We start from the raw sequence: 72,089 nt of genomic DNA on the forward strand, positions 1-72,089 counted from the left end.
TTGCTTCAGCTCTCCTGAGTGGTGTTCCATCAACTTGGCTAGCACTTCTACTTCCACGCTGCTCCCCACTTGCCTGGAGTCCCTCATTTTTTCTCTTCCTACTTGATCCTTCCCATTCTTTGAGTCCTGGTTCAAATCCCATTGCCCCCATGAAGCCTTCCCTCCTGAACTTCAAGACTTCAAGCCCAGCTGATCTTTGTCTCATGGCGTGTGTTTGTCTTATCTTACTAACATTATATATGCTTTCAAGAACTCCTTTAAATTGACCCATTTATTATCTCTGCCTGTTTGATGAGCAACAAAGAAACATTAGTCCTGTTTTAGGAATACAACTCAGGATCTGAAGACAGGCTAGTGGCTAGGCCAGCTGCCCAGACTCTGAGATATCAGGGCAGACCACACAATGCCCAGCTCATGGGCCTAAAACATATTTTTATGCTCTGCTTCTTGTCTCAAACCCTTTTCTTAGGAGGCAGCCACAGAACTCCTCTTGTGTGGGGTGAGGAGGGAGGGCAGGTATATACAGACCGAGATTATGGTCGGGAACTTGAGGTTGTATTTCAGATAAATGATTAAATTCACTCTGTGTGTATCAGTGTGTACATTTATCTGTTTACAACTTCATGCCTGTAAACAGACAATTACAGTCCATTACAAAAATTATAAGCCCCATCTTCTATAATAGAGTGTTGCACCTGCTCCTGATGGAGCTTTGGCCTTAATAACTAAGTTGGTAGTGCTGTTAAGGTCATATATTTCTATAGCGATAAATATCTTGATGTTTATTTACAGTAATTGGGAAATTTACTATAATTCCATATGATTTATGAATTTGGGTAACACAGCCTATATGCAATCCTGAGCTGCTCTTCTTTTACTTGGTACAGGTTTGATGAGAAGAGCCAATCAATGGAGCCAGGCTTTCCCAGGCAGGTGGCTGAAGACTTTCCAGGGGTGGACTCGAAGGTTGACGCTGTTTTTGAAGCATTTGGTAAGAGGATTCTTACTCTGTTGACTGTAGGGCCCTTTAAACATTCCATGGCATCAGTGGGAAGAGGAGAATTGAATAAATTTTAATAACAGGATTTTTTAAAAGTCAGTTCCCTCCTCCTTCCCCCTAATTTCAATTCACCTACCTCTGTACCAACTGTATTACTACCTCACATGAGTTGTTTTGCATCATAAAGATAATTAACACAAACCTCTATTTTATACATGCTTTATATAAAAACCAAATTTCTCAGGTGTTACTTTATCACATTACCATGTGTTAGTGCAAATATCCCATGAGAAGATGTGGTCAGGTTTAATACTGCCTGGCTGACCTTCTCCCTCACTCATCCAGTTTTTATTACTAATTCCCAGGGAGATTTCTCTGTCTTGCCTAAATTTGTGATTGGCCACATTGCAAATACTTTTCTTCCCATGTACTCAAGGTTTTAATAATAATAATTTTAAAAGCATTTTTTTTCTCACTCATGGATAAGTGAATGGAGGTTGATGATCTTTACTGAAAGATAACCTGGGTACCATGTTTTCAGAACACTGAAGTGTGGCCTTTGTTTTGAAAGATTTACTGTGATTCTTTGAGGCCAGAAATGTCCCTCAGGCTGCACAGTGGAGAAAAGGGAGGAGGAGAAATGTTAGGAAGAAAGAAAGAAATAGAGAGAGAGAGAGAGAGAGAGAGAGAGAGAGAGAGAGAGAAGGGAAGGAGTAAGGAAGGAAAGCAAGCAAGCAAGCACGAAAGAGTTCATAGTTTTCAAGCAAGCAGAGAGGGTTTTTGTTTGTTTGTTTTTTCTGATTAGAAGCAGAACAACCTAAAAATTTAGAACTTGGCTATGATACAGACACCTTCCTTCTTTGTGGAGTAAGCCTAGACAAGCATCTGAATCTGTCCAAACCTCTACTTGCTCAACTGTAAGATGGAGTTAGATGTGTTTACCTTACAGGGCTGTTGTATAAATAAATGAAAAACAATCTCATAAGATGCTTAGTATTTTTTCTGGCACAGAGTAAAACTCTATAAAGACTTAATATTTTCAGTTATCTATTTTTCTGAGTTTTCTCTGTTGCCCGATTTCTTTTTTTTGAAAAAAAAAATATTACTGTTTCTCTTGTCTGTATTTGCAGGGTTTTTCTATTTCTTCAATGGATCTTCACAGTTGGAGTTTGATCCAAATGCAAAGAAAGTGACACACATCTTGAAGAGTAACAGCTGGCTTAATTGTTAGGAGAGAGAAGGAGAAGGCACAATATGGGCATTTTGAATGGAGCTAACAATTCTTCGTCTGCATTTGTGAATTGAAGTGGTTTGTTTTCTCCTGCAAGTTCTAGGACAGAACTCAAGTGTCATCTTCACCTTACAGGGCATTCAAAAGGCTGCTGCTTAGCTTGCACTTTGGCACATGGACTGATCTTTCACAAGAGAAAGGGAAGTGTTCATGGGCAACAGACAAGTGATTGTATCTATATAAACTATTTGCTTGTTATTTAATAAATATGATTTGTCACTTATTTAATTTTTTTGTTGTTTTTTTCAAGAATAATTCTTATCATCTTGGGCACAGTATGGGCTGAGATGCTTGGTCAGTGCAGCTGGCAGGACTAGTCTCCCTGGCTAGGATCTCATAATGGGTTTATCCAGAACGGAAGACAATCATCCACTTGCCCTCTCCATGCACCATACAAATAGAATGCTTATTTCTACCACCCAGACATTGTACATGTTCTGACATACCTAAGAAGAATGATCTAGGGGATTGTCATGTTGTAGAGTAGGCTCTGAGAATAATTGTGAGGTGAACCCTATGATCATAGCGAATCACCTAGTTCACACATTTTACAGGTGGGAACATCAAACTTATTCTTTCTTGGTCTCTTCCTTTTACTTATATATTCCCTCAGTAATGTCCCTTCCCTTCCCTAGCCAACAAATTTCCTAATAAATACCCTATTCATACATGAAAATATCCTCTTATACTCATTTTATATCTGTCTGTACCTATAGGTAAATGTCCATTGACAAATGACAATTCTAAAAGACATTTATCACCCTTAAGTAACATCTCTAGCACAACACTTGGTACTGGGTAAGAGTTCACCCTTTGGTTGATCCATTCCTTTGAGAATAATTTATTAATCATACTCATGTGCTAGGCATTGTGCTAGGTGGTGGACATAGGAACCTGGAAAAATGAACACAGTCCCTGCTGCTCTTATTGAGATTACAATTGGGCGAAAATGATTATATGCAAATAATCACAAATGTGAACATGTGATTGTAAACTTAATTAAGAGTTGCAAAGGAAAAATAGACACTTTTTGTAAAATAATAGGGAAATCTAATTTGAGCCTGATGGCTTTAGAAAAAAGCTTTTGCGGAAATGACATAGAGAAGGTTTGAGGGGAGGTGTGGAGACTAGGTAGGAGATAATGGCATAACTAACGTGGTCACATAGCAGGGTCACAGATAAGAAATGGCAAATATGCAAACAAGATGGACATTAGGGCTCAGTGGGGGTTTAGACATGCAGCTAAAGAGAAAGTATCCAAAATAATTCCCAGATAGCTTGTTTGAGCACAAGGATAGAAGGTGACCTCATTTACTGAGATGGAGGAAGAATGGCAGAGAAGGTTTATGAGGGAAGGGCAAGAGTTAAAATGAATTACTTAGTTTTGCCAATTCTTGAAATGTCTGTGAGATATTCAGGTAATTGCAAGACAAAGTAGTCTGGAATTCAAAAGACAGAACATAAATATGTGGGAATTTGCAGTATTTATTTATTTACATATGTATGTATTTAGATATTGCATCTGATTATGTTGTCTGGATTTATCTTGAACACCTGGGCTTAAGCCCTCCCTGGTCAACCTCCTGAATGGCTGGGACTAGAGGCATGCACCACCATGCTCAGCTTAGTTTTCAGCATTGAGGTTTTTCTTAAAGTCACAAATATAGGAGAGACCATATGGGAAGACTTTATGATGAAAGTCCAAGAAATAGCTACATTTTGCTAAGAAATATAGCATTTCCTTATTTTTAAGGTTATCTAAATTTATTTAGTTTATGTTTGAATGCCACTCCTTAATCACAATGCAAAATTCAAAAGGTAAAAAATTATGCAATGGAAAGTAATTTTTCCCTCACCTTTGTCTAGTTCTCAAAGACAGTCAAGTAGATTTTTAAGATTTTTATGAATCCTTCTAGAGATAACTTATGCTTACCAAGTATAAATATCTTTTAAAATAAAAAATAGAATAAAAAATCACACTGTCCTGCTCTTTATTATTTTTACTTTACATATATTGGCAACCATTCCATATTAGTACATGTACAAATGCCTCACTTATTTTTTTATTTTAAGATTTAATTTAGTATCAAAAGTGCAAAACTAAAGGCTCAAATGCAATAAAAGAACACATTCATCCATTTATACTAATGACAATGCACTTTTAATAAAGCTCATTACTGAAAAAAATGATAGTGAGTTTTATCACAGTCAATGTCATTCTACAATCTTTTGTAAAATCATTGTTCATAATTCTGCAATATATATATGAAGTTTGATACCGAATCTGCATGTTTGCATGGTCCTCAATATACCATGCCATATACCTCAATATACCTAACATAATTATAACCATCCAAAGAACAAATCATTAATCTAAGAGTCAATTAAGTAATATCATCCCAAACCAAATGGTTAAACAAAGAAACTAGTTGTATTGACATCTGTTATTTGATTCTCCCAGGAGTATTAGAAATTGTTTCTTAGCAAATTAATTTGGCAAACTTCACTTTATTTGAGTTTTGACCCAGCAGCTGAACAACAATGATAAAGTCTACAGTCTTGGGGCTGGGGATGTGGCTCAAGCGGTAGTGTGCTCGCCTGGCATGCATGTGGCCCGGGTTCAATTCTCAGCACCACTTACAAACAAAGATGTTGTGTCCGCCGAAAACTAAAAAATAAATATTAAAAATCTCTCTCTCTCTCTTTTAAAAAAAAAGTCTACAGTCTTACTGAAAAATCTGATAGACTCTCTAAGTCACTATGCATATTCCATTTTTACATTGTGCCAGAATTTTACTTGTTCAATTTATGATTTATAAATCTCTGGATTTTCATTTCTCCAAACTGCTAAAGACAAAATGTGCCACACACCTAAGACTTCTGTTTCTCACTCTATATTTTTCCAACAGAAACATTTTCTCAAGTGTCTACATGTTCTATAGAAGAAAAAATTTTCAGAGATGGCCACCTTTGTCCAATAGTCTAAAGCCATCAAGTCTCTGAATTGAGGGGACTTAGAATAGAAAAAAGCAGAAACAAGGTTTTTCTAAGTTTTATATGAACTATTACAAGTGGGAAGTATAAGAAAGTGTTTTTTTTTTTTCTCAAGAAGTGTGAGTCTTGTTGAGGAAATGAGTACTTAGCTGTTATATCACAGCTTTCTAAGTAGTGGGACGGTCAGGGAATTCTGCACTGGTGAGCATGGTCTGTTTACCTACCAGGTATAAACTTCCAGCACTTCATTCATTTTGTGCTTGCTCCAATTTGGCTTGAGTCTGTGCCAGTTCACCTTTTGTTTTTAGAAAAACCAAGTTGGTTATTAAGTCTACCACTACCAATCCCAGCTGGGCAACACTAGGCTGTTGGCTTTGCTTGAGGTCCTGGATTTGAGAAGCAATCTCTTATCCCTGGGTTGCTACTCCTCTGTCCCTGTGTGCAAACTCCTGCTGCGGTTGCTTTAGTTTTTCTTCAAGATGCCTTTAGCCAGTTACATCACTCAAGCTGGGTTTTGCGGATGGCCTTCCAAAGCTCAAACGACTGTTTCATATTTAGTGTTTCATGTTAAAATGAACTCAAAAAGTGCCATGGCTTTGAAGTCTGTTCCACTCAGCCAAATCTTTAAGAAGAGGTTTTTAGTTGATTATTTTCAATCTGAGAGTCACTTCCTGGACCAGTCTCAGGCATGCCCCCAACCCTGCAAGGGGAGGGTGACCAACCAGAGCCCCAGCAGCCTCACCCTGTTCTGTCCTTTCCTTGGAATCTATTTACTCAATTATTGGTGATTGAACACATAAATTTATGTACTAAAAAAAACAAATTGAAGAAATAAAATGTTAAAGAATATTTAAATAAATATTATATAAAGAATATAACAATTTTATAACAAACAAATACATTTTAGATACATGTTATTTAAAAGAAAAATAATAAAATTTGTGTGCAGCTATAGATTATTTCCAGTATTCAGTTTATCAGTAAGCTATCGTCTTCAATATTTTGCTATCACATCCAGTGCTACAATGAATATGCTTGAGCACACTTGCATATCTGATGAAAAAATCTAATCTTCAAAAGATGAGCAAGGATGGAGGAGCAAGAACACTGCTGGATGACTTCTCCAACAGGAAGACCATTGGATGCTCTTCACAATAGCAGTATTGGTGGAATAGCTGTTCTGCATTAGGATTGTGGGTAGAAAACTTGCAAAGTTAGAATGTCTTGATTACAGGTAGTAGAAAATTTGTGTTGGTTTATATATAAAGGAGTCTATTGGTTTGCATTACTTAGAAGTACAAGACCAGGGCAGGTTTTAGTTTTAGTGTAATGGGGTTCTGGCTTCTTCACTCTGGGACTGTCTTATTTTACTTTAAGAGTGACTTTCTTCATGGCAACAAAACAAACACAGTAGTTCCAGGCATCAAGCCCACATAGAATACCACCTCTGACCAGGAGAAGACAGTTTTGGGCCTCCCCCTACTTGGTTCATTTTAATCACATAAGCATCCAGACCAGTCACTGTGGCAAAGAGGAATTCACCCTGGTCACATTGGTGTTGCAGAATGGAGGAAAATATGTTGAGGCAGCAATCTCTGTCCATTTACCACAAAACAAATCTGGGTCATGAGAAGGTGGAAACAGTAGATACAGATAATTCTTAGACGTTGGGCTGGGAAGATAGAAAAAAAAATATTTTCTGTGTCCTGGAAGACCTGATTCATAATTCTTACACATGTGTTTGCTTAGTTGGGCAAAAGGAATGAAATAACTTTTTATTTACTGGATACCTCTTTTGTGTCAGCCACTGGACTAGGGTCCTGATAGGTGCTGTTCATTTATTCCTCATAGTAACAGTTGTATTGGTGGTTTGTCTCAATAGTGCAAAAAAATTTGAGTGTTTTAGTAACTTTGTGGGGGTTGCATAGTAAGTACCATTGGTGGGATCTGATTTTATATCATCCTAATTTCAAAGATCTCATTCTTACTTTGTCTTACAGACAATAAGTTAGCCTCCATGGTCTTATCTCATTAGTTTTGACTCCATTCTGTAGTAGAGGTTCTGCTGTATGCTGTATGACCACGATGGGCCTGGATGATCTTCAATCTTGCAGTTTAAAATCCCCTCAAGTTCAAAGGCCAAGGTTCTTTTGTGTGCATTTCACATATATCCCTACTAAATTCTTCTGTGCTCTCCTAACTTGTAATTAAAATTGGAGAACCTGATACTTGCTACTTACTATATGTGTCTGTAAATTTCCCAAGTCATCTTGTTCCAAAAGGCCTGATGTATATGTGTGTGTGCTCACAAGCCACTTGCCAAGGTTTGTTTGATGCCAGCCGGAGGCCAGCTGCTAGAGCCCAGACTTGCAGCCCACATCAAGACAAGACCAGCCCTAATGGTGACGTGATGCTGAGTCCCAGAATGATGTTTAGTTCTTGGCTCAGTTCCTCTTGCCTTGGGCAGGTTTGCGCTGGGAACTGTGAAGTCCTCATGCATTAACAGGAAGTGATTGATCTGAGGCCTGAGGTTGCGGGTTGGAGAAGGAAAGCAGAAGTCAGAAATCAGATTGGGACTTGGCAATAAGCCAACAGAACGGTGGATTTGACAAAGATGAGAGAATAAGACAAAGAAGGTTTGGAATTTCACCAGTCAGTGAACAGAAGAGTCACGATTCTGGAGGCATTTGGGAAGCCTATCACAAAAACTCAAGTGGAGAGACATTAGTAGTGATCCTATTGTGAAGGGACATAGTGGGGAGAGCATGCTGAGTCTACTCAAATTTGATGAAAATGACTTGAGAAAGCAGTTTGGTAAAATTGAAGAAGCTGGCAGGGTTTATTCGTGAGGATGTGTCTAGCTTGCTTGTCACAAACCATCCATGGGCTGTGTGTAAACTATGGTGCATAGTAGCCAAATGAGGGGACAGGCCCAGCATTGCAGGCTCCCTGTCAGGGAGTGATCACATGATGCAGGTGCGCCTCCCTCTCTGCTCTGCCTAAGATCCCACACAGCACCTGAGATGGGAATGATTTGCCAAGATGTCAATCAATCTGCCGACCACAAGACGTCATGAAGCAAGACTCCACCCTTGAAACCTTATGCCTGCCTCTGATGTCCCCGCTACAAAATAAAGGAAGCACAGGCTCTTGCTTTTTTTCTAGTGCTCTTTTTCCAGTGTGGAAGCTGACCCTTAAGGTTGCAGAGTTGTCTCGCTCTTGATTTGAAAAACTAATATGTCTGTGTTGCATGACTTTTCTCCACTTTCTTAGTTTAAGTTGCAGCTAGCTCTGTTAAACCCAGTGCGTCTTGTCTGCATGGATCATGGGTGAGACTTGCTAACTTTGGATTTGGATAGAATCGTGGAAGCAGCACAAATGTCCTTTGCCTCAACTTACAATCACAGATAATAATCTGTATGTGCAACTTTAATGTGTACTGAGTCTGACATAATAATATGGTGGGGAAGCAAATTGGCCACTTTTAGAAGGAGGAAATATATAGTGAGAGAGAGAAGAAGAATTAGAAGAAATACAATATTGAGATTTGACTTAAGTAGTATTGATGTGCTGTTTGTAGTCAGTATCAAAACTGTATGTTTTCTGTTTTTCAAGATATTTGAAAAGTATATGAGAATTCAATTTAAAGCATTTAATTTTTTTCATTTATTAGATTAATAGGAGTTAAAATGTTTAAAAATAACCTGCTTATTGAATTTTAAGAATGCACCATAGGTTTGAATTATTTGAAAGAATTAGCCATATTAAAATTGTAATTATATCTTGAAGTATTGATGAAAATGCTGTTTATAACTGCAAATAGTATTAAATGACCAAGGATATTTCATATTTCAACTATATGAGTCCATGAAACATTAATAAAAGAGTAGAGAAAGTGATTATGTTTATTTTTATACAAACATATTACATTGGTAAACAGAATAACAAGGTTAGAGTGCTGCACTCAAAACCTTAAGAAAACCTAAGACTTAATTTCTTGATAAGTTGAACGTTAATTGTAATATAAGTAGAACTCTATTAATAGGCAGGCAAAAAGAAAGCTCCGTTGGACATTACCAAATCCAACTGCAGGCTGACATATATTACTAGTCCTGTTTTACCACAGAGGGAGACATATTTTACATATATTTTCTCATTTAATTCTCACCTATGAGGTAGATATTATTAAACTCATTTTGTAAATATAATTGTTGCTATTTGGAAAGTTTGTGCAACATCCCCAAGGTCATGCGGAAAGTAGCAGAGCCAGAGATCCAGCCCATCTTCCTTGACATCAAGCTTATATTTCGTCCACTCTGCTGCCTCCCTACTCCTTAGGTTAACATGAATCGACCTAGAGATGTGATGAACAACAAAAGCAGTGGAACAAGAAAAAGCCTGACCGTCTGAATTGAAAAGAGAGAAGGAGCAGTGACTCTTTGTAGCAGGCCAAGTAAAAGGGGTAAGATGGAGTGGCTCAGCAATAGGCATATGATAGAGATATGCCAAAGTCAAAGGTTCATAATTTCAACAAGCTCCAGTAAGTGCTATCTCATATTATTTTTCCATTTAGATAAGCAATTTAAATTTTATTGATAAAGTATTTTTACTTGCATGTAACTGCCGATGAATAAGTGTAGTAGCCATTTCATTGTTCAGAAGTTGGAACAAATCTTTTAAGAAATCACTAAAAATATCTCATATCACAAGGAGAGTCCTGGATGACTCACTGAAGAGCATCGTGCAGGGCCTTTGCATTCTTGAAACAAGTTTTCCATCAGAAAATGACAATTTAATCCTTAACTTTTTCTCTATGTGAACTTCTTTTGAATTCTTTTCTCACAAAATCATGTTACCTTTGGACTCCGAAGCAGATAAAATGTCCGTTTCTAGAAGCACTCAGCCCGCATAAGCCTTGTGACTATTCAGATACAAATTATTCTTGTGAATGAGTGATCCACGACCTTCCGAGGAGGGTCACAACCACAAGGCTACAGAAATTTAGGTTAAAATTCTGCTCTGCTAAGATAGAAACACTTTCAACCCTTTGAAGCTCATAATTTGGGGATGATATCACTGATGTGGAGATAAACAGATGGCTGACAATAAACAATAAATATAGACGTCCTAAGAACAACACAAAAACCAGTCATGGTAATGAAGTGGAGGAGGGAGGGAGTACCAGATGAGAAAGTCAAAGATATGAGGGCTGAGATGGGAATAAGTCCTGTGGGGTTATGAGAGCCCATGTGCACACTTCGTCTTTCCCTAGGAGTGGAATGGGGGCCACTGGAAAGTATGGAGCAGAGAAGACCCTGGTGTTATTATAGAAAGGGTAAAAATGCAGATACCTATTAGGAAGCAAGACAGAAAGGTGGCTCCAACCATGGTGGTGGCTGTGCAAGCAATGAGAAGTGGGGAGAAGTGTACATTGGAAGGTGGAAACAGCAGGAGTTTTTTTCCTGTAGATTGACATTCTATAATTTGTTCATTTGTTTTGCTTTTATAGTCATATTCGAACCATTAGCAGAAGGATTGTACTCCAGTTTTCATGGGGACACATATTTAAATAGCATTGTTATAGAAATTACTTGAATCAACAGAGAGGGGGTAGTTCTTTGAAAACAGTTTTATTTTAGAAGGGGGTTGCATACATGGCTTAGGTGGAAGAAATATATTACTTGATGTGACATTTCCTAGCATAGGATCAGGAGCTCTCAACTCCTTTCAACCCTCATTGATTTCTCCATGAGAAATCTGCTAGTGATCTTCCTGGGAGGCTTCCCCGATGCACCATTCAGTGACATGTGGTGCACAGGAGGGGCAGGAGTTGCTCTCTGTATCCTCCATCAGCAGCACCTAGGACCATCAGGATCTAATGACAGACTGGCTGTGAAGTATGACAGAGAGGAGGAGTTTATTCTGATCCCAAATTCTTTGGACTGAGCAACTGGAAGGATGAAGTTGCCAAGTTGCCATCACTCAAGATGTAGAGGACCATGGATGAACAGAGTTTGGTGGGAAGACTGGAAGTTCATGTGTGTTTGATAAGTCTATTTGACAGTCAAGTAGAGATGTTGGATGTATGAGTCTGTGGTTTAGGGAAAGTGTCTGGATTAGAGAGAGAAATTTGGGAGTTGTCAGCACATAGATAGTTTCCAACTTGAGACTAGATGAGTTTAACAATGGAATAAGAACACAACCGAGAAGTAGTCCAAGGATCAAGCCCTGCAGCACTACAACACTGAACTAGAAACACTTGCAAAATAAGCGGATAGTTAGCCATTCTTTCCTAGTACTAGAACACAGCATCATAATCATTAATGAAATAAAACAGGATAGCAAATGCATTATAATCTATAATTGTAGATCGCCTCTTACTACTGTTTGTGAAAGTCAAGAAAGTGAATTATTACATTTATATAAATATCTCGGGGAGATGGGTAGGAGGTGATGTGCTGGTGGTATCAACAGTTGGGAACAGGAATGTGCGAACTCTAACAGATGATCCAGAGATGAGCAGGTGATGAGTGTAGGTGTGTTTCAGCAGGTCAGGGGAGGAAATGCGGAGAAGCTTGTGGAGAAGGAAAAGGATTAAAGTGACAAAATGTAGAATCACACTGGGAGATAATCTAGACTGAACTTGCAGGAAGTGAGCAGAGAGTTTGGAAGAGAGAGGTATCTGGAGAATATTTATCCAGAGTCCTAGTATTGAGACCAGAGAACTTCCAGGAGAGCCTTCATTCTTTAGGAACTAGGAGCTAAGAAAGCTCCAGCAAAACCAGATTCATTGTGTCTCGAATCCAATCAGCCATTGCTGCAACTGTGGGACTGTTGGTACAAACGTGGTGGTATCAGCACCACTCTCTCTCTCAAGAGAGAAAGGGAGAGCTTGCTGGTGGCTTGATTTTTGTCCGTCTCATTCGTTCCTTAATTTATTCATTTACTAAACAGACTTGTACTGAAGGTTTAAGATCACCAGGCATTATTCTAGGGATAAAATTACATTCAAACACAATTCCTGCTTATTCTCCAGTGAAAAAGATGGAAAAGTAAACAGGCAGTGAGAACACAGAGGAGATATGAACACTGCTCAGTCCAGGCACTCAGAACCGGGGACGCACACAGTAACCCCCCCCAGCCTTAGGAGGGAGGAACTCTGCAGCCGTTAAATCCAAAGGGCAATGACAGTAAATCAAGGAGAGGGGGGATGATATCCCAGTCAGGGAGGAGGTTTAGAATGTGTAAAGGCCAAGAGGGGAGACAGTATCTGGCTTTTTATGCCCTTCATAATTTCAGCCCTAGTCACTGTTCTAGCTCATCTCTCATCATGTCCTACCCCAATTGCAACACAGCAGAAATATTGGACCACTTGACATTCTCTATCTGTACCTAGTTCTCTTTCTCTTCTAGTTCTCAAGTTCAAGTTCACTGTACCCACTGCCAGGAATATTGTGGATAACACTTGGAATGCAGGCCCTGTTGCTTTCCCTTCTCTGGATATGTCCTCCCAAAGTTCCAATGGAGGTGGTGCACCTAGGCAACCATGTTTGTACCAACAATGCCACAACTGCAGCAACAGCTGGTTTGGACTACAGACAGACACAAGAATACAAAGCCTGTCAGGTGCTCTCTCCTAGAATGAGAGTCAACAGCCCCAGAACTTATAGTCAGTCCATGTTGGGGACTGGATCTATAATATCACCTAGAATTGGAACTAGAATTAGAACCATGGAAAGTCAAAGTCATGCACAGGTTGATGTTATAGACAAGCAGTGTGCTTGAAGCTGATGTATGGAAAGACAGGGTTAAAAAAAAAAAAGACAGCAAATATTCAGGCTCAGCCTAAGATCATGAAAGCAAAAAGGAGAGCCAGAGACTAAGATGTAGAGCAAAAGAGAGACAGACAGAAAGACAAAGAAATAGAGACAGGGACAGATACAACATTTAGTCTTCCCATTTCTCACGAAGGCTGTCCTGAGATGTGATTCCTAAGGCTTCCCAAGTTCCTTATTGTGAATAAATTGTAAATTATCTCCCCAAAAAATGATTCCAGGTTTAGACACAAATAAGAGTGGATTGGCAAGCCGGAGACTTCCCAAGAGCATGTGGAATTGGCTGTGGGCTCCTAGCAGGGCAGAGCAAAGTGCCACGTCATGGTGAAGCCAGCAGTCTGTGAGGAGAGGTTCACTTCCACCTCATCAAGCTGTCTTCTGGAACCCATGCCATGGGTTCCCTGAAGATGAACCTTTAAGGTCTTTGGATAAAAAGTAGATATGTCTGAAGATTTATTCCTCCTCACCTACAATCTATGAGGAAAGGGACATACTACAATCTAGATTTCTTTCTTGAAAAGAAGTAAAAACACCAAGGAAGCCCTTACAGCCTGTTATTCCCATTCAGACTATCCAAAACATGTCCAAAAATTATTCATGCACCAAGCCAAATTGAAACAGTGGAATGTTCTGCCCCACCCAGGTGCTAATAGAAACACAGTGTTCCGAGTGGTGAGAAATGGGATCAAGACCATCGAGAAAAGCTGGCGGAGGGATTGGAGAAGTTTAACTCTACCTGCTCAACAGTCCCTTAGAACTCTTCTCATTAATGGATTCCATGAGATTCCTGATTCTTTAAGCTTCTCTTTAATTCAGTTTATCATTCCCACCTATCAAATTGTTCCCGATTAAAACAGACTTGCCATTTTCCACTTGCAGATCCAGCTCAGGGTTTAGCTTCTCTGGGAACCTACATACGCTGCCCTCTAACTGTGTTCAGTCTTCCTCCTGAGTATGTCCAGTAACACAACACACTGCAACTGTCATTCATCTACATCTACGTGGGCACATTGAGCAGTGCCAGCACAGTGCCTGTGACTTAGTGCCTATTAAACTTCTGTTGAATGAATAAGTTTGGAAAGGAAGCAATGCTTATCCTAGGTTTGAAGAAGCAATAGGAATCTATCATGCTAAGTACAGAGAAAGAGAGAGCACATGCAATGGCATGAAGATGGGCAAATACGTCATATTTAGGGAATCATGAAGAGTTTGACTGCAATGAAGAAGAGCTTGTCTTTTCTGAGTCACACCTACAAGGGAGAATATGAAGAAACTTTATATAATGAAGAACATTAAGTTTCTTTTAGCAAATGTAACAACTGACAAATTTCTGCCAAATGCACACTGATTAGTTAATTCAATCAGTGAATAAATATTCAGCTTTCATAGAAAATCTATTTTGAAAGTAGTCCGGCTATAAGCAATAAATTAAACTATGAATTTACTCAGCTAACTTGCCCTGCACACAAAGGAAATTTCTTAAACGTCTCTGAAATACATTAAATGTGCTTCAGAAAGGGGCAAAAAATATACAGGGAAAAGCACCTGGAAGGTACTTGAGAATCCATACAAAGCACTCATTTCCTATAGGCCAATGGGAAAAAAAACTATTTTGGGGAAGCGTTCACCCGGGGGTAATGTAAGGCAATGTAAGTGGAAGGTCACAGAAAAACAGGAAGCTGATTCTTGGTGGTGATGATGTGGTTTTTTTGTTTTATTTATTTATTTATTTATTTATTTATTTATTTTGCATTACTAGGAATCTGATTGCTTTTGGGGGCAATTGAACTCAGGGCACTCCACCACTGGGCCACATCCCCAGCCCTATTTTTTATATTTTATTTAGGGACAGGATTTCACTGAGCTGCTTAGTGTCTTGCTTTCGCTAAGGCTGGCTTTGAACTCAGGATCCTCCTGCCTCAGCCTCCCAAGCTGCTGGGATTACAGGCATGAGCCACTGTGCCCACCAGGAATCTGATTTTTTTTTTAATGTTGATGGGACTTTATTTTAATCATTTATTTTTATGTGGTGCTGAGGCTTGAACCTAGTGCCTCTACCACTGAGCCACAACCCCAGACCCAAGGGAATCTGATTCTTAATGTAGATGTATTTATGCCCCCCCTCAAAAAAAAACCCCAAAATAAAACAAAAAACTCAGCATGGTCAGAGGTAAAAAGTTCACTTACCTAAGCTAATACTAAAGGTAGGAAAGCTTCCTGGCTTTACCAGGAATTTGCCACCTTTGCATTTCATGACAATAAAGATGGTAGTGGTGGTGGTGATATAACATCTTATAACATACTTATAGCATGGTTGCCTTTCAAGCAAGATTCCAAAATTAATAAAGGAAGCAACTCAATATTTTGGTCTATGATATGCATTTAACAGAAAGTTCAATTCCAATTGACTTGCTTTGTTTTATGGCCTAATAACAATTTCATCAAGAATCATTCAATTTACATATTAGAGAATCATTTAGCGTCAATATTCAATGTATCAAAACATTCTCATCAAGATGCTTGAACCACATACAGAAATCAATAAACGTAATTCACCACATCAATAGACATAAAGACTTAAAGACAAGAATCACATGATTATTTAAATAGACACAGAAAAAGCATTTGACAAAATTCAGCATCTATTCATGCTCAAAATACTAGGAAAAACTAGGACTCCTAGGAACATACCTCAACATTGTAAAAGCTATTGTATTAGTCAAGGTTTTCTAAGGAACAGAATCAACAGGAAGTATAGTTATAAAAAGGGAACTTATTAAGTTGGTTTATGTAACCGGAAGCTGGATAGTTCACAATGGCTGTGAGAGGACCGGAGAACTAGAGGAACCAGTAGCTGCACAGTCCGAGACCCAGGACAAGAGGGATCAATAGCGCTACCCTAGTACAAGACCAAAGGCTTCCAGAGAATCACTGGCAGAGTCCGCTTTGGAAGAGTAAAGAAGTGATAGTTCAATATGCTCAGACAATTGCAGTGGCAATCAAAAATCTGTTCAAGAAAAATCAAGCTTGTATCTGTGGCTGCCTCCTTGTTCTTCCAACTTTTATTCCATTCAAGCCATTCAAGCCATCATCCTATTGGACAGTGCTGCCTATGCTTAGGGAGGGTCTCCATTTCAGTTGGCTATCCCATATGCCAATCGTTCCTAGACACACCCTCATTGACACACCCATAAACCTCTTAATCCTTGGTATCTCTTAATCCAATGAAGTTGACAATTCAAATTAACCATTATAGCTATATTACAACTAAACCCAAGCCCAACACCATTCTAAATGGAGAAAAACTGAAAGCATTCCCTTTAAAAACTGGAACAAGACAGGATGCCTTCTTTCAGCACCCCTACTCAAAATAGTCCTTGAAACCCTAGCCAGAGCAATCAGACAAAGAAAGAAATGAAAGAGATGCAAATAGAAAAAAAGAGCTCAAACCATCCCTAAATTTGCAAATGAAATGATTATACATTAGAATGCCCAAAAAATTCTACTAGAAAGTTTCTAGAACACATAAACAAATTCAGCAAAGTAGCAGAGTTTAAAATCAATACAAATAAATCAATTGCATTTCTATACACCAAGGATATATCAGTTGAAAGAGAAATCAGGAAAACTATCTCCTTTACAATAGCCTAAATGTGAAAAAAAAATTGGAAATAGAACTAACAAAGAGGTGAAATAACTTTATAATGAAAACTACAGAATACTAAATAAAAAAATTGAAGAAGATCTCAGAAAATGGAAAGATATTCCATGTTCCTGGATAGGCAGAATTAATATTATCAAAATGGCCATAACACCAAAAGTGCTACATAGATTTAATGCAATTCCCATAAATATCTCAATGATGTTCTTCACGGAAATAGAAAATGCAGTCATGAAATTCATTTGGAAAATAAGAGACCTAGAATAGCCAAAGCAATCCTTAGCATGAAAAGTGAAGTAGGAGGCATCACGATACTAGACTTTAATTTATACTACAGAGCTATAGAAACAAAAACAGTGTGGTAGTGCACCAAAATAGACAAAAGGATCAATGGAACAGAATAGAAGACACATCCACATAAGGACAGTTATCTCATCCTAGACAAAGCTGCTATAAACATACATTGGGGAAAAGATAACCTCTTCAACAAATGGTGCTGGGAAAACTGGAAATCCATATTAATAGAAAGAAATTGAATCCCTATATCTCACCCTGAACAAAACTCAACTCTAAGTGGATCAAGGACATAGGCATTAGTCCAGAGACCCTGTACTTACTAGAAGAAAAGGTAGGGCCAACTCTTCAGACGTGTCAGTTTAGGCACCAACTTCCTCAATAAGACTCCTAAAGTACAAGAAGTAAAATCAAGAATCAATAAATAGGATGGTATCAAACTGAAAAACTTCTTCACAGCAAAGGAAACAATCAAGAACATGAATAGAGACCCTACAGAATGGGAGAAAATCTTCACCACCAGTACCTTAGATAAAGCATTAATTTCTAGGATATACAAAGAACTTAAAAAACTTAACACCAGAAAAATAAATAACACAGTCAATAAATGGACAAAGGAACTGAACAAACACTTCACAGAAGAAGAAATGTGAATGTTCAAAACATATATGAAAAAATGTTCAGCATCTCTAGCAATTAGAGAAATGCAAATCAAAACTACACTGAGATTCCATCTTGCTACAGTCAGAATGGCAATTCTCAAAATATAAGTAACAAAAAATATTGGGGAATATGTGGGGAGAAAGATACTCTCATACATTGTTTGTGGGACTGCAAATTGGTGCAATCACTCTGGAAAGCAGTATGGAAATTCCTCAGAAAACTTGGATGGAATCACCATTTGACCCAGCCATCCCAATCCTTGGTCTATACCCAAAGGACTTAAAACCAGCATACTATAGTAACACAGTCACATCAATGTTTTATAGCAGCTCAATTTACAATAGCCAAGCTATGGAAACAACCTAAATGTCCTTCCGTGTATGAATGGATAAAGAAAATGTGTTGTATATATACAATGGAATATTACTTAGCTATAAAGAAGAATGAAATGATGGCATTTGCTAGTAAATAGATGGAACTGGAGAATATCATGCTAAGTGAAATATAAGGCAATCCTAAAAAAGTAAAGGCTGAATGTACTCTCTGATTTGTGGATGCTAACCCAAAACAAGGGAGTTGAGGAGGAGAATAGTACAAATCCATTAGATTAGACAAAGGGAAATGAAGGGGAAGGGAATAGGAAAGATAGTAGAATTAACTGGACATAACTTTCCTAGCCTTGTATTTGAATACACAACCAGGGTAATGCCACATCGTGTACAACGACAAAAGTGAGATTCTAAATAAAACATCATACTCTATGTATGTATAATTTGTCAAAATACATTCTACTGTCATGTGTAACTAAGAAAAACAAATAAAATATTTAAAAAGATACTTGAACCATACATAGTGCCGATATTTTGCTTCCAGTGAAATGAAAACAAATGAAAATTTAGGGACTTAATTTGCTCATCTCCAATGAAAGAGGGTTAGATTAAGTGGTCTGAGTATCTTTCCATGCTAATAGGAATTAGTATTCATTGAACAGCTATAATGTAACAAGCATGATTTTGTTTTATTTGGGAATTTAACTACTCCCCAAACTCATGCAGATCTTAGTATTATTGTTTTCCCTATATATGTGGGGAAAAAAAAACAACAACAGAGTACTAGAGAGGTTGACATGCTAAATCTATGCATCTAAAAATTTACTCACAAAAATCAGATTTTGCCTCACACCAGAATGCTTTCTAGTTTTATATTGTTTCTGTGTACATCTGATAATTTTACCTTTGCAATCAATAGTACTATATAGAATTTTTAATACATACATAATATTTTGTATTATAATGACATAGGGACAAATTTTTCTTACTCAAGAAAATACTAACTATGGAGTAAGAACATGAGCTACATGTCTGTTAGTCCCTCTGTTGACCTTTCATTGCCAGGCAGTACCTGGTCATGGGGACAGTCTTAGAGATTAGAAGGCAATAACTACAATATGCTGTGACTCCACTTGACTGTCACTTCAGTTACATCATAAGTCACTGGGCGAGGCAGTATTATCTTCTTTTTGCAGATAACATCCAAGGTTTCAGCTAATATCCAGTCAGTGAATCATCCATATTATTTCTATGATAATTTGAATAATTTTAGTTTTAGGAGACTAAAAGAATGAAAATCCTAAAATCCTAACCACAAGCATAGACTTTTGCAGACAACTGAATCTAATAAGAAATATTCTTTTTATTCAAGTGTAATTTAAATGTCTATTGATTGATTCATTCATTCATAATTAATTCATTCAACAATCATTTGTAAACACAGGCTAAGTTGATGTAGTAAGTATAAGCTGCAATTTGAAGAAGATTGACAAGGGAGATTGAGTAGTAACTTGAAAGGGAAGTGAGAAAGATTATTTTGGACCAGCGGGACAGGATAGTGGCATGGTGACATTATTATAGACACAAGGTGGTTGATATAAAAGTCTTAGTGTCTCAAGATACTTTCTCTCTATTAGGGAATAAAATTTCTATACCCAGTGTGTGTGTGTGTGTGTGTGTGTGTGTGTGTGTGTGTGTGTGTTTACAGGAGCATGCACCTGAAACGGGAAGATGGGGAGATACCTGCTGGAGTTACAGAGACCTTTGTCTCCATCACTCACCTGCTGTGACCCAGGACTTAGAGCGGTTGGGTCAGTCTTTCTACCTGGAGGGCAACCGTGAGGACTGCAGTGATAATGTATACTAAGTATCTGCAGGGTTTAGCCATAAGGCTACCAGATGGCCATATATGGGGATAACATAGAATGGGAAAAATTTTTGTCACATGTTACTCTCAAAACAGAGCAGCATTAAATATTTAAATTTCTAACTGAAGACCATTTCAAGATTTGTAAGACAAAAAATAAATTAAAAAATCCAACTCGAATGGATATATATAAAGCTGAATAGCTTATTCTTTTTTTCAAGCACAAAAAATAAGAAAGAAGATTGAAACTACAAAATTGAATTTAATATGGAAAACACAAACATACTTGAGGTCTTCCACAGAGCAGCCAGGGTGAAGCAAACAAGAAAATCACAGAATAAGTTGCATGCTGGGAGAGTCACGTTGACGTAGTCACACTCACAAGAGCCCTCTTAAGCCTATGATTCTCCCAGCAGATGGAGGATAGAGGAGTAATTTTCACAAAATTATATCCAAAATGAAATTTCAGGGGAAGAAGATACTCCCAGAGAAGGACAGTTTTACTATGTTTTAATCTTGGAAACTATGCTAAATCCAGACATTGCTAGGATTGGGTTGGAAAACAGAATCCCTGTTTTTCTGTTCTTGATTTTTGTTTTCTTTTTTTACTCTAAAGTAATCACGCACTAGCACCAGCTCAGAAGTTCCATGTGTATACTGTTGGTTGTGCTATGAATACGTAACTGCTTAACCATGACTTAATTTTAAAATTCTTGGTTATTTTAGGAAGAAATTTAACAAAACAAAAAAAAGTGGTTTTAAGCAACCAGTTTCCAATCCACGTCAGCAACCCTGACATGTAAGGAAACATTTCTAGCATTTGGGGTAATGGCTCAGGATTGGACCAGGAGAAAGTGGTGGGCTCCTCTAGAGAAGGAGGGACCAAGTGGGCCTGACCTATGTGGGACCCTCAAGCTCAGCTTCCAGTTTCCAGAGAGGTTCTGCTTTTATCTGGTTTACAAGTTGTTCAAGTAAAGGATATTCTGGTTTACAAATGTTGGAAAACCTCTAAAGCAGAATATGTAGCTCTTGCCAGATTAGACATTTTATGAGACTCTTCCAGGGTGATTGTTACGCTATTTCTTGCCCAATGCCCTGTAGTTGCAGTCTGCTTTCTTGAGTTAATTCAGTATCCCTTGTTTCCCAGCCTCCAGGGGGCACCTCTCCACACCAACCAGGTTCTCCAGCTATCAGGGTGTGTCAGACGCCCCTTGACTTTTAAAACACAGTCTGTGTCCAGCTTCTAATTCACAGAGCCCCTCTGGCTACCTCCCTCACCGGAAGTGGCTTGAGCCACCTCATCACTGATGTCCTTTGGAGTCCTCCCCACCCTCCATGTGATGTCCACCAGAAGGAGACTTCGTTTTTCTGAGAATTTCTTCCCATTCCTATGACCCTCTCCAGCTTACGTATTATTCCACTTAGATGAGGAAGTTGGTGGCTAAATGATTAGAGAGGAAACGATTAGAGTGATTTCAAATCAATCTGAGATATATTGACGCATCATTTATAAATAAGATAATTGGGCTCCATGTGGCAAGCAAAACAGAAATCCACAAGGTGAGGAAAGTCTTGAAAAAGCAAGCCTGACACAGCAGTCAAGGTGGGAGACACCTCCAGGTGCCTCAATGGGGAAATGGAGGCAAATGTTAACTCGATGTCTCATTTAAACACTTTCAAAGGAGAAGGATGCACCTAGGGTAGAGGAAGCTACAACAACCGACCAGCTTTCCTCACTAAGGATGGTATGAATACCATGAGGGGTACTCAAGACAATTTGATATGGACCACTAACATTGGAGTGTGAATATTTCAGTACACAACTATGCATTTATTTTACTATGCAGGACATGTTGGTAAGATCTTTTGAATGGCTGGATATATAAATACATGAATGAATGCATCCATGAAAGAATAAATAAATGCTATGTACGCCAAAGGAAAAAAGATGTGCTCAAGCCGAGGGGAAAAAAGACAAAAATAAGACCCTTGCTTTGCACTCGGCCTCTTGACAGCCCCTGCCTCACCTGGTATTTTCTGAGCGGTTTTAGAGAGGATCCTGTTTGTCCCATAATGCTGATGGACAGGGTCTATATGATGCTCCGGCAGGGAGTTATCTCATATCCCACTTGTGGATGAGAGTTCTTCTTGGGCAAGGGTCTCAAATCTTAGGCCTGAATAAAGATTAAGGGAGACCCCAGTACTGCAGCCAGCAAACCAGGAAGCTTAACAAAAGCAGACAGGAGAGCCCGTGTAAAATGGGTGAGGAGCTTAACTTCAGTTAGTGCAGGGTGCCTTAAGGCACAGTGTCAGAAATTTCACCCTCTGTCCCAGGGCAGGGTGTGAGCCCACACCTGCAGCACTTTAGGAACAGCAGGAAGAAAAAGGCAAAACACTTTTTTTTTTTTTTTTTTTTTTTTAATGGCCATGCTACTCTGTTCCTGTGTCTATAATGGATCCTTTCTCAATAAAGATGGACATGAACTAGAGAAAACAACTGTTCACATGGTAAAAAAAAAAAAAGAAAAAAATGTCCCCTTCACACATGTCCCATTTGATATTAATCATGGGATTACAACATCAAGCTAATCCAAATAATCTGCTTGGAGTCACCATTTCTGATGATTGCTTAGGCCATTCATTGCTAATCAAGAGGATGTTATGAAATGTGAGTCATATGGCCTCAAGCTTTCTGGGAGTGCTAGTCTGTATATAAAGAAGGAACGTCTGAGCTGAGATATTGAAGCAACAGGCAGGTAGGAGCCCTCCATTGTCTTGCCTTGAGGAGGAAGACAAAGTCCAGCATGCTCTGCTTTTCTCTGCTGCTGCTACTGCTCTGGGACGTGGGGTCTCATGGTTTCCCAGCATCTGTAGAAACACAACAGCAGGATGTGGAGATTGTCCAGGTAGGTGCTGCATTACACACGCTAGAAATGCAAGTCTCTGGTTTGTATTTTTCTACTGTAGTAGAATGGAGTTAATTTAAGGGAGCATTTCCTACAAAGACAAATGCTTTGTGTTAGAAACGGGATCCTCCCCAAATTGTATCTAGCCAAGTGTCGACTCTCCTTTTCCAGTTGGAGGTGAGAAAGAACCGCAGAAACAGGATGCAAATCTTGGTCTACTGGGACGTTTGAACTTTTCAGTAACATGATTTCTACTCTGAAATTGCATTTTTCCACCAATGATAAGAATAACAATAATCATGAACTCTAAACAACAGCTTTTAAAAAGTTTCTCTATTTTGGTTAAAACTTCATTGCTCTCGGTTTTGTTTGTTTGTTTGTTTGTTTGCTTGTTTTTGTTTTTTTAATGAGAAATGTTTCCTATTCAGTGTTTCAACAATTATGTCTTTTATCAGAAATACCTGGAAAACTACTACAATTTGAAGAATGAGAGACAAATTGAAAAGCAGAGAAGCAGTAGTTCAGTGGTTGAAAAGCTGAAGGAAATGCAGGAATTCTTTGGACTGAAAGTGACTGGAAAGCCAGATGCTGAAACCCTGAAGGTGATGAAGCAGCCCAGATGTGGGGTGCCTGATGTGGCTCGGTTTGTCCTCACTCAGGGGAACCCTCGTTGGGAGAAAACACATCTGACCTACAGGTAACCAGACTGGGTACCAGAATGAGGGAACTATTTTCCATTAAAATGGTAACAATTAAGATCCAATGGGTCTCTATTTTATTTCATTCAAAGGATTGAAAATTACACACCAGATTTGTCTAGAGAAGATGTGGACCACGCCATTGAGAAAGCCTTTCAACTTTGGAGTAATGTCTCACCACTGACATTCACCAAAATCTTTGAGGGCCAAGCAGACATAATGATTTCCTTTGTCAGAGGAGGTAAGCTGTTCGTGTAGCATGAAAACATCCTCAGTTTAACTTCATTTTGCCCCTAAATGTCTCTAGTCTTGCAGCTGGAACTCCTTGTTGAAGAGGACTGTTGATTTTATGGGCTGAGGGAGGGAAACCTCATCACACCTGATGGAAGGCTATTGGTCTCTTAACAAGCTAATGTTTGCTCTCTTAACTTAGCTGGAATGAGAGCCCAGAGGGCCCTGGATTGATTTCTGTTTTACAGACCATCGCGACAACTCTCCCTTTGATGGACCTGGAGGAAACCTCGCTCACGCCTTCCAACCAGGCCCAGGTATTGGAGGAGATGCTCACTTTGATGAAGATGAAAGGTGGACCAAAAACTTCAGAGGTAAGTCAACTGGTTTTGTTTTTCTCTATTCCCTGCCCCTTCACAAGTCATCATAATATTGGTTAATTTAACTAACAGAATACGTTAATAGAAGCTGGTATTTTTCTATTGCTGTTCAGAAAGTTAATGGTAAGTTTAGAAAAGTGAGAGGCTATTTCTGCCAATACAGCATCTAATTGGTGACAAATAGGCCTCTCTAAAATTTCCATTAAGAAAATATTGGGACTGGGTTTGTGGCTCAGTGGTAGAGCACTTGCCTCACATATGTGGAGCAATGGGTTTGATCCTCAGCACCACATAAATAAATTTTAAAAATAAAGGTATTGTGTCCATCTACAACTAAAAAAAATTTTTTTAAAAATAAAAGATTAAAGCTTAATGTTTTGTTTGTGGACATCTCCACTGAATCTTCTCTATTTGAAAGACAACAAAACTTAACAGTAGTTATAAGCACATGGGGAAATTAACAGAAGGAAAGGCTTTCTGTGTTTCCCAGAATTTTCAGCATTTTATCAGTTTTGAAAATAATAAAAAATATTAAATATTAATAGAACTATATTGCTTCTCTGTGAAATAATATCTGCCAGCTAATCATTAACAAGATTGGCTCATCTGTGCTAGACTCTCAGCCAGAGGGTTTGTCTTAATTTTATCTGTTATAACAATAGAACCGAGGCTTGAACATATCCCTTTATTAATAATGTGTACTTTTCACCTTCAGAAAAAGTTATTAGATGTGTGTGTGTGTGTGTGTGTGTGTATTTCATCAACAAGAAAATATAAGCATTGGTCTTTGCAGATCTGTAGATTATTTCTTAATCAAATGCCTCAAAGCGGAATACATTTCAAATAATTTAAATGGGTTCATTGACTCTTTAGATTACAACTTGTATCGTGTTGCGGCTCATGAATTAGGCCATTCTCTTGGACTCGCTCATTCCACTGATATTGGAGCTTTAATGTACCCCAACTACATCTTCAGTGGTGATGTTCAGCTTGCTCAGGATGACATCAATGGCATTCAAGCCATATACGGTGAGTAAAAATAAGAGTGTCATAGACAGGGACCTATTGGTTTCGTGCCTACTTCAAAGGAAAGAGCCATTGGTTTCATAGTTTAATAGTTCTAACACTAGGCAAAACTAACTCCAGGCCTTTTATTTTCTTTAGGATCTTCCCCAAATCCCACCCAGGCAACAGGCCCACAAACCCCAGAAGTGTGTGATAGTAAGCTAACCTTTGATGCCATAACTACAATTCGGGGAGAACTGATGTTCTTTAAAGACAGGTAAGATGCCACTTCTTTGTGTTCTGCATTCACCACTATGTGTGACCAATATGCTCCATGTGTTATTTATCTTATCTTTGTTTACATTTATAACCACAGAGCAGCAATTGCTTGCATTTGTACAATGTAACATTGCAACTTTGTTTTTGCCCATGTGTTAAGTCATTTGATTCTCAGAAAATACCACTGAAGTAGAAAATCAGTAACTATCAGCCCACTTTACAGATCAGTAAATTAAGGTAGAGAGAAGAAAAGAGAAACCTTTTGGGGGCACAGAGCTAACTAGTGACAGAGTAATCATTGGTCTTCTGACCCCTTATCCAGGGTCACATTTCATTATGCCAGTCTGATTGTAAGTATGGTAGGACTTCAGTAGGAGTAGTCAGTCCTTTCTGCAACACTATCACATTAATGAGGCTCATGGACTTCTTGACAGTGTTTAAGTATAGCTAATAAGGTTACATATTCCAGTCCCTACAAACTGCAGAATCAACTTTATGTACCACCAATCAAAGGACAAGGGAGTCCCTGCCAGAACTGGGTTTGAATTTAGACTTTGCCTTTTACCAGCTGTGTGGCCTTAGAAGCCTCCCCTACTCCCACTAACTCAATTTCTCATCCCTGAGATGTGAGTCATACTCTTGTAAGGTTTTTGTGATAGTCACGATATAGGTAGAAAGCCTTAGTGTGTTGTAAGTACAATTGGCTCTCCAAATCTGGAAGTACCACCTCTACAGATTCAATCTCAAGTCCATTGATCTAACAAATATATTTTTTTAATTGCTCCTCTACTGAATCCATACATATTGTATATTGTCGTTATTCCTAAACAACTATTTATATTGTATTAGGTATTATAAGTAACCTAGAGATGATTTAAAGCATGTGAGAGAATGTTCACGGGATATATGAAGAAATGACACCACTTTATACAATGAATTTGAGTTTGGTATCCACAAGGGGTCCTGGCATCAACCCCCTGCAGATGCCTAGGGATGACTATATTTACTAAATACAGGGTATCAGTGTTGTGTTCCAAGTAGCAATGTACTGCAGCTGGCTCCTAATGGCTCACCAAAGCTGACTTAAATTTTGCAAGTTTGTTGTGAACCACAGCCATTATTAAAAATTAAATCATATAAAAAATAAAATAATAAAAACATCCCTCCATGGTTATTTTAACCAGATTTTACTGTTAATTCTTGTCTTTGAGGTTATTCATGCTGATTGCATTTTTATGGTAGAAATACTATACAATGGTGCTCTATTCTGACTCTTGTAATTTGCCATGGTGGGAATATTTTCACCAAGGAAATAAGCAACTGCTAGAACCTTCCATGCCTGGCCTCTCCTTTGGAAAGCCAGATGTTAAACATTTACAAGTGCACCACAAGTGCCAGCAACTAAAAGGAGCTGGAAGTCAGCCAGAGATAATTAGAAACCAGAGAGAAACCTTGCTTTCTTTTGTTTTCAAAACAGATTCTACATGCGTGCAAATTCCTTCTACCCAGTTGAGCTCAATTTCATTTCTGTTTTCTGGCCACATCTGCCAAATGGACTTGAAGCGGCTTATGAACTTGCTGATAGGGATGAAGTCAGGTTTTTCAAAGGTAATGCTCCTGATTATTTTTCACTGCTTTGGTGAATTATTTTTCATCTACTTTTGGGTTGAGATATAAAGATACTAGCTATATTCTCACCATGAAGTTCTGAAAATTCAATAGTCTCACTAATGGGAATCCAATAGTTCAATTAAAAATTGCATCAGGAATTTCTGAGTCATTTTAAATAAATTGCAAATGACTGGAGATAAAAGAGTTCAGGCCTGTTTATGAATCTGGACTTAGAACATGTTTTCTGTGAAAACTATTCATGTATTTTAAACTCCCTTCATATTCCTAGGAAATAAAAGTGCTCAGGAATAAAAGTGAGAAATACGATCCATTCTAGAGAGAAAAAACAAAGATTTTGTTTGTGCAAGTTCCTGAATCCTGTTTTAATTTGAACCCCAACTTAAGATAAGAGAATGCCACCACTGGGCAGCCAGATGGTGGCACTGACAACCTGCTGTCCAGATGTGGTCTTCAGATAGTGGCACTGGCTTCACTGGACTATCAGTTACAATCATAGGACCCCAAGTCCTATCCAGACCTTCTTTGACCAAATTGAATTTTAATAAGTTCCCCAGGCAATTCATTTGCATATTAAAATATGAGAAGGCCTGAATTATTGTGAAGTGAATTAGACAAATTTGTTTGATTCTATTAGAATGAAACAGGGTCCCATGTTCCTGACTTTGAAAAGGCCAAACACACGTTCTTTTGCAAATTTTTGTACAGGTGTTTAGCATCATATAGACATACGTTAAGACACTTGATGCAGTCATACACTCAAGGCAATGATTTGAAAGTAGTTCAGATGGGCAAAACACTTTGAAACAGAATTTCTAGTTTTCATTTTATGAAATTAATTAGGAATTTACATGTGCAAAGTATCAAACTTATTTTTTGTGAGGAATAAATAACCATAGTGAACAAGAGCTATCCTGGTTCTAGGTCATAAGACTAGTTTTATGTGATCTGGGGTTTGTTGAGTATAAACACATACAGAATGAATTCACGTATTCATAATTGTAGTCTGGTGAGATACAATGAATTCAATACAGGATTGCAAGTCATTTGAAGTTGTGAGTCATTGCTGAGCTCTGCCCTTAGTATAGCATTGTCGTGAACTTCCACTTGAACATTGTATCACTAGGTAGTATGACAAATTAGCCATTGAACATCTGGCATTGGAAAAAAGCCTCCATCCCATAAACAGGTCATTCTCAAAGCTTGCTTCAGATTAGAACCACCTAGGAAGCTTAAAAAAAATACTGATTTAGTGGTTCAGGATAGGATCCCAGCATCAGTATTTTAAAAAGTCTCCCTAAACTATTTTAACCTGTAGCTAGGACACTGCTGTATCTTGCAAAACTATTAACTCAGTGGAAACATAGTTTACAGTCTACTGGAGCCCTGGACAATTATTTTCATCTCTGGTTTTTGATTGGCAGGAAATAAGTACTGGGCTGTTCAGGGGCAGGATGTGCTACGTGGATACCCCAAGGACATCTACAGTTCCTTTGGCTTCCCTCGAACTGTGAAGCATATTGATGCTGCTGTTTCAGAGGAAGACACTGGAAAAACCTACTTCTTTGTTGCTAACAAGTGCTGGAGGTAAAGACAGAGCACAAGAACTATTAGGGCACCAATTTTTTCTAGGCAGAAAATTCTATATGTACCCTTTTCAAAATGAGTCTCAAATTGTTTTGGACACCTGCCTCTTCTGTGATTGGCTGTATCCAAACCAACATCCATGTAGTTAATTGAACAATACCCATCACTCAATTCCTGTGCTCAGAATACAAATAATAGGTGATGCTGAATTTTGAAAAGATTTGAAAATAAGAGCATTTATCTTGATAGAGCTTTGGCCAAAAGGAACTATAGCATCTTACCTTAATAGGACATAGTACTTACTAGATAATTAATATAAGATGTTGAATTTCAGAGGAAGCTTATAAATCTTCTAGACCACCCAATATTCTACCTCTCCTCATCTAGGTCCCCATTTTACAATCTCTAGAATTAACAGTTCTTGTTAAATTTCTTGTTAACTTCTGCTAAATTTCCTGTAGTGTTTTTGAGTTTACATGTTTAACAAAAGGTTCTGACACCCCAATTCCTTTTTGATTAGATATGATGAGCATAAACGATCCATGGATGCAGGTTATCCTAAAATGATATATCACGACTTTCCTGGAATTGGCAATAAAGTTGATGCTGTTTTCAAGAAAGATGGTAAGTGAATCTATCAGTCTATACTTCATTTTGTTGCCATAGTGATAGAATCAGTACTGTTACTTAGAACAGCAAAGGCCAAAACTAATTGGTGCTGATTTTGGTAGATTCAAGTCAAACCTGGAAACTTCTTGTATAATGTGATAAATCTCTTTTCTTTTATTTCTAGGATTTTTCTATATCTTCCATGGAACAAGACAATATAAATTTGATCCTAAAACAAAGCGAATTTTGACTATCCAGAAAGCCAACAGCTGGTTCAACTGCAGAAAAAATTGACAAACTGTTACAAAGTTAATGAAAAAAATGTACTTTGTGAGCCCAAGAAAGGTGTTTTCCTGAAGAGCCATGTATTTTTCAGTATTTTATTTAACTTCTAGAATCACTAATACGCAGCTACTAAGTATAACCTTATTTATACTTTATTTTACATATTTTTTACAATTAAGTATTATGTTTTTATTTACTAATATAATTTAATTCCACAAATGGTGGCAAAAGTCAATCAAGTTCATGGCTTATGAATTCACATATCCCAGTGTTACAAAGAAGATCATTTCCATAGTGTAAGAGTATGACATTGGTCCTGGAGATCAGCCTTAGTGCTCTTATCTTCTTTCAAAAAAAAAAAAAAAAAGTCAAAAGATGTGAACTGTTACTGGAGGGAAAGCAACACCTGAGCCGTCATTAGTATCATCCTGACACACAGGGACAACTCTTCTTATACAAAATAAAGTGATATTTGCAATAAGGCCATCCTTGTCTCTACTTTTTTTTTATAAACATTCTATTACCTTTACTATACTGTTATTTCCTGATTATAAAGCCACAAGTACAGAGATTAAATTTCAAATTTGAAGTGGAAAGTAAATGATATACAAAATATTCATGCGGGAAATTAATATATCCCCAAATTTCAAATTTCTATATTCTTGTGGAATTTATTTCACATATAGGGGGGAAAAATCATTCTCCAAGTTCCATTTAATGACCCCAAAGTTGGTTTTAGATAAAATAGGTAAAGGCATGACAAACTTTCTGAGTAGAAGTCACTTTCTTTTCTGAGCATGTGTGAAGATTATATTTCCCCAGTCCTACCCCTTACAGTTTCGAGGTGTTGTGGGGCTGAGGATGGTGGGCAGTGGGGCAGCTAACAAGTTCTGACCAAGGGTTGTATGAAGTGACAAAGTCACTTCTGGACAGAACTCTTGAGTGATGGTGCCAAGATTTCCAGCAGTCTACTCCCCTGCTGTGGTAATGGTGGAAGCATGTCATGAGAGACTTGCCACAAGATGGAAGAAGCCAGAATTGCTGGGTTACCATTCCCACCAGTTACCCCCCACTTTAGTAGACTTCACTTGAGGAAGAAAAAACTTACTATGCTAAGCCATTAAAATTTTAGATTTTGTTAATGCTGCATAATCTAGTTTGTCTAGATAAAGCATTATCTAGTTTATCATGACTAATTTGGGCAGAAGTTAATGGAGGTAGGAGTTCTTTCAGTAGCTTCCAAGGCTCATGAGTTTTGTGAATAGTTCAAGGACTTTGTAGGCTTTGCAAGTCCATAGAGAGTCTTGAAAATGTTATGAGGAATGCAAGATTCTTAGCAGTTCCAAACTAAAGATTTGGATAGTATAACTTCTCCTTTGGCCAAAATAAGTCAGTCAGTCTGTCTGTTTGTCTCTCTCAAATAAACTTTTAAATATTGAACTATAACATAAATGCAGGAAAAAAATGCAAAAATCATAAATGTTCATCTCGGTGTCTTATCATAAAGTTAGCCAACTCTCAGCCAGGTCAGGACACAGGACATCATCACTACCACAGCAGCCCCTTGAGGGCCCCACCAGTGCTCCACTCTCCATGAGGTTGATTCATTAGAAGCAGAGCCTGGAACAGAGATTCTTTGATGAGGTCATAGGGGGAGGGTGCCCTCTGGAGAAGAGGAATGAGGGAGACATTCGACAGCAGGAGAAAAACTAGACTGTGGTCTCAGTGGGGATCTAATTTCATGAGAAGACTATGAAACAAAATCAGAATAAGAAAGTTAGTCCCATCCCGAGGCAGAGGGGCCAGGCTTTTGTATTCCTGTGTCAACCAGTTATCAGTCAAGGTCTGGTTGGGGAAGGGAGCATAGTCATCTGGGCAAGATGTTTCCATTTGACAAAGGAACTAACTGTAAGTTGTAAATAACCAATTCTTGCAGTATCCAGGAGGATGGATGCCCTGATATTAAAGAGATCTGAGGAGGGCTCCAACAGCACCTACTGCACATTATCTAGTCCTGAGGATGACCACCAGGCTGACTCCTAACACCTTAGGTTAAATTTGCCTATTTTTCAACTAAACTGGATGTGACATGAATTTCCTTACTCTGCCTTACTGTGATTAACATTATGTTTCTTCACTTCATCATTGTTGGTGGGCCTCAGGTTATTAGCATCAGGGGAGTTTATAAGTAATATTGCACATATGCAGGCATTTCTGTCAATTATCTTCCTAAAAGTGCAGTTGCTGAATCACAGAGATTTTCAGACACTTCGGGTTCTTCCTCAGACTCACCTGTCTTATGTCCCGCGGCAGCAGTGGACCCTGGTTCTGCACAGGTCCTAAACCAGCTTCTAACCTTAGCTGTTTGGGGTAGGCCTATGCAGTATGCGTCCTGCTTCCTGTTCCAAAGCTTTCCTGGCTTTTCTGCTGATGTTGCATGGGGTCTCCTGTGGTACTCACATAGAACCCAGGCACATGCAAACTAAACGTGAGAAGGGTCAAATCGTTCATGGAGCAAATGTTCTACCAGTGTGGAAAAAATGGATGAATAAGTGTATCTCCCTCTCTCTCCTCAGAAGGGTATTCTTAAGACCTGTTTCAAGGGGAACCTCGGAGTAGGAGCAGTGCTTCGGCAGTGGTGGCTGTGGTGATGGTCTAATCATATTGGATAAAGGTGATGCTGAGGGTCAAGTGATAACTGAAGCAGGCCCCATCCTTGAAGATGGAAACTGTGAGCCAGCCAAGAATTCTGAGTCTGTTGAACAAAGTGCCACACCAGAGAGCAAATTGGAACCTGTAGTGTCCACTCCAGAAAAGACCAGAGGTCAAACCTTCTAGTGATCTTGAAATTTCAGAAGTTTTCTCTGGATTGGGGCATTTCTGACCGGACCATTAGCAGAGAAGGAAGAAGAGGAAGAAAACAATCGGAGGCAGAAAATACTGAGGAAGTCAATAAAAACTCAGTAGAGGATGTCCATACCTTTGCAATCTGCTGCCTAGCAGAATTGACTGCTTGCTCAATGACCTGTTTCACAAAACAGCAGCATTGGTTCTGCATGGCCAGAAGCAGGAAGTGACAGACATAGAAAAAGCCAAACTCTTTCCCAGATGACAGTTGTATTGTGTAAAGAGTTGTCCTTTCTGTCTAAAGAGTTTACCACCTGTCTAACAACTGCTGAGATCAAAGAAAAGGCAGATGTCCTGAACCCATTAATCATGACAGTCTTTCTAGAGCAAAGATGGTCCCATGTACATCCAGGATGCCTTTCAACTACTTTTACTTTGTGCTGCAGGTCTCTCTCATTGAGAACAAGACAGAATTACCCAGGCAGGAGTTGCAAGTCCAGAGGCTTGCAGAACATTGAAGAATAAAGGAGATTTGATCTAGGATTTGTGATGGCTAACAAGTGCCACATTCTTCAAGGACCCTCGCAGAAATGAATGAGAAAGGTTATTTTTAATATATAAAAATTCAGACAGGAGAACAGGTTTAAGAAGTTTGTTTCTTCACTTGACTGAAGTAGTCAAGTCCTCTCACTATTCCCAGTTGTTATAATAAATAAGTTATTTGAAAAGAAATTTTTGTAGAAAGTCCAAGAATAATAGCTCTAGATAAAATTTAGTGGAACATTCAGGAAAAAAAAAAAGTTGATCTACTTTTGACATGTTGCAAAACACTAACAATCTTGTATAATCTATAGCCTATGGATAAAATTGGTGTAATACAGAAGAAAAAGAACTTAATTTGGCATTCTAGAATTTACAACATGCTTGATTAATTAATGTCATGTACTTTCTCCTTTCTAGAATAAAATCTATGGCTTTAAGAAAACTGAGCATAAATAAACTCTAAAATGATTATCTTTAGTCATGTGAATTCTTGGAAATGGTTAGGAAGTTTCATCTGCTCTTTAATTCTCAGTACCTATTTGACATTGAGGAGAAACTTGAGAATATTATACTTTTGTGGGCACATGAATGAACTATAGCAAAGGCCCCCTTTGCCTTCAAATGACTCCACCATGATGACAAGGTTCAAGTCATAGCTGATCCCTACTCAACTGGATTTAAGACCAATAAGTGCGAATTAGAGAAACAGTTTCATATTTTAGACACTCTAAGTGTCGTTAGGTTGTTTTTCATACATACCTCATAAACAGGATAAATTTGGTCACAATCAAGTCTAAGGAAGTGTTGAGGCTCTTTTCTTAGTAGGGTTTTTGTCAACTGAATATTGTTAAAGTTAGTCATAGAATCCCATATAGATGATATTCGTTTATAATAGGATTTAAACTCTTTTCTTCTTCTTTATTTGTTTTAATTTATTCTTTAGCATGCTTTTAAATACAACTTTTATCCTATAAATCTTATGCCCTTTTTTGCTTTCTTCAACAACTAAAAGATATCTTGGTATATGTTATTTTTAAAAAAAAAGTTCTCCACTTTGTGGTTTTTAATGATTCAGGCAACATTTTTGTGAGCTCTGCCCCTCATATAACCTTTTATTTTAAACCTTATAAAAGGTTTAAGATAAAATATAATTGTACCAATGTAAAAAAAAAGGAGGGCTCTCAAACAATGCCATATGATCAACACATTCTTGTATCTCTAACTGGTTGACAGTTCACCTTTGTATTATCTCTCTCAGGTTCCCTGCTTGCTCTTCCTGTTCTTCAATCAGCCTCTAGATCATAGGTCCCAATACATACTTATTCTTTGTCCTGGGCTCTGCTCTCTGGGAATGCCAGATTAAGTTTATTCTGGAAGTGGGGTTGTAATACCCCAGTAGGTAAGGGGCACACAGTTACTAAGATTCTTACCATAAAGATGTATGGTGAGGTATAGAGTTATCTGGTAATTGCACTTCAATAATATGAGAGGGATGATAATTACAAGAAGTGAGGAGTGGGCTGGATTACTATTCTGGAAATTTGTAAAAGAAAGTAGCATGTTCAGGGAAGCTGAATAGCCAATAAGACACAGCAAATACCAACAGTCATTACTGGTAACATTAAAAGAAATCCTCATCTATCACAAATTGTGATGACAAGCAGTTCCTGACCTGGGGCCAAAGTTTTCACATCCTAGTTGGAGTGATGAAAGAACAAATCTGGAAACCTTAAACACTTCAATTTCTCAGAAAATTCCACACAGGCAGAAGTAGTACCTCTTTCTTCCCAGAAGAGAGCAATCTGCCCTTGCATAGGGAATTAAAGATCTTATCTGGGATGATATTTCACAAGATAATGCTTGTCCTGCTCCCAAATTACCTTCCTCATCCCTTCTTGATCTCAGTAAAATAACTAAGATAAGGTCTCAGGATAGTTCAAATCTTTAGCTACTGTCAGAAAATAGTTTATAAATCAAAGGAATTACAGGAGCTGGACAACATTAAGTACCATAAAGAAACCCAGGGAATGTGTAGGGAAGTTTTTTTTTTTTTAAAGGTATTGGAACAAGGTGGGGGGACCTAAGGCTGGACAGGGGAGAATTTATTGACACAGGAATATTTATTTGATATTGGAGATTCAATATTTTGGAAAGGAAATCAGAAGCTTGTCCAATATTCTGCTGACACGGATTTTTAAATCTTAGACACAATGATGTCCCCTAGCATACAAAACAGATAGAGATACCAATACTTCTGTTGCAAGGTATTGAGGAAGGAGTCAGAAAGTTCAGGAAAATGGAAACTTCAGAATGGATTTATTACATGAGTTTGAAGCACCCACCCCTAGGTTCTGTTTCCTAGGATGGCCCAAAGGGTACCTCTTTCACTGAAGCTATAAAGAATGCACTAGAGAGGGACACCTGGGTGTCTCAGAGATACACGGTGGTGGTTGTTCTCTGTGGGTGGGGTTGAGGGTGTCAGCTATAACTGTGGAATTGGGCTCTTGGCATCATTAGAGATGCTGGGACTCACTCAGAATGGTGACAGGGAAGGCAGCAACACTTAACCATCAGAGGCATGAGATTGAAAATGATTCCAAAAAGCAGGGGAGTATCTATCAGAGAACCATGCTCTGTATGGTCCATCGGTCATGTGTATCCAGGGGCAAGTACATGCAGAAGAGAGATAGACAGACAGACAGACAGACAAAGAGTTGTCAGGGGGAGAGATATCTTTAAGGGAAGCCAGCATCCTACACCTACATGAGCACATGTATCTTAGTAACCACAGACAAAGAGATATGTATCTGGGATCATCTACCAAGATAACTGTGTACTAGGGAAAGAGGAGGACTCACACTTGGTAAGGACGGCTGGACATTGTATCTGAACTGACACTGGAGTCAATGTACCCAAAATGCCATGACAATCTTCCAGTTTAGAAAAGAGGCTATGAAGGTAAGTGATGAATTGGGTTATGGTCAAGGTCATCTTTCAGTCCACAGACATCCCATGGTTGTTTCTTTGAACAAATTTTTACTGGTTCCCTGACTTGTAGAGTAAGACTGTTACTGTAGGAACCAACCGGAAGCCATTGAAAACTGCTCCCCACAAATTTTCTGGCCAAGATAGTAGGTCAGAACCAGCAAGATGAAGACGAAGAAGAAGAAGAAGAAGAGGAGGAAGAGGAGGAGGAGGAGGAGGAGGAGAACACACATACACACACACACACACACACACACACACACACAGGGAGGACTACACAGATTGGTGATATTACCAAAAACTAAAAAGCCAAAAGGGAGGGTGGTGTCATCATCATCTCATTCAATTAATCTTTCAAGTTCCTGCTTAAACCAAATAAATCATGTCAGATGCTTGTACACTTCTGTAAAACTACCTAGTTGGTAACTACCATTGCAGCTACTGTGTCAGTTATGATTTCTTTACTAGAGCAAACCAACACAACCTCAGAAACTTGATATGGATGATTTAGAATGAGTGTTTAGAGATTCCCTTTATTGTCTATGAGCTCAGAAATGCATTGAAAAGTAGGGATTTTTGCTTGTTTACATTTTATTTGAATTTTAATTTGAATTTTTCTAGCTGGAAGCATTTAAGGCGCTTTAGCCTCAAACACTTCTATAAGGAGAAGAAGAATTTGCTTTATTCTTGACCTTTACCACATTCTTGAAGAGGCAGCATACAGTCCTGTGGATTATAGTGCAAAACTCAAAGATCTGGTCTGCCACTCTGTGATCTTAAGTAAGTGATCTGGGATTTCTGAGACTTATTTTCTTTTATGCAAAAAAGGGAAATAATATTAACTTCTGGAGTTGTCATTAGGGTGCAAGAGGCTAAATCATCTAGTATAGTATCAGCCATGACAAAAACATTCAGTAGATCATAGTTGCCTTATCCTTCTTACATTCTCCAAATGCCAACAATTCCCCAACAAACTTCTTCCCAACAAAGAAGCCCACTGCACTGGTGATCACCCCAACAATAAACTCTAATCCAAATTGGAAATATACCAACAATGTGCAGAAAACATTCTTCTATGTATTAGCTATTATTAATAATAGCACTAATTTAAGGCTACAATATATAATTATACATTCTAATCCTTACAACACACACTGAAGCCACTCTGAGTTCTCTATTACCCCCTTTTTTCACACTTTCCTCCTTCAGTTGATAGTTTTTCTATAGTAAGTATTGGTAACATACAATACTTGGTTAAATTATCAGGAAGAAACTAAAACAAATTCAACAGTACACTACATACCCTTTATGAGTAAATTAAATTGGTATTTAAATTTGGGGAAAGAGATGAACTCACTTTTTCTGGGTCTGACTTAGCATAATAACCCCAACTTGTAATAAAACCAATATTTCCAATGAAAGAAGGAAGTTGCAAAATACAAAGATAGCGTCATGCTGCATTAACCCAGAATCATGCTAATTGTGTTATTATGTGCAATCTTAAAATAAGAGGTCAATGGACACTGAAAATGGATAGCTCACCAGGGTTCCCAAGAATTGGACCACCTGATATTGAGGAGCTGTTACGTATTTCTTAGCCTTAGTTGTGGATTGTGGTAAAATGTCAACACATGTACCTTCTGGACCATCTCAGTGCAGCACAAGCCAAGAAGAACTGCAGGTGTAAGAGCAGGGAGACATGGATCAAAAGAAGTAGCTGCCACTCTCTCCCGGAGTTCATCCATCGTCCTCGGTCGGTGAGCCTTCTGGGTCCTGCAGTGTGGCAGAGCCTGCAGAAACCGGAGCCTGGATCTGCGAGTTTCTGGAAACCTTCAGGGACACTTCAAATCTACAGAGTAGAAACTATCCTGCCTCAGATCCACACGGCTAGATGGGAAAACACACAAACAAAATGAAAAAACAAGGGAATAAAGTGCTCCAAACAAACCAAGCTGCTCCCATAAGAGAATCCATCGAAGAAATGTCAGAGAAGGAGTTCAGGATGTATTTAGTAAAACTGTTCCATGACTTAAAGAATTATATAAGAGAGCAGGCACAGGAGTTATGCAGTAAAATAACAGATTCGCTTCAGGAGATGAAAGATCACTTCTGTAAAGATGTATTAGAGGTCCTGAAAAGAAATAAAGAAAATACTTGAAGTGAAGGAATCACTAAACCAACTTAAAAGTTCAATGGAAAGTATCACCAACAGACAAGACCATTTGGAAGACAGAACCTCAGGCAATGAAGACAAAATACATAATCTTGAAAATAAAGTTGACACCACAGAGAAGATGATAAATTGCGTGACATTCCCTCACCCAGACACCATGCCTGAATAGCAACTGCTAAAGCCAACTGAGCGGAGCTACTGTGACTACTTCTGGGCTGATAAGAAGGATCCCCAAGGCAATGGCAGGGTGGCTGGGTTCCAACTGCTGCTCCAAAAGCAACTGAAGGGCAAACAAATGCAGAAAGAAATGTCTCAATTTGTCGGAGAGAGGATAAAGATTGAAGAAGAATATGCAAAGAACTTGGCTAAGCTCTCTCAGAACTCCTTGACTGCACAGGAGGAAGGCTCCTTGGGAGAAGCCTGGGCCCAGGTGAAGAAGAGTCTAGAAGATGAAGCAGAAATTCATCTCAAGTTCTCCGCCAAGCTTCACAGCGAGGTAGAGAAGCCTTTAATGAACTTTCTTGAGAACTTCAAGAAAGACATGACAAAGTGTGACCACCATATCGCTGACCTCCGCAAGCAGCTCGCCAGCCGCTATGCATTGGTGGAGAAGGCCTGGAAACCCTCACAGAGCGGCAGAGAGACCTGGAGATGAAGACCCAGCAGTGGAGATTAAGCTGAGCAACAAGACAGAGGAGGACATCAAGAAGGCACGGAGAAAGTCCACACAGGCTGGTGATGACCTCATGCGCTGTGTGGACCTCTACAACCAGGCGCAGTCCAAGTGGTTTGAAGAGATGGTGACCACCACTTTGGAGCTGGAGTGGCTGGAGGTGGAGAGGGTGGAGATGATCCGGCAAGATCTGTGTCAGTACACACAGCTGCGGCATGAGACAGACATGTTCAACCAAAGCACAGTCGAGCCTGTGGACCAACTGCTTCGAAAAGTGGACCTGGCCAAAGACAGAGAGCTGTGGGTCAGAGAGCACAAAACGGGCAACATTCGCCCCGTGGACATGGAGATCTAGACACGCCTGTGCGGCCCCGGGGGTCCTGCCCAGGAGAGGGGCTGGGAGTCCGGTGGAGAGGGATGGTGGCTCCCCCTGGGTGAAGCTGCCCTCCCACCCACTCTCCTGTCTGCTGAAGAGAGAGGAGAGAGCTGGCAATTCCAGAAGGGTGATCTGGATGGTCCAGCTGGGGAATCCCAAATATTCCCAGGCCAAGAAGACAGACCTGCAACACGCCCATTTCTCCAAGACTGAAGCCGCACCCCCCCCTTGCCAAACCCCATGCTGTGCTTGTTGCTCTGAGAACAAACTGAGGCTGGAACTTTGTGGTCCCTGCTGAGTTCCATAGGGGTGGCCGTCACACATTTGTGCCCTTGGATGCCCCAAAGCCCATCCTCCAGCTGGTCCCTTTATCTCCAGGGCTTTGGAAGATCAAGGAAGGGCTATTTCTACCTCTAAGCCAATGTTAAGAACAGAATCATGAATAGAAGGTGCCGTCAGCTCAGCCTGCACCTAGAATCCTTTGCGGCCCTCTCTATTTTTCTCATTGCGTTCTGGGAGCCCAAATCTGGCTTTTCTTGGCCACTTTTCATCCCCGTGGGTCTTGGGAAGGCCTGTTTTTCTGTCTTCCCTGACCAACCCTGCCCAGAGAGGTGAGGATGGAACCACCTCATTAGGCTATCAGACCAGGCATCATCTCTGAAGTCTCTGGAAAATCCCAATCCCTCCATTCCTCAGCTGCTTTCTCAAGGCACTCCCCACCCCCACCCTGCCACCCCTGCCCAGTCTCACTAGAAGGAGCTTTCCAAAGTTCTCTGCCCGTGAGACTTCCTCTAGCTGTGTGCATGTCCAAAAGCTTTGAGAGATGGAGATGAGCCAGAAACCACATGGGGTCTGTCTCCCATGGTATCCTGTCCAACACCGGGCTACCCTGACCCCCGATCTCCCAGGCTGCCCACCAAGTTCTTAATAGGGCTAGGTCAGTCCCACATGAGAGACAGGTTAGGGCAAGACATCCCCCATGTGACTCCATCTGCTTATGCAAGATAGGGTTTGGACTGCTGTCCCTTGTATGAGCATTGCAGACTCTCTCTCTCTCTTTGCTATCCCAGTGCATCCTGCCACCTGGACCAGTTCCTTTGTCCATCTTCCCTGGAGAAGCCTGAGCCAAGCGTGACTCAGGAAGCTTTTCAGCACTACCTCTGGGTTCAGCCCGCCACTTTGTTTCTACAGCAAACACCATCTCCACCATCTTAGCCTAAAGAATCAGCCTGAGGGGGCTGGGAGAAAAAATTGACACAGTGATCAAGGAACAGCTTCTAGCCAGAAACCCCTGCGCTGAGAGCCCATCTTTCTTCATCTTTCCCATTGATGGCTTTCGGCTTGACCCTTCCGTCTCCCATGGGGGCAGAATTCTATGAGCACAATTCACTGATCTTTCCCTCAATTTAACATTGCTAATAATGGATGTTAATCTTGAATCTTTCAGCATCTCCTCCATTGAATTAGAATGGCTTTCTCATAGTTTATTTTAGAAAGATGTTCAATATACTAAAGCAAACTAGAAAAAAAAAAGAAGTAGCTGGATTAGCAAGACATTCAGATGAACAGAACAGCAACTAATGAAGAAATTGAAGGCAAGTTCAGGCATAAGTGTCAAGAGCAAGAGAAAAATATCAGAGGGTCAAATCCAAGAGAAAGATGTTGAGAAAGAACCAAAGTCAAGCCAAGAGATCTTTGATAAACCTACAAATTGTAGTGGCCAAGTTCTATGATGACAGTTCTGAGAAATCGCTTTCCACTCATTAGTTAGATGACCTTGAATTTATCATTCAAGTTTTCTGATCCTGATTTCAACCTTGTTGGGTGGTTCTAAAGAGTAGAAATAACATACCACATTTAGAAACTGGTACATAATAGAAACTCTATCCTAGGAGTTTCACCTTTCCTTACAGATTAATTAAGGCCTGCTTGTCTGACAGTATGTATACTCCAGTAAACTTAATAAGTAATAAATTACTTGAAGACAAATAGGACTCTCCTGCCAAAGTCACTATTTTTTCCAGATATTATGGCTTAATGCAGGATAAGTTTACACACCAACATCACTACTGTGAGGTATGTGGTTTGATGTTTTGACAATTATAATCATAATTATAGCTTTCACTACTACATAAGATCTCTTAATAGGATGTGACAACACTAATAAAGTTATGACTCCGTTGAATATGAGGTATCTCAGAGCCTGTCTAATCACTGCCTAAGTGCACCATCCTGGCTTTGTCCAACCAATAAGCTTTGCCTCTGAAAGAACTGGAAATGAAATGAAAGGACATTTGCTCCCCAGCATCAAGTATACATAACCACCCTTCAAATGAAGTTATCTATCTAATTTTTTAGGTGCAAAGTAATTGCCTGAAGAAATGATATATTTGCTCCAACCCATCTGTCTTTGTCTGGGTCTGGTTGTCAATCCTTTCCCTCTGATTTTTGAGCTGATTCCATTCTACTCTACCTCATTGTGGAGCAAACTGGCTACACTAAGCCACACGTTGACTCATCTGGCTCAGCGCATATCCAAGCTTTTCCCCAACTCTGGTCAGGAGGTCTTTCTTGTAGTCTCCTGGATTTGGACATCCAACCTGTCCAGTTTGCCAGGTAGGGTGGAGGTGGTAGATGGTACTAAAAAGATCATTTCCTACACATCAATTAATTTAATGTCCCTTTACTTTGGATTTTCATACTTCAGAGATGGTAGAACTAATTTATCTTTACTGAGAGAAAACATGTAATTCTATACAACAAAATTTTCAGGGTCTTTTATATTAATAGGTTAATCTGACCAGTTATTGCAGAGGTTGTGGTACTGCATGGAAAGCACTGTATTTGTGCAAGGAAAAAAGAAAAGAGAAAAAATGAAATTCTATTCATGAGTAAAGATGAGTGAAGGAAAGGATGGATTTGAAATCATTCTCTATAACAAATTTCAATCCATCTCTTCCTTTGTACCTTGGGAGAAGGAAAAAAGGATAAAAATAATTTGAAAAGCTAAGAAGAGAAGGAAGCTAGAAGGAACATTTTAGTCAAATGTGCAATTTAATATATCTCAACTTATTAAGTCTTACGAAGCAGTTACTGTGTCCATATCATTCATTCTGGAATGGAGAATGAGTGAACACCAAAAGTTCTCTCCTTTGTGTCCTCCTTCCCCTACAGGTTCTCCTGTTCATGCTCAGCTCCTTCTCACAGTCCTCCTACTCCAGGTCCAGCGTATACTTCTGAAAATCTGTGATACTCATTAAAAACAAGGATTCTGGAAATGAGATATCTGTCATTATGTTTCCCTAGATAGTAAGCCCCACATTTAGGCCACAGTTGTATTTGGAATTTCGTCTATTTATTCCTTGCCTGCTTATATTTGAGATTAAAATATAGCCTTTTTAAGGAAATTGCACTGATTTTAAAATATCTAAATATTTGAGATTTTATCAGGCTCGTCAGCAATCTCCCAAAAAATAAACAATTATGAATTATCCACCCAGTTCTTTTTCTTCTTTACAAACACAGAAACCACTTCCTGGAAATTAGTCATGTTTTCAAGTTTATTCGGTGGAGGGAAATTACTGATGTAGGCTATATCGTACTCACATTGAATTTTTGTGAATATTTTTGGTGTCATTCAGATTAAAAAACCACAAATATGAATCATGCTATTGGTGATCTAAACATTGTTTCCCTATAAAACGGTAGCCACTGAAAGGTAGAGATAGAAGCCAGTAGGAGCTTTCTTCAGGTGAAGGCAGTCAGGATGAAGCATCTAGCCTTCCTTGTGCTGTTGTGTCTGCCAGTCTGCTCAGCTTATCCTCTGAATGGGGTAATGAAGGAAGAGGATTCAAACATGGATCTTGTCCAGGTAATTAAAGGTGGCATCCACTGCAGCTACGGGCCAGCCCACGTGGAGAAACATGTATGCCTGCTTGATCTTTCAAAAGCAGCATGACTTGATTGGAAGTTATTGTGTTGGGGAAAAAATTAGCATCAGAAAATGTCAAAGCACTGCAGGTGAAGAGTGGTTTCATTTTAACAGAGAGGGAAAGAAAGGCACAGAAAGTGGGAATAATTACTCAGGAACAGAATAGTGGTAGCAACTTTGGGGCTATGTTAAAATAATTGAGGAGGGAGAACATGCTAATTTTGGTCTTTAAATAATATCAGGTAATAGTACTTTAATTCTTATTTGCTGTGTGTGGACGAAAGAATGTCTCTCACTTCAGTCTTGAGCCAGGTCTACATTAGCAATGTCAAGTGGAAAAAAATTAGATATTTCATTCAAAGTATTTACACAAGTATGTCAATTTCCTCACTTGGCTAGGAAATTAAATTACAATGAAATAATAAAATAAGGCATCTCAATGAACTATCAAATCAAATGTGATACTTTTGTTTCAATAAACAGGGAAATAATTAAAATGTTTTTGAAATTTAAGTAAATGGCTAAAAAGTGACATGAATGACTTAAGAACTGTATTTATTGTTCCACTAGCAATACCTAGAAAAATATTACAACCTTGCAAATGATGGGAAACAATTTGTTAGAAGAAAGGACAGTAGTCCTGTTGTTAAAAAAATCCGAGAAATGCAGAAGTTCCTTGGACTGGAAGTGACAGGAAAGCTGGACTCTAACACATTGGAAGTGATCAACAAGCCCAGATGTGGAGTCCCTGACGTTGGTCACTTCAGTAAATTTCCTGGCAAGCCAAAGTGGAGGAAGAACCACCTGACTTACAGGTAATGGGTCCAAAGAGGTCCTCACATGTTATTGAAATTTGATTGGCTGTATCCCAGGAGAAAACATTACGTTACTTTCTTCACATTTTCTCATCCAGAATCGTGAATTACACACCGGATTTGCCAAGAGATGCTGTTGATTCTGCCATTGAGAAAGCTCTGAAAGTCTGGGAGGAGGTGACTCCACTCACATTCTCCAGGATGCATGAAGGAGAGGCTGACATAATGATCTCATTTGCAGTTGGAGGTAATGAAATAAAATACCAATTCATCTCGTGTTATGATCAGTTCAGGCTAAAAAAACAATACATTTGGCTGGGTAATTTATAAACAACAGAAATTTATTGTTTAGCGTTCTGGAGGCTGAGAAAGCCAAGATCAAGTTGCCAGCAGATGGTGTGTCTGATGAGGGTCTATTCTGTGTTCCCACTTGGTGGAAGGGGCCAAGAGTCTTCCTCCAGCCTCTTTTATAGGGGACACTAATCCCATTCATTAAACTCTCAAGACCAAATTACTTCCTAAAGGGCCCATTTTTAATATTTTCATACCAGAAATTGTTTCAACATATGGATTTTGAGGAGACACTAACATTCAGATCATTGCATTGGTATTCTCTTACTAAAATGAATTTTTTAAAAATCTGAATACTCATATTTACATTAATTGTTTTTCCACCAGCACATGGAGACTTTGAACCTTTTGATGGACCAGGACAAAGTTTGGCTCATGCCTATCCACCTGGGTCTGGACTTTCTGGAGATGTTCACTTTGACGATGATGAAAAGTGGACGGAGGATGCATCAGGTGGGTCATAAGTCCCTGAGGGTAATTTCACAAAAAATGTTGAACTACTTAAGAATAATTTGTACAGAGTGAGCAGTAAGTGGAATAGACTGATAACTGAGATTTCTTATTAACTGAGTGGTAACTAGAAGTACCTATCTTCATTTAATCATTTTTGAAGAAATTTTGTAGGGAGGGTGGAGTACTGGAGATTGAACTCAGGGGCACTTTACAACTAAGCCACATCCCCAGCCTAATAAAATTGAATTTTATTTAGAGACAGGGTCTCACTGAGTTGCTTAGCACCTCGCCATTGCTGAGGCTGGCTTTGAACTCGCAAATCTCCTGTCTCAGACTCCAGAGCCGCTGGGATTACAGGGGTGTGCCACTGCACCCAGCTGAAGAATTTTATAAAATGTGTGCATTTCCTTCTTTGCCCTCGCTATATACAATGCAATAAGCACCATTTGATCTATTTCCACAACTCAAGATCTTGTGACGGTTTTAGGACTGGCATTTTTAATTGTTTTTCATCACTTGAATTATGAAGGATTACTGGGCAATGAATTCCATTGAGTCTGTTCTGACTCTAAAATGTGCCCTTGAGTTTTTTTTTTTTTTTTTTTCTTTTCTTTCTTCTCATTTGCCTCCTTCTAAAAGTAAAGATCTGGAGAAAGCGCTAGGAGTGAGTAAATCTCTAGTTTATCTGTTTACATGGTACATCCTGCTGCTAGCTTGGGAGCTTTTTTTTTTCTTTTTTCCCCCAAATTGGTTCTGAAAGACTTTACTAAATCTAAATATGATGGCAAAAATTAACTTGGCTTCCGAAATTTGGAAACAGATAGTTGAAACAATTACGATTTCTGAGATTGGGTGAGATCTTCAAAGCAAATGCAAAGAGCATCTCTGCTGAGTAGATAGATCTGAACTTTGTGCCACATGAAAAGATCTAGTTTGAATGATTATTCATTTCTGCATAACTGTTCAGGCCTTTGGTGAAGTCATTTGTACTATTAATTAAACTCTTTTTATAATCTAAAGAAAAGTAGAATCCAGCTGTGTTTGTGCTACAGAAAACTGGTATTGGGCATGTTTCTGTTATTTATTTTAGTGTTTTCCATGTCCAAAGTATTCTAATTTTCTATTTGTTCTATTTATTTGCTGAGAGAAATGTCCAAACACAATTGTGAACGTGTCTATTGTTTTTCAGTTCTGATAATTTTTGATACAGATATTTTATTTTTTTTCTTCCATATTTTAGTGGGGCATTATAATTGTACATACTAATGGGATTTGTTGTCAAGTTTCTATTTTAAACTAAAAAGTTTGCACATCCAATGGCACCTATTACTGGGAAGATTTTTGATAATCAAAAATTATTTGACTATGATGAAGAGGGAGAAGAACAAATCAAGCTAAATCCCCGTAGGAAATATCTTAGTTTTATACTTTGAGGAATATGTAAATAAAATTCTCTGTGATTAATTTAAACTAAGGCTGAAACTGGTACATGTTACTAAATCTGAAAAATGACTAACTTTATTTTTAGACAACGAAAATCAATCTTGGTGTCTCGAAAGAAATACCTTTTGGAAATAATGTTTATCACTATTAGTATAGGAAAAGTGACCTAGTTTTCCTGCCCCAAAAAGGAACTAAGGCGGTCTATAGTGAAAAACTCTCCCATATATTGACTTGTTAACCTTGAAACACACATGAATCTCTATGAAGTATGGAACATACCAATCAACAAACTTGTCCATAAACAAGGGACAGACAAGAATGAACTGTATAGCTGGCATGTGTTCTGAATGCATATTTATGGAATAAATCAATGTCAGACTCTGAAGATTTATGGTTTTACCAATAGGGACCAATTTATTCCTGGTTGCTGCTCATGAACTTGGCCACTCCCTGGGTCTCTTTCATTCGGCCAACCCTGAAGCCTTGATGTATGCAGTCTACAAACCCAACCGAAACCTGGACCACTTCCGCCTTTCTCAAGATGATGTGGATGGCATTCAGTCCCTCTATGGTGAGTGATGCTGGTCAAAACAGGCATTGAAGCTTTGCGATGATGCCACTTGAGTATTGGTGATTCAGCTCACAGCACCTTGAGGATGTTGGCAAAGCATCTAAGTCCACAGATGCATCACCTTTCCCCTCACGTCTGCTTCCCCAACTCTTTCCTTCAGGACCTGCCCCTGAAACCTTTCAGAACTCCGTGGTATCCACCCAGTCTAGCCCACCAGAACCTGGGACACCAGCCATGTGCGATCCTGCTTTGTCCTTTGATGCAGTCAGCACCCTCAGGGGAGAAATCCTATTCTTTAAAGACAGGTCAGGCTGGAAAATTGATCTTTCTCTCTATCCTTTTGCTATACAATGCCTAAAAAGGAAAACAAACAGAAACCTGGTTGAGATTTTTAAATGAAAAATTTCCTATAGATTTGAAAACATTCAAATCTGGCTCTTTTTGAATTTTTAACATCTCCAAAGAATTGTCCAGGTCATTTCTTTACAGACTTACAAGGGATGATTCTTGGTAACTGGAATGTATACTCCATGAAGATAGGGGGTTTTACCTGTTTGTTTACTTTTAAAATATCACAAGTTATAGGACTTCTTCAAAAAAGTACTGGTGTACCTTTAAAAGCAGAGCAGTATCTTCATCTTTAAAATTATACTATTTCAATTAACCAATTTTGGAAAGAGCAATATGGGCTTACGCATAATATTTAAATAGTACCCAAAGACACAGGGGTATAAGAAAAATCCCACCATCTCTGACTTATAGTTCTCTAGTTCCTTCCTATGTGCAACCACTGCTACCAATTTTCTTCATTTCTTTACTAAGATGTTCTATTCATATACAAGCATAAAGAGGGCCAAGTGTGATGGTTGCATGCCTGTAATACCAGCAACCTGGGAGGCTGAGACAGGAGGATCGCAAGTTCAAAGCCAGCCTCAGCAATTTAGCAAGGCCCTAAGCAACTTAGTGAAACCCTGTCTCAAAATAAAAATTTTAAAAAAAGAAAGAGCTAGGGACATGGCTCAGTGGTTAAGTGCCCCTGAGTTCAATCCCCAGTACCAAAAATTTTTAAATGAATAAAAATAAAATTACAAGTATAAAGAGGTATATAATAATTTTTGAAAAAATATTAATGGGTAAATAATATACACAACATTCTACAGACATTTATAATGAAATCAAGCTAAATTATCATATTGGCACTGGTTAATAGACATGCAGTAAATTTCATTATCCCAGAATCCCATGTAGTAAGATCCAATCTAGGCTTCTGCAGAAGGATTAATTAGCACTGATTGGAAGTAAAGAAGACTATGTTTCTTTTACTTTTATGTCTATTTCTACATATTTGTTATTTAATGAAGAAATACAATTGTAAATCATTTTTATGTATTGCAGATATTTATGGCGCAAATCCCCCTGGAGCTTTCAACCTGAATTGCATTTGATTTCTGCATTTTGGCCCTCTCTTCCATCAGACTTGGATGCTGCATATGAAGATAGTAGCAAGGACATTGTCTTTATTTTTAAAGGCAAGTATTGTACAAGAATTTTTAACTTGTTCACTCCATTTTATTACATTTTAGATGATCTATTACTGCAAGACCTAGTGTCAATGATTTTTAAAGATGTGTACAAAGAACATCATAAGCTTTACTTTAAAACATTCAATGAAGCTTCCTGAATAAATACATGATATCTCATATCCATGGACAGAAAAAAAATCAATGAGTTCAAAATGCCAATTTATCTACAGATAAATAACATTATCAATTCAAATGTCAAAATATCTTTCATGGAATTTGAAAACTTGATTCCATGATTTTTATGAAAGAGCAAAGGCCAAGAATAGCCAGGATGCTCCTAAAGGATAATAAGATGAGAATAGCTCTGGGATACAAGGCTCAGTAGGTTAAATACTGTAAAATGAGGGCAGGGATAGGTCAGTGGAACTTTCTAGGCTCAGTGGCTGCTTTGTTAGATTTAGACTAGATTTATGGTGCAATTCCCCTGTATTACATTTTATTTGAGCTTCTATTACTTTTTGAGTTAGTTTTATTAACATGTTTTTGTAGGAAATTGCCAACTTGTTTTCAAATCAATTGATATAAAGTTTTCAGAACATTATTTTGTTGCAATAAATTATTGCTGAAGTTATCTTTTTTTGTTTGTTTGTTTCTCATATTGACTCTTTTTGACTTCTACTTTTCTTCATCAATTTCATAGGACACAATAATTCTACTGGTCTTCTCAGGGAATTAAGTTCTTTGTAGATCCTCTAATGCATTTTTATTTTCTATGTGTTTAATTTTTTAATCCTTATTATGCCTTTATTTTTTCTTTGAATTTATTTCACTTTTGTTTTATAACCTCTTAAGTTTGACTTATCTTTTTGACTGCAACATATTTTCTTTTCTAATATAAGCATTTATGCCTGTAAGTATCCTCTTTTTTATTCTTCATCCCACAAACTTTGATATGTGGTATCATAAGGCACTTTGTTCCCTTTTAAGTTTTTTATTTCCATTTTTTCCCCTTGGCTCATAACTTATTTGTTGTGAGGAAGGAATTCAGGCTTAGGATGGGCTAGGATAATAAAATAAATGTGGAGGGATTAATTGGAATCCATTGGCCCAATTCATTTGAATTTGAGTGGATTTCTAGAATATTCAGAAGAAACACAAATTAGACTTGACAATTTTGAACTACCTAAGAGGAAGTGTCCAAAAAGCAACTTATCTACTGATATGACATTTGGGAGGGAGGTCTAGGTTAGAAATGTTGATTAAAAATTCATCAGCAATTGAGTACTGAATCAGAGTTCTTTACTAATTTATTTGTTCATTCATTCACTCATTCAGGAAATTTTTATTCAATATGCCAGCATCTAGACCTCGGGTTAGTAGCTGGCATTAAAACCAGGACCTTCTCTTAATGCAGCAATGTTTTTCAACAGGAAATAAGTTCTGGGCAGTCAGAGGAAGTGAGGTACAAGCAGGTTACCCAAAAGTCATCCACATTCTTGGATTTCCTCCAACCATAGAGAAAATAGATGCAGCTGTTTATGATAAGGAAAAAAAGAAAACATACTTCTTTGTAGAAGACAAATATTGGAGGTAAGGTGCAATAGGAAGAACTTTGGAGGGAAATTATTTTCTTTATTTAAGGATTCTCATGCACCCCACTCTCTCTCTCTCGAATTTCAATTTTTGTGATTATGAGGAAGAAGTTTAGTCTTTGCAACTTTCCAGGTGCAAAGAGCTTTGAAAATGGCAATCACTGTCTACATATTCAGACAACAAAAGACATCAGGAGAGGCCCACTGAGGTCCAAAGGCACATTTACTTCTCAACCTATTACCAGTCACCATGTGACTGCCTTGGAAAATCCAGGTATTGCAAGCTACAAAGCCAAGGTCTCCAGGGTCCCTGTGTGATAGATGACCAGAGTTTGTTTTTTAACCAAATGATTTAATTCACTTTGCATCTTATGTACATGTAGTCCTCATAAATTTGTGGCAGGTAGATACTTGGGTTCTATGTGTCCAAGCTTAGAAAATTGACTTTAGATAGATACATATATACATACATACATAAAACCTCTGTAGCATTGTGACCCTGTTTCTGGAGAAAATATTCTTTTATATGATGAGTTTATAAGCCCAGAAATGACATTATGATAGCCTTCAAAATATTTAACACCTCTTTGCACAAGTGGAGAAGTATCTATAATTCTACTCTAGAACATTGACATAACTTCATACTATTGTGTAACAGGACTTCTATACAACAATCAGCTGAATTTCTTTTCTTTGGTGCAGATTTGATGAAAAGAGCCAGTCCATGGAGAAAGGCTTCCCTAGAAGAATAGCTGATGACTTTCCAGGAGTGAAAACAAAGGTTGATGCTGTACTACAGGAATCTGGTAAGAGGATTCTCATGTTATTGCCAGTGGGGTACTTTGGGGCATTATATGGCATCAAAATGAAGTTTTAAAGTATATTTTGGACTGTTTTGACTCTTTGTCCATTTATAGAAAATGCTACTGTGAATATTTGTGTACAAATATTTGTATGACACTTATTAAACAGTACACTTAAAATTGGTAGATTTTATGTTATGTAAATGGTACCTACATAAAGTTGCTAAAACATCACAAAAAAATGAAGATTCAAAGCAATTTTTAAATCATTCAGTCTTCTACTCTTTTTGCTCTTTTTACTCCTAGAATTTTTAACTTTTCAACTTGCACAGATTGGTTTTATATTTTGTTTTTCCTTGAATAACCTCTAGTCTCTGTTTCATGCCTGCATACAAAATCAAGGATACATCCTTATGCTGAAGCCAGTATCTTTCAGATCCCTGTGTTGGGATTAATATACCACCAAATGTGAGCCAGATTTACTGATGACTGGTTATTTTTCTCCCCTATTTCATTCTGCTGTCCCTTCAATCCTATCCTTCCTTAAGAGGCCTCTACTGGACTTTTGTTGCAATCTGCAATTGTTTACATTGGTTTTTTTTGTAAGTAAATAATTGTCTTCCCATCTACTCAAAATAGACAAAATTTGACTCCCGATAAAGGGTAGAGGGCAAAGCAAAACTTGTGCTTGCTTACTCTGAAGCAAAACTTTTACTTGCTTGCTCAGATTTTGGAGGGAGCTATCAGGGCTTGACACTGATCTGTCAGCTATAATGCTCATGAGGCTGATGACCTTGTTATTCAAACAACTTCACCATAATGTATACAAAGTGGAAAATGAACCTCTGGCATATTTTACCATTAGTCAGATTCTCTTAGATTCAATTGCCTCCCATTCTGTGATTTCTGACCTACCGGAGGGAGGAGAGGTTGGGAAGAAAGAGGAGCAGATAAAAGTTTTGAAAAACCATAAAATCCCATTTAAAGACAACATAATGCAATGTTTAGAGCACTGGCTTTGGAGTCAGAGGAGAGGGAATCATCCTTCAATCTTTCATTAGAGATATTACCTTTGGAAAAATACAAAGCCTTCCTAATTTTCAGTTTCGTCCTCAATAATAACACCTTACCTTTTGTTGTTGTTGTTTGGTTTTTAACAAGGATGGATGAGATAAAACATGTAAAGCATGCAACATAATGCCAGGAACAGAGAACTTCTTAATAAATGTCATCCATTATCGCTCACTCTTATTTTAAGTTATACAGGTTGTGAAACTGATTAATTTAAAGAACGTCTCATCATTTTCTTCATCTATGTTTTCAGGGTTTTTCTATTTCTTTAGTGGATCATTACAGTTCGAGTTTGACCCAAATGCCAAGACAGTGACACGTATACTGAAGAGTAACAGCCGGCTACGTTGTTAAGAAAGATCAGGGGAAGACAATGTGAAATTTTTGAATTAATTTAATAATTGCTCATCTAATTTATTGTGAGTTAGAAAGATTGATTATTCCTGTATGTGCTGTGGCCAAAGATGAACTTCGCAGACATCTTTGTGGTCATGGAGCATTGTCTGAATTTCTTCACTTGCTCTTGAATTACATTGCACAGAAGTGAGAAATGCTCATGTGCAATAAGTGAGAGGGTGTATCTTGTGGTTATTTTATTTATTATTTAATAAAGATTTTAATTTTTGTTCTGTTCCTTGCTTTCTGGAGTAATTCATGTTCAAAATTTATATTGTGGACTGAGATTTGACAGATGTTCTGCCAATAGGTATGTTAGGATCCTACATTCCATGGGTGGGTTCCATGAACATCACAAAAAAATCTCCTGTTCTCTGCACCAATTCGGATGTTTTAAATGTGCTGTAAACATCTAAAAAAAGGAAGCAGGTCAATAGTGGTCCTATGGCAATGGTTCTTGGCAATCTTAGGAAGTGACATTTTAGAATGCTGGAGCCTGGGACTCTGGTATCTAGTGCACATTATACTTTTACAGGTGGGGAGACAACTTGTTTGGAGCTCAGTGACCTCTGTTTCATTCCAAATATTTCTTCAGCAAAATCCTCTGCCGTCCTAGAGACCAAAATTCTCTTAACATCTTTACCTTCTCATTAAAATATTCTCTTGTTGCCATTATGTGTTTGGAAAACCCTGTATGATAAGAGTTTGGGTGTACATGCCAATCATCTGACAGATTTGTTACCACTAAGTCATATGCCGTAAACCACACCAATTACAACATAGAAACTTGTTCAGTCTTTCATTGATTCACCTAAATACCAGGCACTACCACACATCAAGGTATAGAATAGTAAGGAAAACACATATAACCCAACCTGATTGATTTTTTAGCTAGTGGGAGAAAGAAATCAAATAAATGAATACAGATTACCATATAACAACAAATGAGATAAGTATTATTTTTAAAATGACAAAATGTAAAGGGAGAATAATGTTGGAGGAAGAGTTACCTGTTAAAGATTTTTGGGTTAGAAAAGGTTTCTCTGGAGCAGTAATTTTAAAAAAAAAAAATCATCAAAATTCAATTAGCAAGGTGGATGAGTAGAAGGAGATAGACCATTCTAAGAAAAGAAAATGAAAAATTAGTGTTGAGGTCTAGTGGTGAAAAAAATCTTGGCATATTCAAGAAGCAGAATGAAGATAAGTACCTGATTAGAGTCTTGAAGGGAGATGTGTTGGAAAGGAAGATGATGTTAGGCAAGCAGAATCAAATCAGCAGGAGTCTTTCAGACATATTAAAGATATATTCTATTTTTAATGCAAAGTGACACAATCCATCTTATATTCTGAGTGATTAGCTGGAGGGAATTGGAAGAAAGCAGTGATGAAAACTAGAACCCAGGCTAAAAGCCTATTACAGATGATGGATCTCAGGGAAGACTTAGAGAGATTACTGGATTTGAGTTATATTTTATCATTATTCAGATTTAATGGTGGATTAGATAAACAGTTATTAGGAAAAATAAGTTGCTAAGAATACTCCTTAAACTTCTGGCTTGAACAACTTCTTGGATGGCAGTGATTTCAACAGAGTTAGGGGAAGACCTGAAGAGAAATAATTTTGTGGGAGAAAGTTAAGAGTCAGGAAGAATCATGTCATTGTTAGATTTATAATTTCTGTAAGATAACCAAGTAAAGTCATTAAAAGGCAATAGCTAAGGGAATCTGAAGCTCAAAAAAAAAAAAGTAAATATAACTGGCAGTTTGGTGGCTTCACACAAGTCCTGGGAATAGATAAAGTTATATGGGATACTGCAGGGATAAAAGAATATGGTTCAGGACTGATTGTTATAAAATCAAGTGTCACTAAGTTGAGGTCAGGCTGTGCTGTGGCAATCCCCAATTGTCAGTCAGTGTCTTTCCACTGAAAGTGCATCATGGTGTTCTACTTGGGTCTTTAAGTCACCCTCACTTTAAGATCCAGGCTAGTAAAAGACCACCACCTTGAGCTCTGCCCTTCACGGTGACACAGGGAGTTACTGATACTTCTCACACCGACTCCTAAAGCTCTATGTGGAGATAACAGACATTATTCTGTTCACATTTTCCTGGCCAAAGAAAATTACATTGCCTAATCTAATGCCAAGGATGGGGAAATGATATCCTTTCACACACCTGGGAGGAGAATCAGAAAGTTCCTAGATAGCACTAATCATAATCACAAGGACATTTTCTTTCTTTCTTTTTCTATGATTTTTTTTCATTAGTGCATTATAACCATACATGATAGTGGGCTTGTTTTGATGTAATCATGCATGAAATATACATTATTCCATTTCAGTCTCTAGTACCTCCTCCTTCCTTGCCCCTCTCCTTCTCCCCATGCACCCTCTCCTCCCCTGGTCTTCCACTCATGTATTTACAGGAATATATACAGGTGGAATTCATGGCACGTTCATACACGCACAGAATAATTCGTTCAACCTCATTCTGATGTCCTTCCCCCTTTGTGTCCCTCCCCTCATCCTGTCAACCCCCACCCCACCCCTTTCCTTTCCTCTGATATCACAAGAGACTTTTTCTTGGGGAAAAAAGAAAAAAAGAAAGTGTAATTTCTTTATTTTAAATATTTGACACTAGTTTTTTGAATTGGAAATACATAAAAATGACCCAAGATCCAAAAGGAAAGAAACATTTATTTAGTAAAATAAATGATTTTTCTTTTTCTTTTTCTCTCATCTCAGCCACCCAGTTTTCTGGTGCAGATGTGAGCAATGCTTCTAATTTCCTATGAATCCTTTCATCTTCTCTATGCATTAATAACATTAACTAACTATGTCTTTTAAATTTTGTGGATTTTTTTTAACCCAAAGGACAGCATCCTGAACCATATTGTTATCCCACTCTTCACTTTTTCTCACTTAACTTAATGTCTCTTAGAGACTGTTCTATATCAGTAAGAGCGGGATGGCCTCATTCCATTAAATAGCTATATAGTAACCCAATATATGAATCCATAATTTAAGATTACCTTATTTGTATACATTTTGGATTTGTTTTCAATTTTTTTACAGAAACATTACAAGTATCCTTTTACATATGTCATTTCACAGATGTGAATATATCTACTGAAAAACTCTACTGTTATGGACCAGATAAAGAAGCAAGAACTGGAAGAGGAATTCAATGATTTGGTGATGCAGAAGTCATAGAGGAGCCCAACAATAATAGCATGGATGGGACAATGGGGGCAGAATTCTGACCAAAGTATCCCTTAGGATGGTTTTGGTACAGATTGATTTAATAAATAGAGCTCAGTGGCTCACCAACTAGCAAGAAAGCCTCAGAGTAGCTTTTAGTTGTGGTTTGATCAGTCTCTTCACCTGTTCTTTTGACTCTGCCTTCTGAGTGGTGGCTAGATGTCCTCCTAGTGGCCCAGCAACATCAGGACTATGTGTCTGCCACACATTATCTCTATGCACCAAAGAAGACTTCTCCACTCTCTCTGAAACAGGCCAGAAGACCCCCCCAGAAGACCCTTATCATAATTAATCAGAAACCCCCATTATATTTGTAACACATACTTTCCTCTTCTTCAGAAAGCTTTCTATCAGCAAAAACTTCTGCCTGCAGAAGGGCATTGTGGTTGATAGTTTCCTCTTTTTTGCAAAGGCCAGGTTTACAGCAAAAAAAAAAAAAAAAAAAAAAAAAAAAATTTGTGGAACCTCTGTCTAGAGGATGGAATGAATTGCACTTGTCACATGAACCTCCTAGCCTGCGCCGTCCACCCCCCCACACCCCCAACCCGCACACACACACACACACACACACACACACACACTGGATATAAAGTTCAAAGAGTTTCTGTACTCATTGCCACCTCTGAACTCTGCAGTCAATAAATCTGCTTCCTGAAGATTCCTCAGGTGTCCAGCCTCTTCTGTCCTATTTCATTCCCTGGCTGGGCTATCTTTGGTCATGGAGCCACACCTTACTATAGAAACAAGACTGGTTAGACCCTTGGAGGTGGAGACATGCTTAATCTCATACCAATTACGTGGTCACTAGTCAGTGGATGAGGAGAGAGTTGACTCTGAGGCAGCATGAGTGCTTTCCACCAAGAACAACTGTGCTTTGAGGAAGGAGAAAGTATATGCAAAAATTAGTCGTGGGAAAATGTTGGCAAAGCCCTCAGAAAGTGCTTTCTTCTGTGTTTCCGGGTTTGATTAATGGTTCTCATGAATGCTCTTATTTGGTTGGGGTGGGATTAAAGATAAAAAGAAACTTCAGTTTATAGGCACCATAAAGTGCTTTACATGTGCAATTCATTTAGTCCTCATAATAACCATGGTTAATAGTAATCTCTTTCTATTACAGACTCTTAGCCTCAGAAGGATGATTTCCCCAAGATCAGCAACCATTGAACAGTAGCACCAAGATTCTCCTCCAGAACTCTCTGGATTCAAAGATCTTATTCTTCTTCAGACTCAGGTAACAGAACATAATTCAGCCTAAGATAACTTTGCCTCTGTGATTCTCTTGTTAATGTCTTTGCTTTCAAGGGCATAAAAGTTTGACCATCTCTGAGATTGCTGAGTTATCTCATCATGGTATTTCTGATTCTCAGCCCTTGATATGTGAAAACATCTGAGAACAGCTAGCACTAAGACAAAACGTAGTCTGACTCAGAATCCTGACACTGACTCAGAATTCACCTCCAGAGTTACCAGGAAAGTACTGGATTCATAGCACATTTCATATGCTTGGAGACATTCAACTAAATAATATTAAGTGGACTCCTTTAGATACCTGAAGTTGGAGAAATCTGATTCTTATGGTTCTACCATCCCTTCAACATATGTGACCTCTCCAGGCTTGTTTCTTTTTCAGTGTTCCTGGTACAGACAGCAGCACCACTTTCTTCTTGAGTCTTCCTCTTAAAATCTCAGTCATCTTTGACCCTTCTTTTTCCCTTGTGGGCTCCATTCCCTCAGCTGTTGTAGCCTGTGTCATGTCTAGAAAGGGAAAAGTAAGGGATGGGTACAGCATGAGAGGAGCAGGGTAGACAAGAAGAAATACATGAGAAGTGTTACTCAATCCTTGTGGTTGTCTACCTACCAGTGTGTGCTCACATTGCCTCTATTCTTACCTACTTTCTTCTTTCTCCTTTATCTACGAAAACTCAACCATGCCTCAAAGCCTGGATCATTTTCCACCTTGCCCATGAAGCCCACCTAAAATTAACTTCTGACTCAGGTTTAACAAGTTATGGAATCAATTCTGGCATAACCACTTTCTTAGAGCTGATGATGTTGAATCAGTATCTGTTCAGAACAGGGACTGGGACAGAACAGGATTTGAAGAAACTGTTCCAGATTCAGGTGCCAACAAGAAGTGACAGTCCAGTGAGCAAAACATACATTCAAAAGGGATAAAAGCAGAGTCCAGTCACAATTGAGTCAAGCAGGTGAGGTTTGCAAATGAGTCAGTGGCGATCCCAGGAAGTGGGAGGAGCGCTGAGAACTACCTGAGGTGAGCTGGCTGGAAAATCCAGGCAGGAGGCAAGCAGAGTGCAGGTGGGAGGCAGGGTCCCAACAGGTAACACTGTGGATGGTTGGAGTAGAAATCTATTTATGAGTGACAGCTCATTGCTGACTTAGTAGCAAAACAGGAATCTCTGAACAGGAACTAAAGCAGAAAATAAATAACCCAATCTGCCACCTCCGCATACTTTGGGATTCAGCTAATAACTTTTAAATAGACTTGTAACCTGTATGGAAAAACCGGACTGTTTTCTCCTCTGTACCCACAATACTACTGACACCAGAAATATGGGGTTTTCCCCATACCAATCAATTCTCCAACTCAACCAACACCAACTAGGTGTCCTATAATTCAATTCTGACACTAACTACCAGGAGTTAGTACAGACCCTGCAGGTTAAGAGTCCAGTCCCATTCGATTGCGCCCCTCATTTCAGACACCAGATGCATAATGGGGCCACCCAATCTCTGACAGACCGTCTATAAATCAGGGTCCTGCAACCCACTCCTCATGATTGTTAATTTGCCAGAAAAGTTCATGATACTCAGGGAAACATTTACTTATGTTTACCAATTTATTGTTACAAAGGATGAAAATGAAGAGGCACATTCATGGGTCGAGGTAGGTGGGAAGGGCACAGAGCTTCCACACCTTCTTGGCATGCTGCACTCCCACTACCTCAATGTGTTTTTGTCCACCAACCAAGAAGCTCTCAAAAATACCATATTTTAAAAATTTTTATGGAGACTTTCTCACTTAAGCACCCTAGACATGATTTCCAGTTCCTCTCCGATCCCTAAGATTTAGAGGTGAGGCTTCATGGGTTGGTCTCTGCAGTGACCACTCCTATCTAAGTGGGAAACTCCTGCAAAGAGTCACCTTATTAGAGTAAAAGATGCTCTTGTTCTTATCAACCAGACAATTCCACAGGATTGGGAGTTCTGTATCAGGAGCTAGGGTCAGAAACCAACTATTAAGACTCATTTCTACCCACGTTTACACTGGTATTAGGAGCCCTGTCTCAGGAATCTGGGCAGAGGCCAAACACTACAACAAAAGATTCTCCTGCACATGAATCACTCAGAAAATTCCAAGGGATTAGGAGCTCTGTTTTAGGAACTGGGGGTGAAGAGCAAAGTATATTTCTTATTATTTCATGGATTCCTACGTCAGGACAAGACCTGTATTAATGGTAAACTAATGAGAATTTTCAGAAAGAGGGAAGGTGGATATTTCAGTGGTTCCTACCTCTGGTCAATTTTGGTTCAGAAATTTGGGAATATGTTTGCATATGCAGGAAAGGAACAAATGGTTCAAGCTTTGGATAGAGGGATGCTGAGAATAGGCTGAGATTGCCAATAAATAGCCACAGACAGTGATAATAAAACAGAAAAGAAACAAAATAAACACAACCTGAATAAACATGGGTGTAGATTTTTCTGTAGTAAAACCTCCAAATAAGAATGGAACCTAGAGGTTAACTAGGTTATCGTATGAAGAGAACTATGCTGAGGACACTAATATCCACACTCAAAGCTGCAGCTATTGAAATAATATATGTGTGTTCTTTTAATCTGCTAAATTTCCCGTAATTTTCTGCTTAACAATGGATATCTAATAAAACGAATGATCTCCTTATATGGAGCCATAGCCATACAACAATTATCCATGTAATTCAGGGACAAATTCAGTTCTGTTAAGAAGGTCTGGAAGCAGAAATGCTTCATCCCATTGTGGAGCTAACAGTCTGGCAAGGATACCCGTAACAAAGAGAGACATTACTGGGTCTAAGGTGGGCTTTCAGACAACATTTTGAAATGGGAAAACTGACCATCAATGTCCTTATTTGATTCGGGGTACTTTTTTCTTTTTTCTTTTCTTTTTTTTTGTATCTTACTCACCTATTTATTCAGGCACCAAGCAGCACTTATGGTCATTAATAAAATTATGCACAATAACAAGTTTGAGGTGTGTATGCTACAAATTTCCCTTTCCTACAGTTGACCAATATTAGGTAACATGTTCAACATGCTTATTAAGAAACAGAGAGATGACAGAATCAGAACAAAACACATGCACACACACCACAGGAAGAGAGACAAAGTCAGAGGCAGAGAAAAAGAGAGAGGAGGAAAAAGGAGATGTGGTGGTAAGAACAACTGTGGGCAAGAATATATGAGCCACATTTGAACTGCAGGAAGACCATCCAGGTGAGAACAGACCTAAGAAGGGGAAGTCTGCGAGTTGGTGAAGGACGAGGGAGGGGCAAGGTCAGTGAAGAGGGAAAGGGCCTGGATGACATGCAGGACTGCAGGAGGAAGTTACACTAGGAAGTTCCAGCTGGGAAGCAGCCTGGAGATCAGGGAGGGGAGACTGGCTTGTAGAGCAGTTTCTTCTTAAACTCTGGGTGAAACAGAAGACTTGGCAGGGGGACCTTGATGCTTCAACTACCGGGAGCAGAAAGAATTTGAACTGGTCACCTAAGAAGCAAAGTCCAGCTGCTAAGTGCAGAAATGGTTGTTGGTATGAGCAGTTTCTGGAACTTGGATGGCAGTTTTGCCTCCTTCACTCCAACATTCATTGATTAAGTAATTCATTTAACAGAGGTCCACTGAGGATCTGCTGTATAGCAGGCTCCATGCTAGGAACACAGAAGTTACCAGACATAGCCCCACTCTTACAGAATGTATGTTCTCCAGAAGGAGATGGAGAAGTGAGCAGCCTGCGTGATTTACTGAGTGTTGTGGCCGTGGTGGGGAAGCACAGAGAATTGTGGGACACCCAGGAACCCTTCATCCTCAAGACCAAGAGATGGGGAGAGGGACTTCCAAGAGAAGTAAGTATTTAAATGGAGAAGGGAGAAGCCAAGGGCAAGACCTCAGGAGGCAAGAAGCAGGGAGGTGGTTCCTATGAGGAAACAAGGGTATTAGAGGGTTTGGGACCTTGTGTTCATCAGTGCTTTTCGAACCATCTGCAGTGAAGCTCTAACTTTCTTGAATGTCCAATAAATCACAGACCAACACTTTTATAGAATATAGTAAAGAGAAATTAGTTAGAAAATGAAAAGACCAAAGATATTAAGAAAGATTCATTTTCAAATTATTGGAGTCAGAAGACATAAGTCCCTGTGTCAGACTGCTACAAGAGCTCTAAGTACTTAGTCTCCATTTTTTATCCCACCTTTTAGTACATAAGACAGGCATTACTGAGAGGAGGGAAATTAGAGAACTCTATGGCCAGAAGTTCTTTCTGCATATAGCTGGCACTCAGGTTGCTGAAAGCCAGATCTAAGGAATCAATCATACACCTGGCTGAATTGTTCGAGTGGAATCCTCACAGCACCTGATAACAATTGGGATGTTATTCTGGTAGAGACAATGGGACCCTAGCAACTAGAACAGGGGTGGGAAAGTTGGGAGAGGAGTTGGGAAAAACTAACCTTCCCTCAGTACTCCTCCTTCAATGGACTTTCATCATTGCAAATCTTTTCACTACTCGCAATAAACCTTTAGTCTGACTTGACTTTCCAATAAATGGCCTCTGGTTAAAAACATAAAACAGGAAAAAAAAAATCCCACAAAAGCTATTGTCCATTCCCTTTCTTCAATCCTTGCTAGTTACTTCCTCAGACTTCAAGACTCTGGTCAGGAGCTACCTTCTTTGAGATGCCCTCTCTATTCTCCTGGCTCTGTTGGATATCCTGCCCAAGAGCTTCTGAAATACTTACCACACTACATTGTAATTATTGCCTTAAATGTATCCTTCATTAAACTGCAACATTCTTTGTCAAGGATACAATAATTAATACAAAGTGGTGCTTAATAAATGATTGTGGAATAAATGAATAAATTTATCCCTAAGCCTAGGGAGGAAGTATGTCTGATCTTGGAGTGAAGAACAAGAGGAGTTGTCAGGCCATAGGTCTGGGGAGGGAGGGCATCCAAGTAACTCCATGAGCAATGGCAGAAAAGCACTAGAAGACTTACTGTGTTCAGGAACTTCGGAGGAGATGCTTAGAGGTCAAGAAAAGGGTGAGCATTTTAAGAGAAAATGATGAAGAATTCAACTTATTAAGTCACCACATGAAATTTTATTCAGTAAATGAAACGACTGAGTTAAATGTCTCCATAAGTTAAAAAGTTTCTGATTTTTAAGTGTGTAATGATTTATTTGCCACCTAAATTCATTCACTAATCATTTGATCACAGCATCACATTTGATTTGGAAGCAGGAAGGATGTCAGTTGAAAATCAGGAACGTACTCGGTCAGCTAACAAGCGCCACAAAGTACTCTCTACTACACATACACTGCCTTTCCTCAGCAACTCAACAGACAAACATTGTCTCATTAAGCTCCACAGGGAAGGGTGACCTGGTCCTCCAGAAATTTAAGTAAGGGAGATTGTCTGGTTATTTATTGCTATAAAACAGCAATGACAACACACACACACACGCTCCAAAATTTAGTAAGTTACAACGACAGTCACCCTTGGTTGTGTGGGTTGACTGTTTACAGCTGTGCAGTTCTGGCTCAGGCGCACTCGCATTCGGGGGCTGCAGTTAGATTAGTAGGGATGGAGTCATCACAGGCTTCTTCCCTCGTGTGTCTGACACCTGCTGGAATGGAAACAGCCTCACCCCTCAGCACAGCCTCTTCATCTGCTGGCTTGGGCTTACTCACCCTGTGTGGTCTCAGCAAAGTCAGACATCCTTATATGGAGATGCAGCGCTCCAAAAGTAAGTGTTCTGAGACTGACATGAAGGCTGCCAATCTGCCACTTACTTTTGCTTGTTCTCGTGGTCAAAATACTCACAGAATACACCCGTATTTAAGAGGAAAAGGCATAGACCTAATTTTTCAAAGGAGGGGAGAAAATGCCAGAAATTTGAGGCCATTTTTTATTTGTCCTAGAGGTATTTAAGGATTCATATGAACTTGATCCCTACAAGGTCAGTAGGAGACACAGCTCTTTGGGGACAGTCTTCTCTAGACCATGGACGTGGTAAGTGGCAGACAAGTGGATATCTAGATGGTGACACATATGTGATTTTATCAGTATAGGTTTCCCAGTATTATCATCAACTGATCCAAGAATTTGTGCATGTTATATGACTTTAGGGCATAATTTATCTTGAGAATACACCATCTCAGCAATTATACTTAGAATCACATTTAGCTCATGACGATGACAATGATGCTTGAATACTTGATCACATGACTGTCCCTTGGACAAGGCTTTCAAATTTACACAGGGGATGATTCAATGTGTGGTTTACCATGCAGATTCAGCTAAAAATGTTTCTTTTTAAAGTCATTTTATCTCATCACAGAGAAGCAATTTCCTCAGGAAATTTACTTTAAGAAGTTGATATCCACTTCCCTGTCCCTTGAATCATTTTTTCCAAGAAATAAATAATTTTTCCCTAACAAATAAAACAGCTTAGCACATCTGGATCTTGATTTTTCCATCTTTCATGTGAGAAGATTTAATAAAGTGATTTGAAGGGGAGGATACTGGGGATTGAACTCAGGGGCACTCAGCCACTGAGCCACATCCCCAGCCCTATTTTGTATTTTATTCAGAGGCAGGGTCTCACTGAGATGCTTAGCACCTTGCTTTTGGGGAGGCTGGCTTTGAACTCACGATCCTCCTGCCTCAGTCTCATCCCCCTCCCTGAGGTACTGAGATTTCAGGCCTGTGCCACTGCACCTGGCTTAAAGCAATTTTAAAAAGCTTTGTTTCAAGTCTAAGAAGAATCAACACTCACTGGGCAATAGGAAAAGCATTGAAGTAGATCAACATTGCACACTTTTTTCATTTAACTCTCTTGAAAACCATTTTTGAAGATATTATTAGTATTTCTATTTTCCAAGAAAAGGAACTGAATCAATAAACAGTAGCAATTATTATGAAAAATAAATCTCTTCAATGACTCCTCAGTGCCTTCCAAGATAATTCCCACTTCATCTTGACATCCATGAACTTCCATGCTCAAATTGCGAAATGCCTTACAAGATGGCATCCCTTCCTCCCCTATCCTTCAGTAAATAAACAAAGAGGTAAATAAACAAGTACACCAAGACGTCTCATTCTTCCAATGTGTCTCAAACTTTGTTTTCTTGTCCTTATGCATACTTTATGTTTACATACATCTCTGCCTTGGTTTTTATCCCTGTCTTGTATTTTCTTCTAAATGAAATTTATTTTTATATGATAGATTCTGCTCACTGCAGTGCTTTGTACAAACTAAATGTTCTATGTAGGAAAGGCTATATTCAATCGGAAGGGACTCAACAGGTAGATCACTAATGACCTCATGCAAAGGTGTCTAGAGTTCTTGGAACAGTTGGAGATAAATGCACAGTCAAAATTGAGTAAATCAATATTTAAATTACCCAATGAAATGATGAAGTTATAATTTTAGTATTTATACTGTGAAATATATGGGCAAGAACCTATTGGTTAATGATTTCTTTTTATTTTTCTGTCAAAGAGTCAAAGAGTTTACATAGATCTCACTTACTCACCAGCAAGTAAGCGTTATTCTTGTATGAACGACTGAATGGAAGCCCTAAGAGTGTCTCCTCTCTACCCAAATAGTAAAACAGAAGCAATCTCATATTCCTGGGAAGAATTACAGAGGTTGCTTCCAGCATCAAAGACTTAAAACAAGCTGCATGAAGCCAGGAAGGTATCAATGCCACGCTTTTGGACGTTCAGAAGCATGAGACCAAATAAACCTCTTTTTTATATCAATTACCAGTCTTGGGTATTTTGTTATAACAACAGAAAATGGACCAATTGTATGCTGGTCTGGTAAAGCTGACTGTCTTCTCCATAGCAACCAGCTAATCTCTCTTTTTTCCCCATAAGTAGTTTTCAATTTGAACTGATTTGAGCTAAATTGCTATCTGCTCAATTTCAATAAGTTTAAGGAATTATCTACTACCAACCAAACAAACAATAACATACATATGCAAATAACTCCTCATTGGGGATGATAGAAATGAATGCAATTTGAACTGAGTTATTAGGAAACTCCTGAAATCTCTAGGCAGGTGCCTGAGTATCTTCTTTAGGGTAACAATACATCCTGATGGTTGAGACATTTTGCTGCAGTCTGGCTGGGCACAAATAACCCGGAGGTGACAAGCAACTTGAAGGTTCAAGCGGGAACTACTTTATTGCGAGTGAACTCAACGGGAACTGAGCAAGAACTCAAAAGTAGCGGGCACCCAAGGTAGCAGGAGCCGCTTCTCTGCCAGACAGCAGAGGGATATATACCTAATTACACACAGCTTGACTCAATTATCATCATCTAGATACAGCAGTCAGCCAATAAGGAATCCTCATCATCTTAATAACTCGATGGCATTGCTTCACAAACCACTCCTCCTGGCAATGTGCCAGGCTCCATCTTGACTTGATTTGCATCCCAAACAACATTTCAGTTTGCAAATAGTCTGAATTTGATCTTGTGGACTTGTAAGACCATGTGCCCTTCCCTAAAGCATAGACAATGTCAGCCAGCAAATTCTTTGAGCAAATTCTGGACCCAAAATCTAACTTTATGGTGAATGAACATGCTGAAAATCAAATTTGAGTTTCCAATTGGAGTGGAACAAAAGTAAAAGCAATCAATTCTCAGTACTCATAGTACCTTTCAAAGCTACTTCTAAATCTATATCAATAAAATTAAAGAATATAACATCTTATTAGGCTTGAAGATCTGTGAATCAATATTTAAGAAAGATCTATCAGTCTTTCTCTATCTTTCCTCAACAACTCAGCCAAAATGTCTGCACATTCACAGATTAGTATTCTGCACCTGTTTTATAATTCAAAGACCTGAGCTCCAGACCTTTCACTATTTGCTTGCTGTATGATCTCAGACTAATCATTTAAGTAGTATGAGCAATGACAGAGTCTTCATGTGTCAAAGGGAGCTGATAATTTCTGCCCCAAATGCTCTATAGGATTGCTGAAAAGACAAAGTGAGCTCATGTATGCAAAAGATGTCAAGCCCTGCTCATGTTTAATATTGCTCATTTCATCCAGTGCATCATTGGTTAAACAAAAACAACAGAGCATATTGGTTGTTATTCCAAAAGATTAGAGGCAGAGATGTGAGTAATCTATAAAAATAAGAATAAAATGCATAAGAAGCGTAAGAAGCATACACATTTTGCATCATGTAAAAATTTCTCTTTGTTAAAAGTAGACACAAATTCAGCAAGACAGAATGTAATCTGAACCTGATTTACAGAAAAGGGATCTCAAGGCAAGAGATAAATTTACTTAGAAACACACAAATAAGCCAGTCATAGTCTGAGGATTGCATCCCTACATCTCATAGGGGCTTCCTGAGAAGCTTGCATCTCAGACCCAGGTGCACAAGAGCTGAAGGCTAGAAAGATTTGTCCTTACTGGTCCCACTTGAACACACTATAAGACTCTCTGGTTTGACCTGCTTAGAAAGAGTTGCTCTTGAGAAAGAATGTTGGTTATACAAACACTATGTTCCTTGTCTGTTATCAGTGCCCCATTAATCTGCCCATCTTATTGTTTCATAAATTACACAAAAGAAGAAATATTATTGGCATACAGATGAATAAAGAACATAGTCAAAGCTAAGGCAAAATGATCCTAACAGGTCATATCAATCCCTACAGATGCGTCACTCAAAACATCCACTCATCTCACTGACAAATTAAATAAATTATTCACCTTGAAAAGGGTAAATAAATGAACTTTAATTATACAGATAAAGTATTTTTGCAAACAACTGAATCTGAAGTGTCCAAATTTTCATTTGTTCCTTCATCCAGCCAACAGTTATAGCTTATCTCCTAAGTGCCAGGCAGAAAAACTGAGGGAGTAGTATAAACTCTCACCAGACAGACAGAAAGAGAAAGAAAAAAAAGAAGGATAGAGCTATGATCCCAGAAAGTTTCTTCAAGGAATGAGGAGGTTAGGGGTCAGAAAGGAAAGATAGAGAGGCAAATTCCATTGAAAAGAGATGGTTTAATGATGCAGTAAAGAAAAAAAAAGTTACTAATCAGTGAAGTAAAGTACCAGAGCAAGTGAAAATATCAACAGAAAAATCTTCTATCACAGTGTCAATTCTAGCTAACGTTAGCCACAGGCCTCTTTGTTGTCCTGCAGGCACCCTGAGGAGGAAATGGTTATAAATGTGGGGGTGGAGGAACACAAACATCTCCATTCTCAGATGAATGTGTAAAAAGAAATCCCCTGACAGGGTGAGACAACAGAGGAAGGGAGGAGACTTGGGGGATTTACACTCTACAGAAACTGAGGGTGACTCAATGGAAGTGAGTCTTTTGGGTCTGTAGAGTGTGGGCTGTGTCTAGTAGTAGCCCTGTTGGCATAAACAGTGGCGAATCCCAGCATCCTAGAAGCAAGGGGTTCCATCCTCAGTGCTTTCCTGTGGGATTATTGGGCTTCAGTGGGAGGCCACTCTGGGGGCCCAAGCACCTCTGTAGGGCAGCACTCCTTCACTAAATACAACCAGACCTGGGCCAGGATTGAAGTGAAAACAAATTTTATTCAGGAACGATTGCAATAGAGGGGAAAAGAGTTGTCAGAATAGACCTGGGTTCAAATCCAAAAAGCATGGGCAAGTAGAGCTTGATATCCCAGGAGCAGAGAGCAGGTGGGTGCATGGATAATTACTAAGAGGAGACACCAAGAGAAAGGGGGTTCTGGCTAAATCTCAGGCAGTTTTCTTGCTAATGAAACTTGGTAGGATTTTTGTTGAAGGCAGACAAAAGTGATTAGATACCAAGGGTGTGGAATGGGAAGTTTGCATCTGCCTGAAACTCTTCCCAGATGGATATTAATATTTCTCATTAATGTCTTAATGGCCACCACGGACTTTTTTCCTCCAGGAGGGCGGGGAAGCTGTAAAGTGGAAATAATAATTCTTTCCTTGAGAAAATAATGACAAGGAGTCTTGGCAGATTACATAAAATAGATGAAAAGTGCTCCACTAATGAAAGCTAATATATGATTTTTTTTTTCATATCAGACAGACAAGGCAGAGTACAGGATATTTTTAATGCTTGGCTGCCCAAACTATAGTTAATATATCTAGTATTTTTTAAAATATAATAATAATAATTACTATTAGAATATGTCTGATATTAAGAAAAAGACTGAATTTTCCTTGGCCAAGAAGATGGGGGTGGGAGCACTGAGACCAGGAGGCCAAACCTATACTGTGCTTATGTATTCTTAGTCTAAGGAAGTCTGGGATGCTACACATCATACAAGGAGAGGCCAGGAGAAAGATTAGCATTTATGGTATGCCTTCCACCTTCCAGTCTTCATGATACATACTGTACAAGTAAGTAATTTCCCCCAAATTTCAACTACAGCAAGTGTAGTTACAATTGCCATGTATTTTCATTTTTCCCTCCTGGGCCCCTCCCCTGTGTCATTGTACATCGATTATGATTTCATTTCTCAAGTAACCCCCTTCTCATTGAGGACTTCATGAGCAAAGTCTAAAACCATACCACAAAGAAAAGACCTGGTAAGAACTTAGGATGCAAATGTGGCATCAGACCTCTGAGGCCATGGTAAATTTTCCCCCTGGTCACACAGGAAGGTGGTGGGTAATCTTGCCAATTCTTATGTCTTATGAGTGTCACTCACCAAGACATAGAATGTGAGAAGGCCTAGAGAGAACAGGACACAATGAAGACCAGCAGAACTCTGAGGTCACACAGATCAGGACTCAACAACTACCTCCATGTCTTACCTGCAGTGTGATCTTGATTAGTTACTTAACCTCCCTGAACAACCTTCCTATTATTTTGGGAATGGAGTCCACCTTCATTACCCACCTGCTGAGTGCCATAAGGATTAAACACACAAAATACGCAAAGTTACCGAGATCACATCTGGTGCACAGTGGGTATTCACCAACTGTTAATTGTCATGTGAGAATGGTTTACCAAGAAATAACTTTGGCAAAAAGATGTGTGTTCTGGTTTGCCCCTCAAGGGTTTATGTGTTGGAGATTTGGTCCTCAGAGCAGCAGTGCTGAGATGAGGGGAACTTTAAGAGATGGATCCTTGTGGGAGGTCAGTGGGAATGCTGCCCCCATAAGGGTTTAAGTAGTTCTTGTGTGACCTCATTGGTTCTCATGAGGGGAAGTTATAAAAAGAACAAAACTGGCCCTCCATCTCTCTTGAGCTTCCTGTCTCACTAAGTGATCTTTCCTACTTGCACACAGTCCCCATGAGGTCACCCACCATGAGGCAATGCTGCAGAGGGTGGAGGGGCTCTCATCAGAGCTGGCACTATGATATTTGGACTTTCATCCTCCAAAACTGTGAGCTGAATAAACCTCTCTTCTTTAAAGTTTCCCTATCTTGGGTATTTTGTTATAGCAACAGAAAATGAATTTAATGCTACACGAGATGGAATTTCTTAAAAAAAAAAAAAGTCAAATTATTAAAGCTTCCAATCAAAGATCATTGACCAGAACTTCTAAAAATAGTTAGAATATAAACTCACCCTCAAAATACGTTGGAAACTTGAAGTGGAATCTCTGAGCATAAAAGCATAAGAGAATCTCTGAGCATAAAAGCTTAAAAGAATATTCCAGGGTTTATTTAGTATTGAAAGTGTGGTGTGGGAGATCGTGTGAGGCTTTCCACACGGCCACCAGCGAAAAATGGCAAGAACAAGAATGGACTGAGGTTTAGTTGACTATTTTTTAAAAAATACTTATTTATTTATTTATTTTAGTTTTAGGTGGACAAGATATTTTTATTTTATTTTTATGTGGTGTTGAGGATCAAACCCAGCACCCTGCGCCTGCCAGGCGAGAGGGCTACCGCTTGAGCCACATCCCCAGCCCAAGGTTTAGTTGACTATTTAAGGAAATAACCAACTGTCCATGGATGCACTAATATACTGAGCTTTTTTAGACCAGCAATTATCCCAGAGTCTAGGGCAGAGGAAAGAGGAAGGAACAGAATGTTGGAAGGCTATTTTCCTCTCAGTGGGATGTAAGGAAAGTGAGAGCGCCCACAGAAAATTAATCTGCACTTGAAGAGCAAATCAGATTCAAGAAGTGTTTTGAGCTATTTGAAAAACATATTAATTCCACATATTATGGGCAAGATTCCACTTCTGACTTTCTTTTTTTAATTTATTGCTCTCTCTTTTTTTTCCCCTCAAGAATGACATACTTCAACTCCGAAACAATGTTATACGAATCACATTGTGAGTCCTGCCATAGATACAGCCCCAAAAGAATTTCAAGATTACAATCTTCAATGCTTGGCAATAAAGCAAAATTAAATTCAAAATTCATTTGCCAGGTTTCTTTGAAACAAGAACTTGTCAATAGGCTATTTGATAGATACCACAATCTAATCCATCACAGTTTAATAAAAATGGAATGGAATCCTGAGGGCAACAATCTTAGACTGGAGGGGGCAGGAAACAGTGGTTTTAATTACAGTTCTACTTGCCATAGCTGCACGACCTAAGCAAGTAATGAATCATCTATGCCCTTTATTCAATTGAAAGATGCAGCTTTGTACTAGACTGGAGATTTTCACTCTGTGTTTCTCTAGCCCTTCCAGTTCCCTATATATCAGGTACTATAGGGAGAGAAAGCAGGACTAGAGATGACTATTTCCACTCGACTTTAATCAGAGCAAATCTGATTTGATCTGATTTTTAATTTAATTTAAATTAATTTGATCTATATGGAGGACATTTGATCTATATGGAGGACATAACAAAGTTTTGTTTGTTTGTTTGTTTGGTCTAAGCAAAGTGTAATTCTTTTTTTTTTTTTTTTAATTGTCATTAACTTCTAGGTTGCTAATTGCAGGAGTCTTTATTAAGACGACTTCATCTGCGAATTCTTGCTCAATCCCAACAATCACAATGGTGGTGTTTTCCTGATTCAGCAAAAGTCACCTTTACCGTCACTGTGGCTGCTGAATGACTTGGTGATCCTTCACCGGAAGCAGCAGGAGTGCTGAGGTGACAGGCACTTCATACCCAGTGGGGTTCTTCCTAGTGCTGGGGGGAGGGGGGTCCTGCCTCACATTGGTGGAAAACAGCCTGCATTCCACTTGTCCTGAAAATACCTCCTTCCATAACTTCCCTTGTCTCAGCAATCCTCAGAAAGTGATTTGGTTTTACCTGACAAATTATTTACTACACTTTTTCTGCTTTAATTCATGTCATAGCCCACGTAGATAGGCTAGTTGTGGGTAAACATTAAATTAACAGAGGAGAAGATGTTCTTACCTAATGTGTGTTGAAAGTCCACACAAGCATCCCTATTGCATACAAAGTAATGTTGAGGTCACTGGAGGGAAGACAGAGACTTTATCAAACCTGTGAAATTCTGCTTAATCAAACCGTAGGAAGTTGGAGAGACACCTACCAAAAAGGAGAGAGTGGAAGAATCCAGCATGACCGCTCTGTATCTTTGATGTAACAATGTTATGCTCTCGAGGAAAGAGATTTGTGCAGCAGAGAGAACTAGTCAGCAGGCTTGGCAAAACACAAGCCAGTCGTGACTCAGAAGATGACTGTATGGATTCATTCCATTCTCCATTTTAAAACCTATATATTCAAATTCATGTGATCTGAAAACAACACCCACATTTGTACATGGTTTCCAATGAGACAACCTCTTTAAAGTAAGTGTAGTCAGAGACAGATGTGTAAAGATTAAAGGGGTCTGTAGATCTGACAAACAGCAGGGAACAAGCATGAAGTTAACAAAGTCTGGGAAACACGGGGCCAGAAGAACTGTCGTCTCTTGCCAAGGTCCTCCATGGATGTCTCTGTCTTCTACGTAACTGTAGCACTTTGTGCAAATCTCTCATAAAACAAACTAAAGAAACCATGAATCATTTGCTGGCCCACTTCTCCTCTTTCTACCTTAAGTAATCGGAACACCAAAGTTATTAAGCAAATATCTGTGGACAACATACATGTGTGAATGGATAAATAAATGTTGTCTAGCTCTGTGGAACAAATTGCTATCAAATGGTTAAAAGAAAAATCTGGCTCCCCACTGAAGCAGAGAAAGCTCTGAGGCTTGCTGGAGGGAGAGAGGGAGAATGAGAGAGAAAGCTAAGTCCTGGTGTCCCTGGGGAGACCAGCCTTCCCATCTTCTCCACCAAGACACCAGATCTGTGACAAAGCTGGGACATCTTGGCTGTCCAGCCCCAAAGACAGGAGAGATGCCAAAGACCAGCCAAACTGTCCAGCTGAGGTCCCAGTGGCCATAAAATCATGGCAGATAATCTTTATTATTTTGAAACATTAAGTTTTGCAAGAATTCATTAGTAGTAATAGGCAATTGAAACACCTTCATGAAGCTAAATGTATAGAGGAGAGACAGACAAGCAAACAAACATTCCATGATGTACACTGTTCCTAGAATCT

General features: G+C 38.8%; 3 protein-coding genes and 1 pseudogene across 4 annotated transcripts in view; all 4 read left to right on the plus strand.

Annotated features, from left to right (window-relative positions):
- Nucleotides 1–2,231, plus strand: part of LOC143391207 (stromelysin-1-like) — an 8,082-nt gene extending 5,851 nt beyond the window's left edge. For both annotated transcript variants that reach the window (XM_076843831.2, XM_076843833.2), the window contains exons 9-10: nucleotides 888–991; nucleotides 2,131–2,231. In XM_076843831.2, coding sequence (XP_076699946.1) covers nucleotides 888–991; nucleotides 2,131–2,231 — 205 coding nt within the window. The remainder of the gene's footprint in view (nucleotides 1–887; nucleotides 992–2,130) is intronic.
- A 20,507-nt stretch (nucleotides 2,232–22,738) lies between these two features.
- Nucleotides 22,739–29,552, plus strand: Mmp1 (matrix metallopeptidase 1). The gene is made up of 10 exons (XM_076843835.1): nucleotides 22,739–22,840; nucleotides 23,296–23,537; nucleotides 23,631–23,779; nucleotides 24,018–24,143; nucleotides 25,023–25,178; nucleotides 25,314–25,431; nucleotides 26,911–27,041; nucleotides 28,487–28,649; nucleotides 29,170–29,273; nucleotides 29,443–29,552. The coding sequence occupies exons 1-10, from the start codon at nucleotides 22,739–22,741 to the stop codon at nucleotides 29,550–29,552; spliced, it is 1,401 nt and encodes a 466-aa protein (XP_076699950.1).
- Nucleotides 29,553–38,212: 8,660 nt separating this feature from the next.
- On the plus strand, nucleotides 38,213–39,131 carry LOC143387613 (growth arrest-specific protein 7 pseudogene; annotated as a pseudogene).
- A 3,775-nt stretch (nucleotides 39,132–42,906) lies between these two features.
- Mmp10 (matrix metallopeptidase 10) lies at nucleotides 42,907–52,047 on the plus strand. Its single transcript, XM_076843834.1, has 10 exons — nucleotides 42,907–43,011; nucleotides 43,642–43,886; nucleotides 43,985–44,133; nucleotides 44,565–44,690; nucleotides 46,540–46,704; nucleotides 46,865–47,009; nucleotides 48,100–48,233; nucleotides 49,658–49,817; nucleotides 50,522–50,625; nucleotides 51,947–52,047. The coding sequence occupies exons 1-10, from the start codon at nucleotides 42,907–42,909 to the stop codon at nucleotides 52,045–52,047; spliced, it is 1,434 nt and encodes a 477-aa protein (XP_076699949.1).
- Nucleotides 52,048–72,089: the final 20,042 nt, after the last annotated feature.

This window comes from Callospermophilus lateralis, chromosome 2 (genome assembly GCF_048772815.1).
Source record: "Callospermophilus lateralis isolate mCalLat2 chromosome 2, mCalLat2.hap1, whole genome shotgun sequence".
Classification (NCBI taxonomy): domain Eukaryota; kingdom Metazoa; phylum Chordata; class Mammalia; order Rodentia; family Sciuridae; genus Callospermophilus; species Callospermophilus lateralis.

Excerpts from the sequence above, each read along its gene's own strand:
- Mmp1 (XM_076843835.1), top strand. The coding sequence starts at position 22,739 with ATGCTCTGCTTTTCTCTGCTGCTGCTACTGCTCTGGGACGTGGGGTCT. Across the intron at positions 25,432-26,910 it reads CTGATGTTCTTTAAAGACAG|ATTCTACATGCGTGCAAATT; the intron begins GTAAGATGCCAC and ends TTTTCAAAACAG. Across the intron at positions 29,274-29,442 it reads TGCTGTTTTCAAGAAAGATG|GATTTTTCTATATCTTCCAT; the intron begins GTAAGTGAATCT and ends TTTTATTTCTAG.
- Mmp10 (XM_076843834.1), top strand. The coding sequence starts at position 42,907 with ATGAAGCATCTAGCCTTCCTTGTGCTGTTGTGTCTGCCAGTCTGCTCA. Across the intron at positions 46,705-46,864 it reads TGGCATTCAGTCCCTCTATG|GACCTGCCCCTGAAACCTTT; the intron begins GTGAGTGATGCT and ends TCTTTCCTTCAG. Across the intron at positions 48,234-49,657 it reads CATTGTCTTTATTTTTAAAG|GAAATAAGTTCTGGGCAGTC; the intron begins GCAAGTATTGTA and ends GTTTTTCAACAG.